The sequence below is a fragment of the Anolis sagrei genome, chromosome 12 (assembly GCF_037176765.1).
Source record: "Anolis sagrei isolate rAnoSag1 chromosome 12, rAnoSag1.mat, whole genome shotgun sequence".
Taxonomy (NCBI): Eukaryota; Metazoa; Chordata; class Lepidosauria; order Squamata; family Dactyloidae; genus Anolis; species Anolis sagrei.
The window spans coordinates 14,821,589-14,893,677 of NC_090032.1; the positions used below are offsets into that span (position 1 = coordinate 14,821,589).

A 72,089-nucleotide genomic window follows, 5' to 3' on the forward strand; every position below is an offset into this window, starting at 1 on the left:
ACCAGCGCCTCCTAGTTTTCACCACAAGAATGTTTAGTTTTGTAAGTACTTTAGAACCATGGATTTGCACATGGCTAGTAGACACCTCCCAAGGTCATATGGCCAGCATGGTTGCGTGGAGTGCCATTACCTTCTCGCAGAAGCAGTACCTATTGATCTACTCACATTTGCATGTTTTCAAACTACAGAAGCTGGGTTTTTTCGGGCTATATGGCCATGTTCTAGAGGCATTTCTCCTGACGTTTCGCCTGCATCTATGGCAAGCATCCTCAGAGGTGAGGTCTGCTGGAACTGGGAAAAAAGGGGTGGAAAAAAAAGGGGGGGGAGGGATACTGTGTTTTCTGATAGTCTTTGGTGACCCCTCTGACACCTCCTCACGACCCTCCCAGGGGTCGCGATCCCCAGGTTGAGAAACACTGCTGTAGAAGCAAAGCACCAGCACTTCCTAGTTTTCACCACCAGAACGTTTAGTTTTGTAAGTACTTTAGAACCATGGATTGCACATGCCTTGTAGACACCTCCAAGGTCATGTGGTTGCATGGAGTGCCGTTACCTTCCCGCAGAAGCAGTACCTATTGATCTACTCACATTTGCATGTTTTCAAACTACAGAAGCTGGAGCTAACAGCGGGAGCTCACCCCCACTCTCCGGATTCAAACCGGCAACCATTCGGTCAACAAATTCAACAGCTCAGTAGTTTAACCAGAGGCTCATAAAGAATCTGTCTGATCCAGACGGGGATGGGATCCCCTCTCACCTTCCACCACAATAACTATTCGGAAATTATCTACTTGGGACCAGAGGCTAGTTTAGGAGGAAGAGAGCAGGCCGCACAGCTGACTAATGCCCTTGCTTCCCAATGTCCTGCCTTCCCTCAATGCCAGAGGAAGCCCTTCCACCATGGAAATCCTTTCCTCTACTACTTCCTTTAGTATTATGATACAGTATTTACATTATACAGAGCATGGAGGAGTGCCATTACTTACTGGAGCAATGTTTTACTTGTAGGCCTCCCCACCATACAGAGGTCTTCATCAGACCCACTTCTGTATCAACGTGAAGCTTTCAGGGTCTGGGTTGATGTGAGTTCTCCGGACTGTATGTTCCAGAAGCATTCTCTCCTGACGTTTCACCCCATCTGTAAGGTTTTGAGGATGCCTGCCATAGATGTGGGTGAAACGTCAGGAGGGAATGCTTCTGGAACATACAGCCCAGATAACCCACCGCAACCCAGTGATTCTGGCCATGAAAGCCTTCAACAACTGTCGTTAAGTTACTCTAGCATAATGAGTCCCAAACTCTAGTTCTTGGGGAGCTTTGTTCGTCAGCTCCCAGAAGCCTCTGTGATTGGGGATGCTGGGCTCTGGCATCCAAAGCATCTAGAACAGCAGAGTTTGGGAAACACCGTGCAAACTAGGGACTTAGATTTCCAGTGGAAATTTGTGTGTATAGTCTTAATGGTTGTGATTTAAACAAGCTTGAATGGTATCTGTCGCAAGATCCATACAAAAAGGGAGAGAAAAAAGGGAAGAAGTAGTAATAAATAACTCTAGTAGTGGGATCTCTTGGAAATTCTTCTGTCTGCCGTCCCAGCAAGTCATACAATCCTAGAGTTGTGGAAGAGACCCTAAAAGCCATCCAGTCCAACCCCCTTCTGTCAGGCAGGAAGTCACTATCAAAACTCTCTGGACAGATGGCCACCCAGCCTCTGAATCACAGAATCCTAGAGTTGGAAGAGACCCCAAGGGCCACCCAGTCTGTCAGGTAGGAAGTCACTATCAAAGCCCTCTGGACAGATGGCCACCCAGCCTCTGAATCACAGAATCCTAGAGTTGGAAGAGACCCCAAAGGCCATCCAGTCTGTCAGGCAGGAAGTCACTATCAAAGCCCTCTGGACAGATGGCCATCCAGCTTCTGAATCACAGAGACCCCAAGGGCCATCCAGTCAAACCCCCTTCTGCCATGGAGGAAGACACCATCAATGCCCACTGGACAGATGGCCATCCAGCCTCTGAATCATAGAATCCCAATGTTGGAAGAGACCCCAAAGGCCATCCAGTTCAACCCCCTTCTGTCAGGCAGGATGTCACTATCAAAGCCCTCTGGACAGATGGCCACCCAGCCTCTGAATCACAGAGACCCCAAAGGCCATCCAGTCCAACCCCCTTTTGTCAGGCACCATCAAAGCCCTCTGGAGAGATGACCATCCAGTCTCTGAATCACAGAATCCTAGAGTTAGAAGAGACCGCAAAGGCCATCCAGTCCAACCCCCTTCTGTCAGGCAGGAAAACACCATCAAAGTCCTCTGGAGAGATGGCCACCCAGCCTCTGAATCATAGCATCCTAGAGTTGGAAGAGGCCATTCTATCCAACACTCTTCTTCATGGTGTCTGTAAAATTGCACATATGGGATATCCGCGAATGAGCAGAGCAGTTCATAACCTTCTAGATCTCATTATCAAAGCATTCCCGACAGATGTCCATTCAGCTTCAAAACCTCATTGTGTGATGTCATATAAACAGACTGGGGTGTTACCTACACTGTTATCTACCTACCATATTTCTCTTCTCGGGAAACTTTGGGGAAGGGTTTAGCATCATTGCCTTGAACTACAGAATTATATGTACTTCTTGCAACCACAAATCCCAGGATTGCATAGGATGAAGTTTTAACAGTCCATCGGTATCGGGCTGCTTGAACTGTACAATGGGACTATACTTGCTCTCGTTTGCTGCAGCACCAATAAGGGGCATTTCAAAACTATTCGTCTCAGATCCTTGTTTCCGGCCCATAAATCCCTTTTCTCGCCCTGTGTCCCTTCCCAAATATATCTGCTTGCTCCAGGTGCATCAAAAACATTGCCAAGGAAATGCATTGACACTTAAGTCACAAAACCGGCAAGGAAGAGAGTGGGGAGGTTGAACAAGGAACCAGCGATCCAACCCCAGACTCGTCTTATTTTGCATTTCGAAAGAAAAAAGTGGGGGGAAAAGTTGGAAGAGAAGCTGAAGAAGCCAGTCGTGGTGAATACCGACACAGACAGTTCAGCACAAAACACAACTTCCATCGTGACAAGAGAAAAATCGTATTCAGAACGGTACCTCGATATTGGTCAGTTAGACTACGTTTTTTTTCTGCTTTTAAAAAAATTGTATTCAGCATGCAAATAGTGCAGTTACACTGTTTGGATAAAATACGTATTTTTGTGGTATTATTAAAATTAATGCTTTTTTTTTCCTTGTAGGATTATTTTGTTTTGTTTTAGAACTTTATAGTGTTATGTGCCCTGCAAAAGTTAACGTCACTAGAGAAAACGGATTGGCGGCTTCTTACAGAAACTTTTTAACTCTATGACTAAAACCGAAGGGGGAGGAGGAGGAGGAAGGGAGGGGTCAAGAGTCTGTATGCCGAGGGGCCTCTCGGGCCCTCAGCTTACCCTGCTAATACTCGCTCAAGCTGTGCCACTTGGCGACCTGCTTCCGGGGACTCTCGCACACTTCTCGCCAGTGTTCTGCGCCGCCCGCCGTGACGCTGTGCGCCCCCAGGATCAGCCGCCCCACCACTTCATTCTTGGTGGTCCGGTCAAAGTCGATGACCAGGAACTCGATGCTGATGTCGGGGAGCAGCTCGGTGGGGATGTCGTAAATGAAGGACTCGTTGAAGACGGGGTTCAAAGTGCACTTCTTGACGTGAGTCTTCTTCTTCGCGATCCGCTTCCTGCCGTAGTAGACGTTCACCTTGACGTAGGGATCTGTGGAAGGAGGAGACAAAGGCAAGCCAATAATGCTGTCCTAGAGTAAGGCTGCGGCCAATAACCATAGAATCAAGGTTGGAAGGGATCCCAACGGGCATCCAGTCCAACACCAACCATTCTGCCATAAACTACGTTCAGCCTCGTAGTCTAAGATCTGCCGGGGAGGTCCTGCTCTCGGTCCCACCAGCTTCGCAAATGCGGCTGGTGGGGACAAGGGACAGGGCCTTCTCGGTGGTGACCCCCCCCCCCCCGGCCTGTGGAATTCACTCCCCAGTGAAATTAGATTGGTGTCCTCCCTCCTTTCTTTCAGAAGAAAACTGAAGACATGGTTGTGGAACCAGGCTTCTGGCTAATGGATATAATAATAATAATAATAATAATAATAATAATGATAATGATAATAATAATAATAATACTTTATTTATATAAATAAATAGTCCACGCTCTGGTTACATCCTGTTTAGACTACTGCAACGCTCTCTACGTGGGGTTGCCTTTGAAGACAGCTCGGAAGCTCCAACTAGTCCAACGCTCGGCAGCCATGATTTTAACAGGAGCGGAGCGCAGGGAGCATACAACCCCCCTGTTGCGCCAACTCCACTGGCTACCGATCTGCTACCGGGCTGAATTCAAAGTGCTGGCGTTGGCCTTTAAAGCCCTAAACGGTTCCGGCCCAAGCTACCTATCTGACTGCATCTCTGCCTATGAACCCACCAGGACTTTGAGATCTTCCAGGGAGACCCTGCTCTCGATCCCGCCTGCTTCTCAAGCTTGGCTGGCGGGGACGAGAGATAGGGCCTTCTCGGTGGTGGCTCCTCGGCTGTGGAACGCCCTTCCCACGGACATTAGACTAGCACCATCTCTAATGGTATTCCGCAAAAAGGTGAAGACCTGGATGTTTGTGCAGGCGTTTGAGTAATTTAGTGCAATCTGGTAATGGAACATAGGAATGGAACAATGGACGACGAACCTGGACTACGCTTGGATGATGAGAAGATTGGGGACGGTGGTTTTTTGTAATAATTGTGCATTGTAATTGCTTATTGGTAATTTATGGATAATGTGTTAAGTCAATTGTTATATGTTGTATGGAACCACTGCTGTTTCTACTGTTTTTACTGTTTGTGAACCGCTGTGAGTCACCTTCGGGCTTGAGATACAGTGGTATATAAGCAAAGTAAATAAATAAAATAAATAAATATATACCGCTCCATCTCCCCAAGGGGACTCAGAGCAGTTCCCAAGTAATATCACAAAACATACAGAGTAAAAACAACATAACCATAAGATTAACAAACAAAATATAAACATAAAAATTGTCGCCATAGCACACATATATTAAAAGTAATCCTGCCTGTTCAAGGCAATTAAAAATGTAAAAGGCCGGGCCAAGATTTGTGCAAGCCCAAAAATCTTAAGGGTCCCTGGAATTGAGTGCAATGCTATGGCAGGCAACAATAATATTAGGTAGGGATCTGTGGCTGTTCATTCCAGGGCCGATTAGAGGAAAGAATCTGGGTAACTGGTAGGAAGAATAAGGCCGTATTCGACAATGTGTGGGGTTGAGTTAGAACTGGTCATTTTCAAAGGCTTGTTGAAACCACCAGGTCTTCAAGCTCTTATGAAAGGAGAGAAGGGAAGGGTCCTGTCTTATTTCCTCAGAGACGGGAGGCCACCACTGAGAAGGCCCTCTCTCTCGTCCCCACCAACCGCGCTTGAGACGGTAGTGGGACCGAGAGGAGGGCCTCCCCGGAAGATCTTAGAGCTCGTACCGGTTCATAGAAGGAGATGCGATCATGGAGATAGGCGGGGAGCGAACAGTGACTATAACAGCACCTGAACAGTGAATTGGTCCAGACGGTTGTTATAATGGAAATGCCTTTATGATTGGATAACGAATGCTGTTTTAATGTATTGTATTGTACGATTTTATTTTGCTTTTATAATTGTAATTCCAGCATCAAATCGTTGCCATTGTTAGCCACTCTGAGTCCCCCTGCGGGGTAGAAATGCTATAAATAAATAAATATTATTTATTTATTTATAATTTAAAACATTTATATTCCACCCTTCTCACCCTGAAGGGGACTCAGGGTTGAGCACAGCATATACAGGGCAAACATTCAATGCCGGGACACAAATTCACATACAATACATAAACATTAAAAAAAAAATCAAAATATTAAAATACACCATTTTAAACCGTCCTAGTCATCCATGTCAAATCTAATTGGCCTGGTCATCTTTCCTATTGCTGCTTTATTGCCCTGTCCCGAAAGCTTGGTCTCACAGCCAAGTTTTGACCATCCTTCTAAAGGACAGGAGGGAAGGGGCCGACCTGATCTCACCAGGAAGGGAGTTCCATAGCCGGGGAGCAATCACTGAGAAGGCCCTGTCTCTCGTCCCTACCGATTGCGCCTGTTGGAAGGTAGGGCCTCCCCGGAGGATCTTAATCTCCATGATGTTTCATAGGGGGAGATGCGTTCGGACAGGTAATTTGGGCCGGGTCCGTTTAGGGCTTTATAGGCCAAAGCCAGCACTTTGAATTGTGCCCGGTAGCAAACTGGCAGCCAGTGGAGCTGGCGTAACATGGGAGTTGTGTGCTCCCTGTATGCCACCCCAGTTATTAACCTGGCTGCTTCTCGTTTGATTATTTGAAGCTTCCGAGCAGTCTTCAAAGGCAACCCCACGTAGAGCGCGTTGCAGTAGATCCCAACCCCCAGGTTGAGAAACGTTGCCCTAAGGGCCATCAAGTCCAACTCTATCCCATCAATCATAGAGTTGCCCGAAGGATAACTAAGGGATGGAAACATTAAATGGCATCCAATTCAACTCCATTCTGCCAGGCAGGAAAGTATAATCAAAGCACTCCTGACAGGTGGCCATCTAGTCTCTGCTTCAGAACCTCCAGAAAAGTAGACTCCATGGGACATCCCCCCCCCCCCCCCCCCCCGGAAGCATACGCCACTGTTGAACAGCTCTTACAGTCAGGAAGTTTTCCCCCTAATGTTTAGGTAGCTGCTCTTTCCCAGAACAGAAGAACAGCCAGCCTCAGGAGAGCATGCTTGCTCCATCCATGTTCAACATGTACACAAATGACCAGCCACTCCCAGAAGGGACAGAGTGTCATATATGCTAATGATCATGCCATCACCACTTAAGCAGGGAGCTTTGAGATGGTTGAACAGAAGCTCTCCGAAGCTCTAGGTGCCCTTACTGCCTCTTATAGGGAAAACCAGCTGATCCCTAATCCATCTAAAACACAGACATGTGCTTTCCATCTTAAGGACAGACAAGCATCCCGAGCTCTGAGGATTACCTGGGAAGGAATCCCACTGGAGCATTGCAGCACACCCAAATATCTGGGAGTCACCCTGGACCGTGCTCTGACCTACAAGAAGCACTGCCTGAATATCAAACAAAAAGTGGGCGCTAGAAACAATATCATACGAAAGCTGACTGGCACAACCTGGGGATCACAACCAGACACAGTGAAGACATCTGCCCTTGTGCTATGCTACTCTGCTGCTGAGTACGCATGCCCAGTGTGGAACACATCTCACCACGCTAAACAGTGGATGTGGATCAAAATGAGACATGCCGCATTATGACGGGGTGTCTGCGCCCTACACCACTGGAGAAAGTACACTGTTTATCTGGTATTGCACCACCTGACATTCACCAGGAAGTAGCAGCCAATAGTGAAAGGATCAAGGCAGAGACATCTCCAGCTCATCCCTTGTTTGGGTATCAGCCAAGCACGTCAACGACTTAAATCAAGAAATAAGTTTTCTAAGATCTACAGAGACACTTGCTGGAACACCTCAGCAAGCGAGAGTCCAAAAGTGGCAGGTGAAAACCCAGAACCTCAACCAATGGCTGATACCAAATGAGAGACTCCCCCCTGGGCACACAGAAGACTGAGTGAATTAGAAGGCGCTGAACAGACTGCGCTCTGGCACCACGAGATGCAGAGCCAACCTTCAGAAATGGGGCCACAAAGTGGAATCTACGGCATGCGAGTGGGGAGAAGAGCAAACCACTGACTACCTGCTGCAATGCAACCTGAGCACAGTGGAGGACCTCCTTGCAGCAACACCAGAGGCACTCCAAGTGGCCAGCTACTGGTCAAAGGACATTTAATCAACTACCAAGCTTGCAAACTTTATGTTTTGTTTGTTTGTTAAAAAATGCAATACAACTGTTTGGTTTGCTCCTGACACGCTAAACTTGAGAACTTTGATTGGGTCCCCAATGAAAAAAGAAGGCCTGCCCTGTGAAAGCATGGCAATAAGTTGAAGTAAATAGCTTCTACCTGAGAGGCCAGTGATGTCCATTTTGGGCAGATGTCTCGCCTTCAGCACCACCACCGTCATCCTCTGGGCCACCGGCTGGTAGGACAAGGACACCTGCAGCTCCCCTCGGCTGACGCATTTCTGCAAAGGGAGGACAAGGCCAGGTTTCTTCAGAGCGGCAGCTACATCTTTAATCGTACCGTATTGTAGTGTTTCTCAACCTTCCCAATGCCTCAACCCCTTAATACAGTTCCTCATGTCATGGGGACCCCCAACCATAAAATTATCATTTTGCTACTGTTATGAATTGTAATGTAAATATCTGATATGCAGGATGGATTTTCATTCACGGACCAAATTTGGCACAAATACCAATACACCAAAATTTGAATACTGGTGGGGTGATTGATTTTGTCATTTGGAAGTTGTAGTTGCTGGGATTTATAGTTCACCTCCAATCAAAGAGCATTCTGAACTCCACCAATGATGGAACTGAACCAAACTTGGCACACAGAACTCCCACGACCAACAGAAAATATTGGAGGGGTCTGGTGGGCTTGACCTTGAATTTTGAAGTTGTAGTTCATCTACATTAGGAGAATACCTTGGATCTGGACCAAATTTAGCATGAATATTCAATATGCCCAAATGTGAACACTGGTGCAGTTTGGAGAAAATAGACCTTGACATTTGGAAGTTTTAGTTGCTGGGATTTACAGTTCACTTACAATCAAAGAGTAGGTTCTTGTGGGTTTTTTCGGGCTATAGAGCCATGTTCTAGAGGCATTTCTCCTGACGTTTCACCTGCATCTATGGCAAGCATCCTCAGAGGTAGTGAGGTAGTGAGGAGGAAACGTCAGGAGAAATGCCTCTAGAACATGGCTCTATAGCCCGAAAAAACCCACAAGAACCTAGTGATTCCAGCCATGAAAGCCTTTGACAATAAATCAAAGAGTATTCTGAACCCCACCAACGATAGAATTGGGCCAAACTTCCCACACACAACCCTCATGCCTTGAAAGGACTCTCTGGCATGCGCCCTCCTTCAGTCTCGCATGCTCTCCCTCACCTGCACATACACACCAACAATGGAATTGAACCAAACTTGGCACACGGAACTCCCATGACCAACGGGAAATACTGGAAACCATGAAAATGAGCAAAATCTGGCCACCAGTATTAAAAACCTCTGAAATCAGGACAGTAAATAAAGAGCAACACTCAAAAATCAGGGAAATTCCAGACAAGAATCATTCAGGGGCAGCTAACACCTCCCAACAAAGGATTCCCCCCAGGTAGGAAGCAGCCAGGGGACTTACAAGTATATACAAATAGTATATGCATACAATATATTATGTTATTAGGGTAGTACAATATCAGTATTAAATATTACTATATTGTACTATACCATTATACTGTAATATTATTAGTAATATTACATGTAATATAAATATATAATTATAATATATTATTAGTTTTACACTGCGTTACATTATAATATTATAAATATTATATGTAGTAAAAAAGGTAAAGGTTGTCCCCTGACATTAGGTCCAGACATGTCTGATTCTGGGGTGTGGTGCTCATCTCCATTTCTAAGCCAAAGAGCTGGCGTTGGCCATAGACACCTCCAAGGTCATGTGACCGGCATGACTGCATGGAGCGCTGTTACCTTCCCGCTGGAGTGGTACCTATTGATCTACTCACATTTGCATGTTTTCAAACTGCTAGGTTGGCAGAAGCTAGGGCTGACAGCGGAAGCTCACGCCACTACCCAGAATCAAGCCTGCGACCTTTCAGTCAACAAGCTCGGTAGCTCAGCACTTTAACCCACTGTGCCACCAGGGGCTCCATAATAAATATTATTATATAATATATATATATGATAATAATATATATGATAATAATACATATGATATATATATATATATATATATATATATATATAATATAAACATAATAAATCAATATAAAAATAAAGTTTATTATTATTATTATTATTATTATTATTATTATTATTATTATTTCCCCAGGTAGTAACCAGTCAGGCTTTGAAGCTGCAAGGCCATTAAATGCTAATCAAGGTGGCTATTTGCCACTTGCCACCAACAGACAAGAGTTCTTTTTCCCACCCTGAACATTCAAACCCCACTTGTCTGGTTTCCTACAGACCTCTCAACCTCTGAAGATGCCTGCCACAGATGTGGGTGAAATGTCAGGAGAGAATGCTTCTGGAACATGGCCAGACAGCCCAGAAAATTAACAGCAACCCAGTTATTCCAGCCATGAAACTCTTCGAGAACACATCCTATACTCTATTTCAGGGGTCCACAAACTTTTTACACAGAGGGCCAGGTCATAGTCCCTCAAACTGTTGGGAGGGCCGGATTATAATTTGAAAAAAAAAATGAATGAATTCCTATGCACAGTTCATGTATCTTATTTATAGTGCAAAAAACACTTTAGAACAATACAATAATTAAAATGAAGAACAATTTTAACAAATATAAACTTAGTATTTCAATGAGAAGTGTGGGCCTGCTTTTGGCTGATGAGATAGGATTGTTGTTGTTGTTGCTGCGTGATTTCAAGTTGTTTCAGACTTAGGTTGACCCTGAGCGAGGGCCGGGTAAATGACCTTGGAGGGCCGTATCTGCCCCCCGGGCCATAGTTTGAGGACCCCTGGCTTAAGTCTTGGGGGGAGTGTGACTTTTAACAAATGCGGCTGTTACGTGTCTTCAAGCTAATGAGATAGGATTGTGGTTGTTGTTGTTGTTGTGTGATTTCAAGTCATTTCAGACTTAGATTGACTCTGAGCGAGGGCCGGGTAAATGACTTTGGAGGGTCGTATTCCCCCCCCCCCCGGGCCATAGTTTGAGGACCCCTGGCTTAAGTCTTGGGGGGAGTGCGACTTTTAACAAATGTGGCTGTTATGTGTCTTCAAGCTGATGAGACAGGATTGTTGTTGTTGTTGTTGTGTGCTTTCAAGTCGTTTCAGACTTAGATTGACCCTGAGCGAGGGCTGGGTAAATGACCTTGGAGGGCTGTATCCGGCCCCTGGGCCATAGTTTGAGGACCCCTGGTTTTAATCTTGGGGGGAGTGCGACTTTTAACAAATGCGGCTGTTATGTGTCTTCAAGCTGATGAGATAGGATTGTTGTTGTTGTGTGCTTTCAAGTCGTTTCAGACTTAGGTTGACCCTAAATGAGGGCCGGGTAAATGACCTTGGAGGACCGTATTCGGTCCCCGGGCCATAGTTTGAGGACCCCTGGCTTAAGTCTTGGGGGGAGTGCGACTTTTAACAAATGCGGTTGTTATGTGTCTTCAAGCTGATGATAGGATTGTTGTTGTTGTGTGATTTCAAGTCATTTCAGACTTAGGTTGACCCTGAGTGAGGGCCGGGTAAATGACCTTGGAGGGCCATATTCGGCCCCCGGGCCGTAGTTTGAGGACCCCTGCTCTATTTCCAAGTTGCAAAGCATCAGCTCAAAATGTCTATCCTGCAGGGTGTCTGAAATTTTTATATATATAGTATTGAAATTGTGCATATAGTTTTTGAACACCCTGTATATTATTGGAAGGAACATGTTGAACCTTGGAAGCCTTTCTTTTGGACCACAATTTCCCGAATCCCCAGCCAGCATGGCCTGGAATGCTTCTGGGCTGTGGCTGACGTGTTTGTAGGGCTTTGAAGATGAAGAAAAGCCCATGTTTTTTCAAAGGAAGTTAATCTGGTGGAAATAAACCCAGAGTGTTGCCAAGTGTTACAAAGCCAGGGCTGAGCAGAGTGAATACCGGCCCGGGTTGCCATGGCCGTCATGCCCTAGATTCCAGCACTTTCAGATGGCCTCGGCTTGCCTTAGGAATTGTCCAGAGCGATGCCTGTCCAGACTTGCAAGTGGAAAGAGGGAAACACAATGGAGTCTCTGGCTTGTTTTTATCCTCCTCCAATTCGTAGGTTGGATTCAGGGTTTGCCCTTTGAGCAAATCACTCCTGCCTATGAATCTCTAGGCAGGAGAAGACTACCCAGGACCAGGAAAATAGTAAAATTATATTATATTATATTATTATATAAGGTAAAGGTTGTCCCCTGACATTAAGTCCAGTCATGTCTGACTCTGGGGTGTGGTGCTCATCTCCATTTCTAAGCCGAAGAGCCAGCGTTGTTGTCCGTAGACACTTCCAAGGTCATGTGGCCGGCATGACTGCATGGAGCGCCGTTACCTTCCCACCGGAGCGGTACCTATTGATCTACTCACATTTGCATGTTTTTGAACTGCTAGGTTGGCAGAAGCTAGGGCTGACAGCGGTAGCTCACGCCGCTCCCTGGAATCGAACCTGCGACCTTTCGATCAACAAGCTCAGCAGCTCAGTGCTTTAACCCACTGTGCCACCGGGGGCTCCATATTATTATATATTATATTATATATTATTATATATTATTATATATTATTATATTATATTATATTATACAATTATAATAGAATAATAATATAGTAATATAATATAATATACAATACTATAATAGTATTATAATAATATAACATAATATAATATATAATATATATTATATTATATTATTATAATATTATTATATTATACATTATATTATATTATAATTGTATATTATATTATATTCTAGCTGTACCTGGCAACGCATTCCTGTGGCATAGAGTGAGGGTATGAAAAATAAAGTAATGAGAAATTTTGGGCAAGAAGGATGCCAGGAGAAAGAGGAGGGAGGGGGGAATGTGGGATTTGCCAGCTGGAAGGAAGGAAGGAAGGAAGGAAGCCCAGTCCAGCCCAGAGTGAGGCAAGAAGAAACAGGAGGAAAGAGGAGGGAAGCTGCAGAGCAAAGGGACCGGAAGTGGGCTACATGCGAGATTGTAAAACTTGCACCAGACATATGAAAATAATTACGAAATAATTATGAAATAATTACGAAAATTGGAAAAATTGTTTAGATTCTTAATTACTCCTCACACTATTCCTGCATGGCTCAATATTGGATCGTAAGCTAATTTAAATACGAATTAATAACGAATAACGAAATTAACGAACTGGATCGCCCAAGCCTACTGGCTGCACATGGGCTGCACCTCATGAAGACTTCGGAAAATATATTTGGTAGTAGGGCTTTAAATTCTGGGATGGAATCGGGATGAGAGATTAATATCTCGAGAAACAGCCCAAAGGCAAGCCCTAAACAACAACAATGAACGTAAGGATGTGAATTCTCGAGATGAAAAGGGAGAGGATGAGAGTGAATCTTGTAAAGGGAAGAAGAAACACTGCTTCAGATGTCTATACAGCAAGGTACAGAGCTTGGAAACAAACAAGATGAGCTTGAAGTCCTAGCACAAGAAGGAAAATATTGTCGGAAAAGTTAAAAAAATTAGCTAAGTATTTTTAATTACAAAAATGTGTGTCAAGCACTGAAAAGGTTAAATGGATGCAATGACTCAGCAAAATCTCTAGTTCTATATAAGCAGGTGTGTCTGTATCTTAGCAGCTCTCAGTCTGAAGTAGCCCTCAATCTGTGAGAGGAGTGCCTCGGGGTGTTAGTAGGCCTCAGTATGAGAAAGCCTCAGTGTTGGTTCGCTCTCAGTCTGTGAGAGGAGTGCCTCAGTGTGTTAGTAGGCCTCAGTATGAGAAAGCCTCAGTGTTGGTTCGCTCTCAATCTGTGAGAGGAGTGCCTCAGTGTGTTAGTAGGCCTCAGTATGAGAAAGCCTCAGTGTTGGTTCGCTCTCAATCTGTGAGAGGAGTGCCTCCGTGTGTTAGTAGGCCTCAGTATGTGACACATTATTTTATACAGAATAATGGACATATAATAATATAAAAGGAAGAGAAAATAAGATGGAAGAAAAGATAAGGCAAAAGAAAGAAGAGGAAAAACCACTCTGAAGATACTCAGGAAGTCAACAAAGGAGGTGTATACCACCCTTCTCCTGAGTTTTTTTTCTTTTTGTGTGTGATTTTTTCTTTTTTCCTTTTTTGTTACATGTCATTATTATTTTCTGTTTTCTGTATTTTGTATTTTAAAAGAAAAATTCTCAACAAAGACTATTTTTTTTAAAAAATATGAGAAAGCCTCAGTGTTGGTTTGCCCTCAATCTGTGAGAGGAGTGCCTCAGTGTGTTAGTAGGCCTCAGTATGAGAAAGCCTCAGTGTTAGTTTGCCCTCAATCTGTGAGAGGAGTGCCTCAGGGTGTTAGTAGGCCTCAGTATGAGAAAGCCTCAGTGTTAGTTTGCCCTCAATCTGTGAGAGGAGTGCCTCAGGGTGTTAGTAGGCCTCAGTATGAGAAAGCCTCAGTGTTGGTTTGCCCTCAATCTGTGAGAGGAGTGCCTCAGGGTGTTAGTAGGTGTCAGTATGAGAAAGCCTCAGTGTTGGTTTGCCCTCAATCTGTGAGAGGAGTGCCTCAGGGTGTTAGTAGGCCTCAGTATGAGAAAGCCTCAGTGTTGGTTTGCCCTCAATCTGTGAGAGGACTGCCTCAGTGTGTTAGTAGGCCTCAGTATGAGAAAGCCTCAGTGTTGGTTCGCCCTCAATCTGTGAGAGGAGTGCCTCAGTGTGTTAGTAGGCCTCAGTATGAGAAAGCCTCAGTGTTGGTTCACCCTCAATCTGTGAGAGGAGTGCCTCAGTGTGTTAGTAGGCCTCAGTATGAGAAAGCCTCAGTGTTGGTTCGGTCTCAATCTATGAGAGGAGTGCCTCAGGGTGTTAGTAGGCCTCAGTATGAGAAAGCCTCAGTGTTGGTTCGGTCTCAATCTATGAGAGGAGTGCCTCAGGGTGTTAGTAGGCCTCAGTATGAGAAAGCCTCAGTGTTGGTTCGCCCTCAATCTGTGAGAGGAGTGCCTCAGTGTGTCAATAGGCCTCAGTATGAGAAAGCCTCAGTGTTTGTTCGCTCTCAATCTGTGAGAGGAGTGCCTCAGGTTTTTAGTAGGCCTCAGTATGAGAAAGCCTCAGTGATGGTTGGTTCACCCTCAATCTGTGAGAGGTCTCGGTGGGAGAAGGGCCTCAGTGTGTTAGGTAGGCCTCAGTATGAAAGGCCTCGGTGTTAGTTCGCCTCAGTAGAAATGGAGATGATCACCACCCCAGAGTTGGACATGACTAGACTTAATGTCAAGGGGAAACCTTTACCTTTACTAGTACTGTATAATGGAAACCTGATGGAGTGATTGGAACATAACAATTGGAGGATACATCATTATGGTTCACTAATGCTACTCCCTGTTTTGCTGCCTTGTTTATTCTCTTTTAAGAGGTATTGCAGAGGTAAACTTAGGTATTTGAGTAGTACAGGGTCTCAAAACGTCAATATAGTACTGTATCATTTCCTACAGCTGTATGAAGGAGATATCTCACTATGGGCCCTTCCACACAGCCATATAATCCAGAATATCAAGGCAGAAAATCCCACAATATCTGCTTTGAACTGGGTTATTTGAGTCCATACTGCCATATATTCCACTTCAAAGCAGATAATGTGGGATTTTGTTCAGTTGTATGGAAAGGAGCTATGTTTTCACCTACGTTTTTACCTTCACCCCAAAGCATATTAGGCTTTCGATAAAGCAAAATGGATAGTTTTCCTTACCTGTATGTTCCTTTTGATGATCTCCCGGGTCAAGTGGACCTTCCCGGTGCTGGGGTCCACCCCAGCTAGCGGCACCATCACCTCGCCAATGACGTCATCTCGAGAAAAGCGGTCGAAGCTCAGCACGAGGAAGTGCAGTACCAGGTCCTGGAGCTGGCTGTACGGGATGCCATAGAAGGTAAAGGTCTCGTCAAAGACGGGATCCAGGGTCTTCCGGAGGACACGGGTCTTCACCCGGTGCCTCTTGTCTGGCAGGATTGTCATCTTAATGTAGGGGTCCGACCCCTGGTTCTGCTCATCCATGACGGGCAAGCCGTGGGCTTCCTGGATGGTCACCACCAGGGCCTTCTTTGGGAAGTTGTAGTCCACCGAGAAAGTCAACACCCCGAGCATGACCTCCTCTTCAGGGGAAGACGGAGAGGGTGTTTTGCTCCCTGCTGGGGTCAAGCTTTGGGCCGGGCTCAGCTCTTCTCCATAATCAACCTTGATGGGAAGCTGTTTGACACAAGGAGGCATGCCGAAGCCGCCTGAGAGTTTCTCTGAGCCCGCCAGCCCAGCTTCGGCCTCATCCGCTGTAAGGCTGCCGCTTCCATCTTTCCTGGCAGCGCCCGTCTTGTCTCGCCGGATCCGTATGATTTTCTTTTTGTTGCTCAGGGTCTCCGGATAGATGCTGATGCCCTTCAGCATGTGTATGAACTTGTAGGGGGGTGTCTTGTGCTTCTTCTCGGCTTGCTGGTGGCAACACGTCCACACGAACACGGTCACTGAGACCGAGACCACCAAGACGGTGGCCCCAATGAGGCCAGCCACAATCGGAGAGACATCTGGGAAGGGAAGGAGAAGGTGGGATCAGAAAAATAACTATTTTCTAAGACACACAAAAGAGGGGGTCATGGGACAGTTCCAGCTTGCCTCCTGCATGTCATCAGCTGGGGACCCCTCCCCCCAGCACCAACTGCTGCTCTGGGCCAGAGAGATGAGAGAGGGGGGCAGGGGGCAGTTCCATCTTGTCTCTTGCGTATGTCATCAGCTGGGGACCCCTCCCCCCATCACCAACTGCCGCTCTGAGCCAGAGTGAAGAGAGAGGAGACCAGGGGACAGTTCCATCTTGTCTCCTGCATATGTCATCAGTCGGGGACCCCTCCTCCCAACACCAACTGCTGTTCTGGGCCAGAGTGAAGAGAGAGGGGGCCAGGGGACAGTTCCATCTTGTCTCCTGCATATGTCATGAGCTGGGGACCCCTCCCCCCCAGCACCAATTGCCGCTCTGGACCAGAGTGAAGAGAGAGGGGGCCAGGGGACAGTTCCATCTTGTCTCCTGCATATGTCATGAGCTGGGGACCCCTCCCCCCCAGCACCAATTGCCGCTCTGGACCAGAGTGAAGAGAGAGGGGGCCAGGGGACAGTTCCATCTTGTCTCCTGCATATGTTATCAGTCGAGGACCCCTCCTCCCAGCACCAATTGCTGCTCTGGGCCAGTGTGAAGAGAGAGGGGGCCAGGGATCAGTTCCATCTTGTCTCCTGTGTATGTCATCAGCTGGGGACCCCTCCCCCCAGCACCAATTGCTGCTCTGGGCCAGAGTGAAGAGAGAGGGGGCCAGGGGACAGTTCCATCTTGTCTCCTGCATATGTCATCAGCTGGGGACCCCTCCCCCCAGCACCAATTGCCGTTCTGGACCAGAGTGAAGAGAGAGGGGGCCAGGGGACAGTTCCATCTTGTCTCCTGCATATGTCATCAGCTGGGGACCCCTCCCCCCAGCACCAATTGCCGTTCTGGACCAGAGTGAAGAGAGAGGGGGCCAGGGGACAGTTCCATCTTTTCTCCTGCATATGTCATGAGCTAGGGACCCCTCCCCCCAGCACCAATTGCCGCTCTGGACCAGAGTGAAGAGAGAGGGGGCCAGGGGACAGTTCCATCTTGTCTCCTGCATATGTTATCAGTCGAGGACCCCTCCTCCCAGCACCAATTGCTGCTCTGGGCCAGAGTGAAGAGAGAGGGGGCCAGGGATCAGTTCCATCTTGTCTCCTGTGTATGTCATCAGCTGGGGACCCCTCCCCCCAGCACCAATTGCCGTTCTGGACCAGAGTGAAGAGAGAGGGGGCCAGGGGACAGTTCCATCTTGCCTCCTGCATATGTCATCAGCTGGGGACCCCTCTCCCACCACCAACTGCCGCTCTGGGCCAGAGTGAAGAGAGAGGGGGCCAGGGGACAGTTCCATCTTGTCTCCTGCATATGTCATCAGTTGGGTACCCTCCCCCCAGCACCAATTGCTGCTCTGGGCTAGAGTGAAGAGAGGGGGGGGGCAGGGGACAGTTCCATCTTGTCTCCTGCATATGCCATCAGTTGGGGACCCTCCCCCCAGCACCAATTGCCGTTCTGGACCAGAGTGAAGAGAGAGGGGGCCAGGGGACAGTTCCATCTTGTCTCCTGCATATGTCATGAGCTAGGGACCCCTCCCCCAGCACCAACTGCCGCTCTGGGCCAGAGTGAAGAGAGAGGGGGCCAGGGGACAGTTCCATCTTGTCTCCTGCATATGTCATCAGTCGGGGACCCCTCCTCCCAACACCAACTGCTGTTCTGGGCCAGAGTGAAGAGAAAGGGGGCCAGGGGACAGTTCCATCTTGTCTCCTGCATATGTTATCAGTCGAGGACCCCTCCTCCCAACACCAACTGCCGTTCTAGGCCAGAGTGAAGAGAGAGGGGACCAGGGGACAGTTCCATCTTGTCTCCTGCATATGTCATGAGCTAGGGACCCCTCCCCCAGCACCAATTGCTGTTCTGGACCAGAGTGAAGAGAGAGGGGGCCAGGGGACAGTTCCATCTTGTCTCCTGCATATGTCATCAGCTGGGGACCCCTCCCCACCAGCACCAATTGCCGTTCTGGACCAGAGTGAAGAGAGAGGGGGCCAGGGGACAGTTCCATCGTTTCTCCTGCATATGTCATGAGCTAGGGACCCCTCCCCCCCAGTACCAACTGCCGTTCTGGGCCAGAGTGAAGAGAGAGGGGGCCAGGGGACAGTTCCATCTTGTCTCCTGCATATGTCATGAGCTAGGGACCCCTCCCCCCAGCACCAATTTCTGCTCTGGACCAGAGTGAAGAGAGAGGGGGCCAGGGGACAGTTCCATCTTTTCTCCTGCATATGTCATGAGCTAGGGACCCCTCCCCCCAGCACCAATTGCCGCTCTGGACCAGAGTGAAGAGAGAGGGGGCCAGGGGACAGTTCCATCTTGTCTCCTGCATATGTTATCAGTCGAGGACCCCTCCTCCCAGCACCAATTGCTGCTCTGGGCCAGAGTGAAGAGAGAGGGGGCCAGGGATCAGTTCCATCTTGTCTCCTGTGTATGTCATCAGCTGGGGACCCCTCCCCCCCAGCACCAATTGCCGTTCTGGACCAGAGTGAAGAGAGAGGGGGCCAGGGGACAGTTCCATCTTGCCTCCTGCATATGTCATCAGCTGGGGACCCCTCTCCCACCACCAACTGCCGCTCTGGGCCAGAGTGAAGAGAGAGGGGGCCAGGGGACAGTTCCATCTTGTCTCCTGCATATGTCATCAGTTGGGTACCCTCCCCCCAGCACCAATTGCTGCTCTGGGCTAGAGTGAAGAGAGGGGGGGGGGCAGGGGACAGTTCCATCTTGTCTCCTGCATATGCCATCAGTTGGGGACCCTCCCCCCAGCACCAATTGCCGTTCTGGACCAGAGTGAAGAGAGAGGGGGCCAGGGGACAGTTCCATCTTGTCTCCTGCATATGTCATGAGCTAGGGACCCCTCCCCCAGCACCAACTGCCGCTCTGGGCCAGAGTGAAGAGAGAGGGGGCCAGGGGACAGTTCCATCTTGTCTCCTGCATATGTCATCAGTCGGGGACCCCTCCTCCCAACACCAACTGCTGTTCTGGGCCAGAGTGAAGAGAAAGGGGGCCAGGGGACAGTTCCATCTTGTCTCCTGCATATGTTATCAGTCGAGGACCCCTCCTCCCAACACCAACTGCCGTTCTAGGCCAGAGTGAAGAGAGAGGGGACCAGGGGACAGTTCCATCTTGTCTCCTGCATATGTCATGAGCTAGGGACCCCTCCCCCAGCACCAATTGCTGTTCTGGACCAGAGTGAAGAGAGAGGGGGCCAGGGGACAGTTCCATCTTGTCTCCTGCATATGTCATCAGCTGGGGACCCCTCCCCACCAGCACCAATTGCCGTTCTGGACCAGAGTGAAGAGAGAGGGGGCCAGGGGACAGTTCCATCGTTTCTCCTGCATATGTCATGAGCTAGGGACCCCTCCCCCCCAGTACCAACTGCCGTTCTGGGCCAGAGTGAAGAGAGAGGGGGCCAGGGGACAGTTCCATCTTGTCTCCTGCATATGTCATGAGCTAGGGACCCCTCCCCCCAGCACCAATTTCTGCTCTGGGCCAGAGTGAAGAGAGAGGAGACCAGGGGACAGTTCCATTTTGCCTCCTGCATATGTCAACAGCTGTAGACCTCTCCCCCCAGCACCAACTGCCATTCTGGACCAGAGAGAAGAGAAAGGGGGCCAGGGGACAGTTCCATCTTATCTCCTGCATATGTCATCAGTCGGGGACTCCTCCCCCCAACACCAACTGCCGCTCTGGCCCAGAGTGAAGAGGGGGGGGCAGGGGACAGTTCCATCTTGTCTCCTGCATATGTCATCAGCCCGGGACCCTTCCCCCCAGAACCAATTGCTGCTCTGGGCCAGAGTGAAGAGAGAGGGGGCCAGGGGACAGCTCCATTTTGTCTCCTGCATATGTCATTAGCTGGGGACCACTCCCCCCAGCACCAACTGCCCTTCTGGGCCAGAGTGAAGAGAGAGGAGACCAGGAGGAGTTCCACCTTGACTCCTGTAATTCTAATCTCTCTCTCTCTCTCTCTCTCTCTCTCTCTCTCTCTCTCTATATATATATATATATATATATATATATATAAATGGTCTGTGCATAATGAGTACCTTAAAAACAAAAGAATCAATGAACGAAATCACACCAAATTTGGCAACAAACCATCTCACAACACAAGGAGTGACCATCACTCAAAAAATTATGATTTTGTCATTTGGGAGTTGTAGTTGTTGGGATTTATAGTTCACCTACAATCACAAAGCATTCTGAACTCCATCAATGATGTAGTTGAACCAAACTTGGCACACAGAACTCCCATGACCAACAGAATATACTGGAAGGGTTTGGTGGCAACTGACCTTGAGTTTTAAAGTTGTAGTTCACCTACATCCAGAGAACACTGTGGACTCAAACAATGATGGATCTGGACCAAATTTGGCACAAGCACTCAATACACCCAAATATGAACACAAATGGCGTTTGGGGGAAATAGACCTTGGCATTTGGGAGTTGTAGTCACTGGGATTCACAGTTCACACACAATCAAAGAGCATTCTGAACCCCACGAACGACAGAATCGGGGCTAACTTCCCACACAGAACCCCGTGACCAAGAGAAAATACTGAAGGCCATCCAATCCAACTCCCTTCATCAGGGCAAGAAAACGTAATCAAAGCCCTCCTGACAAAGACCCATCCAGTCATCAATATAGATAGATAGATAGATAGATAGAGATATGATTCACACACACACAGATATAGTATCAGATTTAAAAGGGACCCTTAAAGAAGGACAATGATATGTTGCATGTTCCAGGGTGGGCAAACCAGACAATCTCCACATCAACACTGACAAAGAAACAGCAAAAAATACTGTTTACCCACAAGTAGAAAGAAATTACATATATTAGAAACCAACACTTTCTCATTACTTTATTTTCCAGATCAACAGACTGGGCCACAGCAACGCGTGGCAGGGGACCGCTAGTATAATATATTGTATATACATATAATATGCATAATATTATAATATAATGCAATATAATAATACTAATATATTATAATATATTTATATTACATGTAATATTGCTAATAATATTACGATATTATGATATAGTACAATATAGTAATATTTAAGTACTGATATTGTACTATGCTAATAATATACTATATTGTATATATATATATATAGACCTTGTAAGCCGCTCTGGGTCCCCTTTGAGGTGAGAAGGACGGCATATAAATGTCGTAGATAAATAAATAAATAAATAAATAAATCTCTAGTACAGTGTTTCTCAACCTTCCTAATGCCGTACGCTTAATATAGTTCCTCATGTTGTGGTGATCCCCAACCATAACATTATTTTCGTTGCTATTTCGTAACTAATTTTGTTACTGTTATGTATCGTAGGCTTGGCCACATGTAAGCCGCCCCGAGTCCCCTTGGGGATATGGTGACGGGGTATAAATAAAGTTTATTATTATTATTATTATTATTATCACAACAAAATGAGTCCACAGCAGACACGCTGCTGGCTGTTGAATTGGATCACACGTCGGACACTTCCCAAGTGTCTAGGACTGTGTGATGTATCAGCGAATAATGTGTGCAGATCCCAGTAAGGTGGCCTTTTGCAGCTGGCAGATGGTAATCTTGTCAGCGCTGATTGTGTTTAAGTGCAGGCCAAGGTCTTTAGGCACTGCACCCAGTGTGGCGATCACCACTGGGACCACCTTGATTGGCTTGTGCCAGAGTCTTTGCAATTCGATCTTTAAATCCTCATATCATGTCAGCTTTTCCAGTTGTTTCTCTTCAATCCTGCTGTCAACCTGGGATTGCGACATCGAAAATCCATACTTTGTTTTTTAACACGATTGTGAGGTCAGGAGTACTGTGCTCCAAAACTCTGTCTGAATCCGGCAGTCCCAGAGTATCTTGACGTGTTTATTTATTTATTTATCGTGTCATCCGCAACCAGAACATTGTATTACATTTCTAACAGAACAAAACAAACAAACAGATAAAACAAAAAACAAAACAAAAAAACTCACAAAATTTGCAAACTTGGTAGCTGATTAAATGTCTTTTGACCAGTATCTGGCCACTTGGAGTGCCTCTGGGGTTGCCGCAAGAAGGTCCTCCATTGTGCACGTGGCAGGGCTCAGGTTGCATTGCAGCAGGTGGTCAGTGGTTTGTTCTTCTCCACACTCGCATGTTGTGGACTCCACTTTTTAGCCCCATTTCTTATGGTTGGCTCTGCATCTCATGGTGCCAGAGCGCAGTCTGTTCAGCGCCTTCCAAGTCGCCCAGTCTTCTGTGTGCCCAGGGGGGAGTCTCTCATCTGGTATCACCCATGGATTGAGGTGCTGGGTTTGAGCCTGCCACTTTTGAACTCTCGCTTGCTGGGGTGTTCCAGCGAGTGTCTCTGTAGATCTAAGAAAACTATTTCTTGATTTGAGTCGTTGTTTGATACCCAAACAAAGGATGAGCTGGAGATGTCTCTGCCTTGGTCCTTTCACTATTGGCTGCTACTTCCTGGCGGATGTCAGGTGGTGCAATACCGGCTAAGCAGTGTAATTTCTCCAGTGGTGTAGGGCACAGACACCCCGTGATAATGCGGCATGTCTCATTAAGAGCCACATCCACTGTTTTGGTGTGGTGAGATGTGTTCCACACTGGGCATGCGTACTCAGCAGCAGAGTAGCAGAGCGCAAGGGCAGATGTCTTCACTGTATCTGGTTGTGATCCCCAGGTTGTGCCAGTCAGCTTTCGTATGATATTGTTTCTAGCACCCACTTTTTGCTTGATGTTCAGGCAGTGCTTCTTGTAGGTAAGAGCACGGTCCAGAGTGACTCCCAGGTATTTGGGTGCGCTGCAATGCTCCAGTGGGATTCCTTCCCAGGTGATCTTCAGAGCTCGGGATGCTTCTCTGTTCTTGAGATGAAAGGCACATGTCTGTGTTTTAGATGGGTTGGGGATCAGCTGATTTTCCCTGTAATAGGCAGTAAGAGCACCTAGAGCTTCGGAGAGCTTCTGTTCAACCATCTCAAAGCTCCCTGCTTGAGCGGTGATGGCACGATCATCAGCATAGATGAAACTCTCTGTCCCTTCTGGCAGTGGCTGGTCATTTGTGTAACTGTTGAACATGGATGGAGCGAGCACGCTCCCCTGAGGCAAGCCGTTCTTCTGTTTCCGCCATCTGCTTCTTTGACGTGTTCATTCCCTGTAACTTTTTCCGGCTTGTGATTCCACCAGTTCTTTGTCACAGGAAGATGGTGTTTGTGGCACAAGTTCCAATGAATCATCTGAGCAACGATGTTATGCCTCTGCTTGTGGTCTGTCTGCGCAATCTTCTTGCGGCAGCTGAGGATGTCATCTATTGTTTCATCTCCTTCCTTGCAGAGTCTACATTTGGGATCTGTTGTTGACTTTTCAGTTCTGGCTTTGATGGCATTGGTTCAAAGGGGTTGGCAAAGACCATCAGAATACATCTATTTCTCATGGTCTTAAGAACCTCTTTGGCAGAGAAGGCTGAAGATCTGTCTGTCCTTATTCATTACCAATATGCAGCTTGGCTCACTTGCTTGAGCAACCCAGCCCACCAAAAGCTCTGTAATTGTGATTGGATGACCTCTCAGCCAAGGGGAGGTAGATTTCTGAGACTCCAAGTAGAAAGAGGAGAGCAAGCATGTAGTATGCATGTGTGGGCAACGGAGAGCATGCGAGGCTGGAGGGAGGCATGTACCACTGAGTCCTTTCAAGGCATGGGGGTTCTGTGTAGGAGGTTTGGCTCAATTATATCGGTGGGGTTCAGAATGCTCTTTGATTGTAGGTGATCTATAAATCCCAGCAACTACAATTCCCAAACGACAAGGTCTATTTTCCCCAAACTCCACCAGTGTTCACATTTGGGCATATCGAGTATTTGTGCCAATTTTGGTCCAATTAATGAAAATAAATCCTGCATATCAGATACTTAGGCAATCCCTCGTAGTCCAAGGATGATGGTCTTCCAAGGTCGGTGTTTTGAAGAGGGTGATGATGGTGGCATCCTTGAAATCTGCTTTTTCAATGAGCTGGTGAAGTTGGTGTGTCAGCTCAGGTCATCCCTCTTTAAAGATTTCAGCAGGGATCCCATCAGGTCCGCTGGCTTTGTTATTTTTTTGTTGGCTGATGGCATTGCTGACTTCTTCCAAACTAGGCAGTGCTGTAAGCTCATCCCTGGTTTGTTGTTGTGGGATTTGTGAGAGAACCTCTTCGGCCACATCGGAGCTGTGATTCAGGAGGGTTTGGTAGTGTTCTTTCCAACGTAGTGCAATTGATTTTTTTGTCCTTCAGAAGTTTGGTTCCATCTGATGAGCGTAGAGGCTGCATGCCATGGTTTCAGATATTTACATTATGATCCATAACAGTAGCAAACTTAGAGTTATGAAGTAGTAACGAAAATAATTTTATGGTTGGGGGTCACCACAACATGAGGAACTGTATTAAGGGGTCATAGCACTGGAAGGTTAAGATACACTGGACTTAGCTAAGGCTTCATGGGTGAAAAACAGAGAAGCAATTATGTCCGCCACCCATCCTATGAGCTCCAGCACTGCTTGACACAATTCTCCACATGTCTTCTAATCCCTTTTCTGCCGTAATATATTACTTAAAACAATAACAACAATGTAAGAATACTCTGACAGAATCCATGATCTGCCACACAATGGTTCCAGTTGTGTCGCTTAGAGCAGGTGCAGCTGAAACACATACAGCTCCATTGACTTTCTGATGGAAACAGAACAGATCTCCCCACTGGTGCCTGCCACAGGATTCCCAAGATCTGATGCCTAGCAAACAAATATTTCCCTAGCAGAGAAAAACAGAAGTTTTAAAAGAATGTATTCCAAAAATACCCTAAAACCTAATACGCACTGTTCCTGGAATACAGGAAAGGTCAGCATATACATTCCTGGCTCTAGAAAGAGGGTTTAATGATACAATTACATCAGAAGAGAATATAATGCTATCAGTTGTTGAAGACTTTCATGGCTGGAACCAATGGGGTGCTGTGAGTTTTCCGGGCTGTCTGGCCAAGCTCTGGAAGCATTCTCTCCTGATGTTTTGCCCACATCTATGGCAGGCATCCTCAGAGGTTGTGAAGTCTGTTGGAAACTAGGCAAGTGGGGTTTATATATCTGTGGGATGATGTCCAGGGTGAGAATCATAGAATCATAGAGTTGGAAGAGACCTCATGGGCCATCCAGTCCAACCCCATTCTGCCAAGAAGCAGGAATATTGCATTCAAAGCACCCATCCAGACTCTGTTTAAAAGCTTCCAAAGAAGGAGCCTCCACCATACTCTGGGGCAGAGAGTTCCACCGCTGAACGGCTCTCACAGTAAGGAAGTTCTTCCTAATGCTCAGATTTAAGTACAGCAAGAATCCATGAGTGCTGGACGGGTGCCTGGCCGCTGTGGCTATCTGGATGAGGAGGAACAAGCTGAAGATCAATCTCGACAAGAAAGAGGTCCTCCTGGTCAATCGTAAACCAGATCGGGGTATAGGGTGACAACCTGTGCTGGACGGGGTTACACTCCCCCTGAAGCCACAGGTCCGCAGCTTGGGAGTCCTCTTGGATTCATCACTTACGCTTGAGGCTCAGGCGTCGGGGGTGTCCGGGAGGGCTTTTGCACAATTAAGACTTGAGCGCCAGCTGCGACCGTACCTCGCAAAGGCTGATCTGGCCGGGGTAGTCCATGCCTTGGTCACCTCTAGATTGGATTACTGTAATGCGCTCTACATGGGGCTGCCCTTGAAAACGGCTCGGAAATTCCAACTGGTTCAACGGGCGGCGGCCAGGATGTTAACTGGCGCTCCTTACAGAGAGAGGTCAACCCTTCTGTTTAAGGAGCTCCATTGGCTGCCGTTTACCTACCGAACCCAATTCACGGTGCAGGTGCTTACCTACAAAGCCCTAAACGGTTTGGGACCTGCCTACCTGCGTGACCGCATCTCCACACGATCCCTTCGTTCATCCGGATAGGCCCTGCTCGCGATCCCACCTGCGTCACAGGCGCGTTTGGTGGGGACGAGGGACAGGGCCTTCTCTGTGGTGGCCCCCCGACTCTGGAACACCCTCCCCAAAGATATTAGACTAGCACCCACGTTGGCAGTCTTCAGGAAGAATCTGGAGACCTAGCTATTCCGATGTGCCTTTTCGGAATAGGATAATCTCCAACACCACGTCCCAGAAGCACTTTATTAGAGTTTAAGACTCTCTGCACATTGTACTTGGCCGGAAATCCAAAATACCACCTGCCACACCCAGCACTTTTTAACCTGTACCCATCACTGGCCCGGCCCTGGTTTTTATTGCGTAATTGATGTGTTGTTTTCTTATTGCTTATGTGTTAATTTGCTTTAAATTGTACTGTTATTGTTTTGCTGTTGTTGTGTTGAGGCCTTGGCCTTTGTAAGCCGCATCGAGTCCTGCGGGAGATGCTAGCGGGATACAAATAAAGTTTAATAATAATAATAATAATAATAATAATAATAATAACAATAGACAATGTAAAGTCCTGCTGTTTAAGGCACCTCCCTATTGGGTGCAATGTACAACCAGCCCTTCCTTTTGCTATTCAGCTTATATTTCCATGACGTCTCTTCAACACCGCCTGAGCTCTGCAAGCGCAGCATTTTTCCGAATGAAGCAGAGAGTGTTTGAGGACCGAGACATCTGTAGGGATACCAAGGTGCTTGTTTATAAAGCTATTGTCCTCCCAAAAGCTATTGTCCTCTATGCCTGTGAGACGTGGACTGTCTATAGACGTCACATGCAACTCCTGGAACGATTCCATCAGCACTGCCTCCGGAAAATCCTGCAAATCTCTTGGGAAGACAAGCGGACAAACGTCAGCGTGCTGGAAGAAGCAAAGACCACCAGCATTGAAGCGATGGTCCTCCGCCACCAACTCCGCTGGACCGGCTACGTTATCCGGATGCCCGACCACTGTCTCCCAAAGCAGTTGCTGTACTCCGAACTCAAGAACGGAAAACAGAATGTTGGAGGACAGGAAAAGAGATTTAAAGATGGGCTCAAAGCCAACCTTAAAAACTCTGGCATAGACACTGAGAACTGGGAAGCCCTGGCCCTTGAGCGCTCCAGCTGGAGGTCAGCTGTGACCAGCAGTGCTGCAGAATTTGAGGAGGCACGAGTAGAGGGTGAAAAAGAGAAACGTGCCAAGAGGAAGGCGCGTCAAGCCAACCCTGGCCGAGACCGCCTTCCACCTGGAAACCAATGCCCTCACTGCGAAAGAACATGCAGAGCAAGAATAGGGCTCCACAGCCACATACGGACCCACAAGAATATTGGAAGACAATCATCCTCGGAAAGCGAGGGATCGCCTAAGTAAGTATATTTCCATGCTGAAAACAGCAGCTTTCAGGCTCCTCTCCATATTCCCCTAACTCCCGTCGTAATCCCCTATCCTCATTTTAAAATCACTCAATGGATTTATACACAATGTCACTGGGACTTTCTTTCTAATCCAGATTGCTTCTCCTTCAATCCACTTAAAACCATCCGATCGTAAACAAACACTGTCTCCTTCCATTTTCTCTCAATGCAAGCAGTACGGAATCGGCTCTGGATTCATGCCGGCAAGACCAGAACCAACATTTCTTGTGGGTGGATCAAAATCCAGAATTAAAAATGGTGTGATTGTTCCTTCCCGAACCCAGCAGAGAGAAGTCTGCTGCGATCACATTTGGCTCGTGGGCCGCAGTGCAACAACAGGGCTTCTCCCCAAGGACTGTGAACGACGGCACTTCGGCGATAAAAATAAATAAATTCAGAGAGCTTTAATTAATGTAAAAATAAACAAGACTGCATCTGTTCCCCGACGTAACAATCCCTTTGCCGTTGTGTGGCAAGCCATCTGTACGGCATGACATTTTGATACAGGGGAGGATTAAAGCGTGAAATAAATGGATGGCAGAGGTCCATTTCTAAAACACACACACACGTACACACACACACACGAGAGGCCTACAAACAGAAGAGAAAGTCCTTTCTGTTTCAGAGTATTGATCGCTTTGCTTATTGTTTTCTTTCTCGCTTTTACAGTCATATCCTCGCTGGAAACTTTGCAACAGACTGGCAAAATTATATCAAGTATAATTTGTGTAATATACAAATTTTGGACAATTTCAACAGAAATAATCTCTATATATAAATCTGTTAGGTTGGTTCAACGGGACAGCAAAACTCAAAAAACCCCCAACGAAACTTAACCAAAATTCCCATGCCCATAACACAACCCACAAGGTACAAACATATCTACTCAAAATGAAAAATAACACAACAACACACTCACAAAATGGCAAAACAACAAAACTCAAAAAAACCCCAACGAAACTTAACCAAAATTCCCATGCCCATAACACAACCCACAAGGTACAAACATATCTACTCAAAATGAAAAACAACACAACAACACACTCACAAAACGACAAAACAACTGAGCATGCGCATTGGCGCCCTGCCGCAAGTTCCCTGGCGCGCACACAGCCTTCCAGCCAACGTTCCCTCTGTGGAAGCCATGCCCACTCCAAGCCCCGCCGCGCCGCTTCCCACACACACACACACCCTGCCGCACGCACACACACAACCCCACGCTCCATCACTTCCCCGGCCGCCACACACACATACACAACCCCACGCTCCATCACTCCCCCCGCCGCCGCACACACACACGCAACCCCACGCTCCATCACTCCCCGCCGCCGCCGCACACACACACGCAACCCCATGCTCCATCACTCCCCCCGCCGCCGCACACACACACGCAACCCCACTCCCCCCGCCGCCGCACACACACACGCAACCCCAAGCTCCATCACTCCCCCCGTCACTGCACACACATACACAACCCCATGCTCCATCACTCACTTATTATGCTATTATTCCTATGAGACCCTTTTAGGGGGAATGGGAGTGGTGTCAGGTCCCAGAGGCAATGCATTGCATTATTGTTATTGTTATGATGGTGGTGAAATAAAAGGAAATAAAAAGAGAAAGAAGGAAGCAAACAAGGAAGGGAAGAAAGGCAAAGGAAGAAAGGGGGAGGGGATGGAGGAAAGAGAGAAGAATGAAACCAAGTAGTGAAAGAAGGAAAGAAAGAAAGAGGTAGAGAAGGAAGAAAGGAGAGAAAGGGGGAGGAAAAGGCGGAAGGAATAGGTAGGTACCTCTCTTTCATAATAGTCCAGATATCTACCTCAACTTTGATAAGTTTTACTATAGGCCACAGCAATGCGTGGCAGGGTACAGCTAGTATAATATAAATAATATAATAACATAATATAGTATACAAAGTATAATTTGTGTAATATACAAATATTGAACAATTTCAACAGAAATAATATAATATAAATAATATAATAACATAATACAGTATACAAAGTATAATTTGTGTAATATACAAATATTGAACAATTTCAACAGAAATAATATAATATAAATAATATAATAACATAATATAGTATACAAAGTATAATTTGTGTAATATACAAATATTGAACAATTTCAACAGAAATAATATAATATAAATAATATAATAACATAATACAGTATACAAAGTATAATTTGTGTAATATACAAATATTGAACAATTTCAACAGAAATAATATAATATAAATAATATAATAACATAATATAGTATACAAAGTATAATTTGTGTAATATACAAATATTGAACAATTTCAACAGAAATAATAGAATATAAATAATATAATAACATAATATAGTATACAAAGTAATATTTTGTGTAATATACAAATACTGAACAATTTCAACAGAAATAATCTAATATAAATAATATAATAACATAATATAGTATACAAAGTATAATTTGTGTAATATACAAATATTGAACAATTTCAACAGAAATAATAGAATATAAATAATATAATAACATAATATGGTAAACAAAGTATAATTTGTGTAATCTACAGAGGTGAGAAGATCGGGATATAAAAGTTTTAAATAAAATCATAATAATTTAAATAATATACAAATATTGGACAATTTCAACAGAAATAATATAATATAATATAAATAATATAATATAATAAAGTATACAAAGTATAATTTGTGTAATCTACGGAGGTGAGAAGATCGGGATATAAAAGTTTTAAATAAAATAATAATAATTTAAATAATATACAAATATTGGACAATTTGAACAGAAATAATATAATATAATATAAATAATATAATAACGTAATATAGTATACCAAGTATAATTTGTTTAATATACAAATACTGGATAATTAGAAGAGAAATAATATTGTATAATATAATATAATATAATATAATATAATATAATGATAAACCAAGTATAATTTATATATATAATCTATATAAATAAACATGTAATGTTCATTTGTGGGATTAACATAACTCAAAAATCACTGGGCGAATTGACATCAAATTTGGACACAATACACCTATCAGGCCAACAAGTCATAAAACACTGAAAAACAGTGGAAGAGACTTAAAAAAACAAAAAAAAAACATTACAATGCATGCACAAAACCACATACACACACAAACACACATATATACACGAATACACACACACACACAAACATATATACACACACAAAACACAGACTGGGCCACAGCAACGCGTAGCAGGGGTCAGCTAGTATACAAATAATATAATATATTATATATCAAGCACAATTTGTATAATATACAAATATTGGACAATCTCAACAGAAATAATATAATATAAATAATATAATAATATAATATACCAAGTATAATTTATATAATATATTATATACCAAGCACAATTTGTATAATGTACAAATATAGGACAATTTCAACAGAAATAATATAATATAAATAATATAATATAATATACCAAGTATAATTTGTATAATATACAAACATTGGGCAATTTCAACAGAAATTATATAATATAAATAATATAATAATATTATTATAATATAATATACCAAGTATAATTTGTATAATATACAAATATTGGACAATTTCAACAGAAAGGGGAAAACCATGAAAATTATATAATATAATATAATATGTGATAAAACAATATAATATAATATACCAAGTACAATTTGTACAATATACAAATATTGGACAATTTCAACATAAAGGAGAAAACCATGAAAATAATATAATATAATATAATATAATATAATATAATATAATATAACAATATAATATACCAAGTATAATTTGTACAATATACACATACTGGATAATTTCAACAGAAAGGAGAAAACCATGAAAATAATATAATATAAATAATATAATATAATATAATAAAACAATATAATATAATAGGTCAAGTATAATTTGTACAATATACAAATATTGGACAATTTCAACAGAAAGGAGAAAACCATGAAAATAATATAATATAAATAATATAATATAATATAATAAAACAATATAATATAATAGGTCAAGTATAATTTGTACAATATACAAATATTGGACAATTTCAACAGAAAGGAGAAAACCATGAAAATAATATAATATAAATAATATAATATAATATAATAAAACAATATAATATAATAGGTCAAGTATAATTTGTACAATATACAAATATTGGACAATTTCAACAGAAAGGAGAAAACCATGAAAATAATATAATATAAATAATATAATATAATATAATAAAACAATATAATATAATATAATATACCAAGTATAATTTGTACAATATACAAATATTGGACAATTTGGTATAATATAATATAATATAATAGATCAAGTATAATTTGTACAATATACAAATATTGGACAATTTCAACAGAAAGGAGAAAACCATGAAAATGAACAAAATCTGGTTACCAGTATTAAAAAAAAACTCTAAAATTAGGACAGTAAATAAAGAACACCCCTCAAAAAAAACAAGAGAATTCCAGACAGGAAACAATCAGGGCCAGCTAACACCTACCAACAAAGGATTAGAGCAGTGTTTCTCAACCTTCCTAATGCTGCGACCCCTTAATACAGTTTCTCATGTTGTGGTGACCCCCAACCATAACATTCTTTTGCTACTTCATAACTGTAATTTTGCTCCTGTTATGAAACATAATTTGGGAGTTGTAGTTGTTGGGATTTATGGTTCACCTACAATCAGAGAGTATTCTGAACTCCACCAATGATGGAATTGAACCAAACTTGGCACACAGAATGCCCACGACCAACAGAAAACACTGGAAAGGTTTGGTGGGCATTGACCTTGAGTTTGGGAGTTGTAGTTCACCTACAGAGAGCACTATGGACTCAAACAATGATGGATCTGGACCAAACTTGGGACGAATACTCAGTATGCTAAATGTGAACACTGGGGGAGTGTGGGGAAAATAGGCCTTGACATTTGGGAGTTGTAGTTGATGGGATTTATAGTTCAACTACAATCAAAAAGTATTCTGAACCCCACCAATGATAGAATTGGGCCAAACCTATGGGCCAAATTGGGCCAAACAAGCCCTATGAGGAGCGGCTTAAGGAACTGAGCATGTTTAGCTTGAAGAAGAGAAGGCTGAGAGGAGATATGATAGCCATGTATAAATATGTGAGAGGAAGCCACAGGGAGGAGGGAGCAAGCTTGTTTTCTGCTTCCCTGGAGATTAGGACATGGAACAATGGCTTCAAACTTTAAGAAAGGAGATTCCATCTGAACATTAGGAAGAACTTCCTGACTGTGAGAGCCGTTCAGCAGTGGAACTCTCTGCCCCGGAGTGTGGTGGAGGCTCCTTCTTTGGAAGCTTTTAAACAGAGGCTGGATGGCCATCTGTCAGGGGTGATTTGAATGCAATATTCCTGCTTCTTGGCAGGGGGTTGGACTGGATGGCCCATGAGGTCTCTTCCAACTCTTTGAGTCTATGATTCTATGATTCTATGACCCCTCTGGCACCTCCTGGAGACCCCTCTAGGGGTCCCGACCCCCAGGTTGAGAAACACTGGATTAGAGGCTGGATGGCCATCTGTCAGGGGTGCTTTGAATGCAATATTCCTGCTTCTTGGCAGGGGGTTGGACTGGATGGCCCATGAGGTCTCTTCCAACTCTTTGAGTCTATGATTCTATGACCCCTCTGGCACCTCCTGGAGACCCCTCTAGGGGTCCCGACCCCCAGGTTGAGAAACACTGGATTAGAGGCTGGATGGCCATCTGTCAGGGGTGCTTTGAATGCAATATTCCTGCTTCTTGGCAGGGGGTTGGACTGGATGGCCCATGGGGTCTCTTCCAACTCTAGGGTTCTATGATTCCCCCAGGCAGAAAGAAGCCAGACCCTGAAGCTGCAAGGCTTTGCATTGCTAATCAAGGTGATTAATTGCAACATTCATACATGTCCAGCAGACAAGAGTTCTTTGTCCTGCAGAGATATAAACCTCCCTTGTTTAGTTTCCAACAGACCTCACAACCTCTGAGGATGCCTGCAATAGATGTGGGCAAAATGTCAGGAGAGAATGCTTCTGAAACACGAGACAGCTGGAAAACTCACAGCAACCAAAATAATGGATGGTTTTAAAGCCAACCACAGATCCAAATACATCGCGGGTAAGGCCGCAAGGGTTGCCGAGCAGTCCCTCTCCCTGACTCAGAATCTGGGGCCTTCTGTGGCTTCACTTCCTCCCTCCAAATCCACCGTATCCCACAAGAAAGGGGTCGCATCAAACAAAGACAGTGTTCCTGTTCTTGGCCCCCCCTCCCCGGCTAGTAGGGGGCAGGGGCGCTGCCTGGCGTGGAGGAGACATCACGTCATCCCACCCTCCTCCTCCTCCTCGCTCAACCATCGTCCGCACCTGCTCTCCTTCCTCCTCTTTCCCCCAAGGAAGCGAGGAAGGCTTGGGAGGAAGATCGGGGCAAAGGACAACACCTCGGGTGCACTCCATCCCTCCCTCTCAGGCAAATGGCTGGCATATACCCCTTGGCATTAGCCCAGCTGGACTGGGCAGGGTGGGGACTTGGAGGTTCTAATCATAATAACAACAACAACAACAACAACAACAACATCACACAGTCCTAGATGCTTGGGAAGTGTTCGACTTACAATTTTGTGATATGAAATCCAGCATATATAGATCTCATTTGCTGTGACGTACTGTGTTTTTGTGTCAGTAAAATAAAATACCAATAATAATAATAAAATAATAATAATAATAATAATAATAATAATGAATTTATTGGCCGCCTCACCTTGCGGCTCAAGGCAGAGTACAACAGGAGAAAGTCGAGATTGAGAATGATCCATAGGGGAAAGCCAGGCTTTGGAAAGATCTACTTAAATGATGTAAATAATGAATAATAATAAATAATATGTATTTAATAAAATAATAATAATAATAATAATAATAATAATAATGAATTTATTGGCCGCCTCACCTTGCGGCTCAAGGCAGAGTACAACAGGAGAAAGTCGAGATTGAGAATGATCCACAGGGGAAAGCCAGGCTTTGGAAAGATCTACTTAAATAATGTAAATAATGAATAATATTAAATAATAATAATACAGGGGAAAGAGGATCACAAGAAAGATCTATAGGGGAAAGTGGAGCTTGAGAGAAATCTACAAGGGAAAGGGGAGCATGAGAAAGATCTGTAGAGAAAAGTGGGGCTTCAGAAAAATCTATAGGGGGAAAAGAGGCACAAGGAAGATCTATAGGGGAGCTTGAGAAAGATCCATAGGGGAAAGAGAAGCTTGGGAATGATCCATAAAGGAAAGTGGAGCTTGAGAGAAATCTACAAGGGAAAGGGGAGCATGAGAAAGATCTATAGAGGAAAGTGGGGCTTCAGAAAAATCTATAGGGAAAAGAGAGGCAGATGAAAGATCTATAGGGGAAAGTGGAGCTTCAGGAAATCTATAGGGGAAAGTGGATCTTGAGAATGATCCACAGGGCACAAGAGGGGCACAAGAAAGATCTATAGGGGAAAGTGGGGGTTCAGAAAAATCTATAGGGAAAAGAGAGGCAGAAGAAATATCTATAGGGGAATGTGGAGCTTGAGAATGTTCCACAGGGGAAAGAGGGGCACAAGAAAGATCTATAGGGGAAAGTGGGACTTGAGAAAAATCTATAGGGAAAAGAGTTGCAGAATAAAGATCTATAGGGGAAAGTGGAGCTTCAGGAAATCTATAAGGGAATGTGGAGCTTGAGAATGATCCGCAAGGGGAAAGAGGGGCATAAGAAAGATATATAGGGGAAAGTGGGGCTTCAGAAAAATCTATAGGAAAAAGAGAGGCAGAAGAAAGATCTATAGGGGAATGTGGATCTTCAGGAAATCTATAGGGGAAAGAGGAGCAGGATCTATAGGGGAAAGTGGGACTTGAGAAAAATCTATAGGGAAAAGAGTGGCAGAATAAAGATCTATAGGGGAAAGTGGAGCTTCAGGAAACCTATAGGGGGAATGTGGAGCTTGAGAATGATCCACAAAGAGAGGCACAAGAAAGTTCCATAGAGGAAAGTGAGATGAGAAAAATCTATAGGGAAAAGAGAGGCAGAAAAAAGATCTATAGGGGAAAGTGGAGCTTCAGGCAATCTATAGGGGAAAGTGGAGCTTGAGAATGATCCACAGGGGAAAGAGGGGCACAAGAAAGATCTATAGGGGAAAGTGGGACTTGAGAAAAATCTATAGGGGAAAGTGGAGTGTGAGAAAACCTATACTAGGTGTGGGTAGCCTTGGCAAGGAATCATGGCCAGGACAAGGGATCAGGCTCTGCCCACAAGGAGCAAAAGTGTTGGGGTTTTAATAGAGACTGGAAGGCTATCTGTCGGGAGTGTTTTTATGGTGTCTTCCTTTACAGCAGAAAGGGGTTGGACTGGATGGCCATTGTGGTCTATTAGGAACTAGGTTCTATATATTAATAATGATGATGATATTTGATATAACCCAGAATATCAATAGGGCAAAAAATATATCTGGATTATCTGAGTCCACACTGCCATATATTCCAGTTCAAAGCAGATAATGTGGGATTTTATTCAGCTGTATGGAAGGGGCCTAAGTGAGGGATTTGTGTGTGTGTGTGTGTGTGTGTGTGTGGGTTTGCAGAGAAAATGCCTGCCAAAATCCTGGATGGAGGTATCAATTACACAGGGTTGGTTTGTTTTCTGCAGAGGTGTCCTAAAACATCGAGGGGGGGGGGGTCCCTTTCCTCTCGCTTCTGCAACCCATCTCAGTCAGTACAGCAGGCTCTTGGTTAACGGGAACTCTCAAGCAACCAGCACACACACAAAAAACACCCCAAAGAAATAATACTGCATTCACAAAGCTGTTATTATAAGAACATTATACACTGTATACAATATACACAATATAATAATATATAGGGATAATAACATTGCAATATATATATATATATATATATTATGTTGTAAATAATATATTATATATATAATATGTTATATTACATTATATATATATATATATATATATATATATATATAACTGTTATTATTCCTATAGATTATTATTCTTATAGATTACCTACAACTTACGATATAGTACAATGTATTATATAGTACTAATAGCATAACATACTATTAGTGTGTTATGTATACTGTGGTAGAATAATACTGTACAATATAATAATATATAATAATAGAATAATTGTATATTATATATGACTAATAATATTGCAGTATAGTAGTATAGTACAATGTAATAATATAATTATGTATTATATATAATACTAGCCACCCTCTGCCAGTCTTTGTATATGTGTTTTTTTGTGTGTATATGTGTGTATATATTTGTGTATATATGTATATATGTATGTTTGCATATATAAAGGTAAAGGTTGTCCCCTGACATTAAGTCCAGTCATGTCTGACTCTGGGGTGTGGTGCTCATCTCCATTTCTAAGCCGAAGAGCCAGCGTTGTCCATAGACACCTCCAAGGTCATGTGGCCAGCATGACCGCATGGAGCGCCATTTGCATGCATATATATGGTTTTTACATGCATTGTAATGTATTTTTATTTATTTTTTACTTTTTAAGTCCCTTCTGCTGCGTTTTTCAGTGTTTTTATGAGCGACAGTCACTCGTTGGCCTGATAGGTGTATTGTGTCCAAATTTAGTGTCAATTCGTCCAGTGGTTTTTGCGTTATGTTAATCCCACAAACCAACATTACAACTTAATTTATATAGATGAGTAATAATATTGCAGTACAGAAGTATAGTACAATGTAAATCGATGGATGTTTTGTCTTATGTCTGTTATAACAGGCGGTGCTTTTTATTTAATTTTAGTTTTTTAAGTTATAATTCGTATTTATATGTTGGGTTGTATAAATTTTGTTAGCATGGATGTATTGTTGTTGTATTCGGACATTGAATGTTTGCCTTTTTATGGTTGGAATCCGCCCTGAGTCCCTTTGGGGAGATAGAACGGAATATAAATAAAGTTTTTATTATTATTATTAAACATAATAATTGTATATTTTATACAATATGACTAATAGTATTGTAGTATAGTACAATGTAATAATATAATAATTGTATATTGTATATAATATGACTAATAATATTGCAGTATAGTACTATGTAATAATATAATATAACAACTGTATATTATATATATATGACCAATCATATTGCAGTATAGTAATATAGTACAATGTAATAATATAATAATTGTATATTATATATAATATGACTAATAATATTGCAGTATAGTACTATGTAATAATATAATATAATAATTGTATATTATATATAATATGACTAAGGATATTGCAGTATTGTAGTATAATACTATGTAATAATATAATAGTTGTATATTATATACAATATGACTAAGAATATTGCAGTATAGTAGTATAGTACTATGTAATAATATAATATAATAATTGTATATTTTATACAATATGACTAGTAATATTGCAGTATCGTAGTATATTACTATGTAATATAATATAATACTTGTATATTATGTACAATATGACTAATAATATTGCAGTATGGTAGTATAGTACTATGTAATAATATAATAATTGAATATTATATACAATATGACTAGTAATATTGCAGTATAGTACTATGTAATAATATAATATAGTAATTGTATATTATATATAATATGACTAATAATATTGCAGTATAGTAGTATAATACTATGTAATAATATAATATAATAATTGTATATTATATATAATATGCCAAGTCATATTGCAGTATAGTAGTATAGTACTATGTAATAATATAATATAATAATTGTATATTATATATGACTAATATTGCAGTTTAGTACAAAATAATATAATTATATATTCTATATGATATGACCAATAACATATAACATATAATATATAATTATATATCATATAATATTATATAATTATATTATATAATAACATATAACTATACAATTTATATATAATTATATATTCTATATGATATTTATTTATTTACGACATTTATATGCCGCCCTTCTCACCCCGAAGGGGACTCATAGCCGCTTACAAGGTATATATTACATACAATATATTATATTATTAGCATAGTACAGTATCAGCATTAAACATTGCTATATTGCACCACACCACTATATCGTAATATTATTAGTAATATTACATGTAATATAAATATACAATTATAATATGACTAATAACATTGCAGTATAGTAGTATAGTATAGTAGTATAGTATAGTAGTACACTTCCATCTTGTCTTTACTAATAATATAATATAGTATATTGTATATACATATAATATTTATAATATTATAATGTAATACAATATAATACTAGTAATAATAATTCAATATTATAATTATAATTATATATTTACATTACATGTAATATTACTAATAATATTACAATATAATGGTATAGTGCAATATAGTAATATATACTGATATTGTACTATGCTAATAATATTGTATAAAAATATATATTGTAAGCCGCTCTGAGTCCCCTTCGGGATGAGAAGGGTGGCATATAAATGCCGTAAATAAATAAATAAAATATAATACTAATATTGTGCATCCTTGAAGTGACTGGCTTGACTCTGAAGGAGCTGGGGGAGGTGACGGCTGACAGGCAGCTCTGGCTTGGGCTGGTCCATGAGGTCACGAAGAGTCGGAAACGACTGAACGAATGAACAACAACAATAATATTGTGCTATGATAATAATATTATATATATATATATATATACACACACACACACACACATTATTAATAATAATAATATAATGTAATACAAGCTGGAATGTGTCCAGAGGAGGGCGACTAAAATGATCAAGGGTCTGGAGAACAAGCCCTATGAGGAGCGGCTTAAAGAGCTGGGCATGTTTAGCCTGAAGAAGAGAAGGCTGAGAGGGGATATGATAGCCATGTATAAATATGTGAGATGAAGTCATAAGGAGGAGGGAGCAAGCTTGTTTTCTGCTTCCCTGGAGACTAGGACGTGGAACAATGGCTTCAAACTACAAGAGAGGAGATTCCATCTGAACATGAGGAAGAACTTCCTGACTGTGAGAGCCGTTCAGCAGTGGAACTCTCTGCCCCGGAGTGTGGTGGAGGCTCCTTCTTTGGAAGCTTTTAAACAGAGGCTGGATGGCCATCTGTCAGGGGTGATTTGAATGCAACATTCCTGCTTCTTGGCAGAATGGGGTTGGACTGGATGGCCCATGACTGTGTTCAGCAGTGGAACTCTCTTCCCCGGAGTTTGGTGGAGGCTCCTTCTTTGGAAGCCTTTAAACAGAGGCTGGATGGCCATCTGTCAGGGGTGATTTGAATGCAATATTCCTGCTTCTTGGCAGAATGGGGTTGGACTGGATGGCCCATGACTGTGTTCAGCAGTGGAACTCTCTGCCCCGGAGTGTGGTGGAGGCTCCTTCTTTGGAAGCCTTTAAACAGAGGCTGGATGGCCATCTGTCAGGGGTGATTTGAATGCAATATACCTGCTTCTTGGCAGAATGGGGTTGGACTGGATGGCCCATGACTGTGTTCAGCCGTGGAACTCTCTGCCCCAGAGTGTGGTGGAGGCTCCTTCTTTGGAAGCCTTTAAACAGAGGCTGGATGGCCATCTGTCAGGGGTGATTTGAATGCAACATTCCTGCTTCTTGGCAGAATGGGGTTGGACTGGATGGCCCATGAGGTCTCTTCCAACTCTATGATTCTATGATTCTATAATATATAATATTGTAATACAATAATACTAATATATTAACTGATAATATATAATAATATATAATGATAATACTGTTTTGTTATTAGTAAATTTTCAAATTGTATTGTCATGTTTCTCATTGTGAGCTGCCTTGAGTCTCCGTACAGATAAATAAATAAGTAAATAAATAAGTAAATAAATAAATAATATGAATATCAAGTCAAGATAGAAGTGAATATACATATAATATTAATAATATTATAATGTAATTAATATAATATATAATATTGTAATTCAAAAATACTAATACATTAGCTGATAATATAGAATATATAATGATAATACTGTTTTATTATTAGTAAATTTTCAATGTTTTTCATTGTGAGCTGCCTTGAGTCTCAGTACAGAGAGAGAAATAAATAGGTAAATAACTAAATAATACATAAATAATATGAATATCAAGTCAAGATAGAGTTGATGGCATAGGATGGGAGACAGTGTCAGTTAGGCCTCTGCCTGTCAAGGTAGGCCTTGAAGGGAAAGGTAGGCCTTGAAGCCTGAGCCAAGGCCGGGCCTTGCGTGGCGCAGCAGCCGCCTCGGCCTCCTGACTGCGGGGGGAGGGGGGTGAAGACTCACCGAAGCCGCCGTGCTGGATGCTGGCGATCTCGGCCATGGCGGCCGGCGAAGGAGGCGCCCTTCCTCGGCTGCTGCTTCTCCGCCCGAGAGGAAGGAAGGAAGGATGCTGCGCGTCCCTCCGAGGATGCAGCCGATGAGGACTGGTCCAGAGGCAGCGCTCGCTCCGCCCACTCCCCGCCACAGGTCACGCCCCTCCAGGCGCGTCATCGGGCGAGGAAGCCACGCCCCTCCCTCCCTCCTTCAGTGACTCGGCAGTGTCTTGGATAGAGAGAGGGTCCTGCTGTGGGAAAGGGACCTCCAAGGGCCATCCAGTCTGACCCCCGTTTCTGCCACCCTCAAAAACTTCTCCACAGATGGCCAGCCTCTGCTTTAACATCTCCAGGGAAAGAGACTCCCTCATTATTATTATCATCATCATCATCATCATCATCATTATTATAGAAATTTTAAGAGTTGGACTGGTCCTAAGACACTATCAAAGCATTCATGAGAGATGGCCAGCCAGCCTCTGCTTTAACATCTCCAGGGAAAGAGACTCCCTCGTTGTTATTGTTGTTATTATTGTTCTTGTTGTTGTTGTTATTATTATTATTATTATAGAAATCTTCAGAATTGGACTGGTCCTAAGACACCATCAAAGCCCTCCTGAGAGATGGCCAGCCAGCCTCTGCTTTAACATCTCTAGGGAAGGAGACTCCCTCGTTGTTGTTATTATAGAAATCTTAAGAGTTGGACTGGTCCTAAGAAAGTGCTGGCTAGATAGGAAGACACTATCAAAGCCCTCCTGAGAGATGGCCAGCCAGCCTCTGCTTTAACATCTCCAGGGAAAGAGACTCCCTCATTATTATTATTATTATTATTATTGAAATCTTAAGAGTTGGACTGGTCCTAAGGCAGTGCTGGCCAGGTAAGAAGACACCATCAAAGCCCTCCTGAAAGATGGCCAGCCAGCCTCTGCTTTAACATCTCCAGGGAAAGAGACTCACTCATTATTATCATTATCATTATCATTATCATTATTATTATTATTATAGAAATCTTAAGAGTTGGACCGTCCTAAGGCAGTGCTGGCCACATAGGAAGACACCATCAAAGCCCTCCTGAGAGATGGCCAGCCAGTCTCTGCTTTAACATCTCCAGGGAAGGAGACTCCCTCATTATTATTATTATTATTATAGAAATCTTAAGAGTTGGACTGGTCCTAAGACACTATCAAACCCCTCCTGAGAGATGGCCAGCCAGCCTCTGCTTTAACATCTCCAGGGAAAGAGACTCCCTTATTATTATTATTATTATTATTATAGAAATCTTAAGAGTTGGACTGGTCCTAAGAAAGTGCTGGCCAGATAGGAAGACACCATCAAAGCCCTCCTGAGAGATGGCCAGCCTCTGCTTTAACAGCTCCTGGAAAAGAGACTCCCTCATTATTATTATTATTATTATTATTATTATTATAGAAATCTTAAGAGTTGGACTGGTCCTAAGGCAGTACTGGCCAGATAGGAAGACACCATCAAAGCCCTCCTGAGAGATGGCCAGCCAGCTTCTGCTTTAATATTTTCAAGGAAAGAGACTCCCTCATTATTATTATTATTATTATTATTATTATAGAAATCTTAAGAGTTGGACTGGTCCTAAGGCAGTACTGGCCAGATAGGAAGACACCATCAAAGCCCTCCTGAGAGATGGCCAGCCTCTGCTTTAACATCTCCAGGGAAGGAGACTCTCTCATTATTATTATCATTATCATTAATATCATTGTCGTCGTCATCATCATCATCATTATTATAGAAATCTTAAGAGTTGGACTGGTCCTAAGACACCATCAAAGCACTCCTGAGAGATGGCCAGCCAGCCTCTGCTTTATCATCTCCAGGGAAGGAGACTCCCTCATTATTATTATTGAAATCGTAAGAGTTGGATTGGTCCTAGGACACCATCAAAGCCCTCCTGAGAGATGGCCAGCCAGCTTCTGCTTTAATATCTCCAAGGAAAGAGACTCCCTCATTATTATTATTATTATTATTATTATTATTATTATTATTATAGAAATCTTAAGAGCTGGACTGGTCCTAAGGCAGTGCTGGCCAGATAGGAAGACACCATCAAAGCCATCAAAGAGATGGCCAGCCAGCCCCTGCTTTAACATCTCCAGGGAAATAGACTCCCTCATTATTATTATTATTATTATTATTATACTAATATTGTGCTATGCTCCCTCGTTCTTGCTGCTGCTATAATAATAATAATTATTATTATTATTATTATAGAAATCTTAAGAGTTGGACTGGTCCTAAGGCAGTGCTGGCCAGATAGGAAGACACCATCAAAGCCCTCCTGAGAAATGGCCAGCCCCTGCTTTAACATCTCCAGGGAAAGAGACTCCCTCATCAACATTATTATTATTATTATTATTATTATTATTATTAAACTTTATTTGTACCCCGCTAGCATCTCCCGATGGATTCGATGCAGCTTACACAGGCTGAGGCCTCAACACACCATTACCATTATCATTATTATCATTGTCATTATTATTATAGAAATATTAAGAGTTGCGCTGGTCCTAAGATACCATCAAAGCCCTCCTGAGAGATGGCCAGTCAGCCTCTGCTTTAACATCTCCAGGGAAAGAGACTCCCTCATTATTATTATTTTGTTCATTCGTTCAGTCGTCTCCGACTCTTTGTGACCTCATGGACCAGCCCACGCCAGAGCACCCTGTCAGCCGTCACCACCCCCAGCTCCTTCAAGGTCAGTCCAGTCACTTCAGGGATGCCATCCATCTTCTCCTTGGTCAGCCCCTCTTCCTTTTGCCTTCCACTTTCCCCAGCATAATTGTCTTCTCTATTATTCTCTATTATATTATTATTATTATAGAAATCTTAAGAGCTGGACTGGTCCTAAGGCAGTGCTGTGGCCAGATAGGAAGACACCATCAAAACCCTCCTGAGAGATGGCCAGCCTCTGCTTTAACATCTCCAGGGAAGGAGACTCTCTCATTATTATTATTATAGAAAGAGAGTTGGACTGCTCCTAAGACACCATCAAAGCCCTCCTGAGAGATGGACAGCCAGCCTCTGCTTTAACATCTCCAGGGAAAGAGACTCTCTCATTATTATTATTATTATTATTATTGAAATCTCAAGAGTTGGACTGGTCCTAAGGCAGTGCTGGCCAGATAGGAAGACACCATCAAAGCCCTCCTGAGAGATGGCCAGCCTCTGCTTTAACATCTCCAGGGAAAGAGACTCCCTCAACAACATTATTATTACCATTATCATTATTATCATCGTCATCATTATTATAGAAATCTTAAGAGTTGGACTGGTCCTAAGACACCGTCAAAGCCCTCCTGAGAGATGGCCAGCCAGCCTCTGCCTTAACATCTCCAGGAAAAGAGACTCCCTCATTATTATTATTATTATTATTATTATTATTATTATAGAAATCTCAAGAGTTTGACTGGTCCTAAGGCAGTGCTGGCCAGATAGGAAGACACCATCAAAGCCCTCTTCAGAGATGGCCAGCCAGCCTCTGCTTGAACATCGCCAGGGAAGGAGACTCACTCATCATCATCATCATTATTATTATTATAGAAATTTTAAGAGCTGGACTGGTTCTAAGGCTGTGCTGGCCAGATAGGAAGACACCATTAAAGCGCTCCCGAGAGATGGCCAGCCAGCCTCTGCTATGACATCTCCAGGGAAGGAGACTCTATCATCATCATCATCATCATCAAAGAAATTGGTACTAGGTTCTTGTGGGTTTTTTCGGGCTATAGAGCCATGTTCTAGAGGCATTTCTCCTGACGTTTCGCCTGCATCTATGGCAAGCATCCTCAGAGGTTGTGAGGTCATTGGTACTGTTCGATAAAAATCTAATTTAAAGGCCATCCAGTTTGAACCTATTCTGCCAGGCTTAGATGAAGGGTGAGAAGGCATGATCATCAAGTTTGCAGAGGACACCAAATTGGGAGGGAGAGCCAATACTCCAGAGGACAGGAGCAGGATTCAAAACGATCTTGACAGATTAAAGAGATGATTGGCCAAAACTAACACAATGAAGTTCAACAGGGACAAATGCAAGATACTCCACTTTGGCAGGAAAAACGAAATGCAAAGAGACCGAATGGGGGACAATGCCTGGCTCGAGAGCAGTACGTGTGAAAAAGATCTTGGAGTCCTCGTGGACATGAGCCAACCATGTGATGCGGCGGCAAAAAAAGCCAATGGGATTTTGGCCTGCATCAATAGGAGCAGTGTCCAGATCTAGGGAAGTCATGCTCCCCATGCCCTATTCTGCTTTGGTTAGACCACATCTGGAATATTGTGTCCAATTCTGGGCACCACAATTCAAGGGAGACATTGACAAGGTGGAATGTGTCCAGAGGAGGGCGACTCAAATGATCAAGGGTCTGGAGAACAAGCCCTATGAGGAGTGGCTTAAGGAGCTGGGCATGTTTAGCCTGAAGAAGAGAAGGCTGAGAGGAGATATAATAACCATGTGAGAGGAAGTCATAAGAAGGAGGGAGCAAGCTTGTTTTCTGCTTCCCTGGAGACTAGGGCGCGGAACAATGGCTTCAAACTACAAGAGAGGAGATTCCATCTGAACATGAGGAAGAACTTCCTGACTGTGAGAGCCGTTCAGCAGTGGAACTCTCTGCCCCGGAGTGTGGTGGAGGCTCCTTAACCCCTTTTCCTGCCATGTAGGGAAAGCACCATCAAAGCCCTCCTGACAGATGGCCATCCACCCTCATAGAATCCTAGAGTTTGGAGGGACCCTCAAAGGCCATCCAGTCCAACCCCTTTTTCTGCAATGCAGGAAAAGCACCATCAAAGCCCTCCCGGCAGATGACCATCCAGCCTTATAATGAATTGCAATGAATTTTATTGTACGGTCACAAACTAGGAGTCCTCTATAATCCTAGAGTTGGAAGGGATCCCCAAAGGCCATCCAGTCCAACCCCTTTTCCTGCCATGCAGAGAAAGCACCATCAAAGCCCTCCCAACAGATGGCCATCCAGCCTAATAGGGTTTTAAAGTTGGAAGGGACCCCCAAAGGCCATCCAGTCTGACCTCTTTTTTCTACTGTGCAGGAAAAGCACCACCAATGCCCTCCCAACAGATGGCCATTGAGTTGGAAGGGATCCCCAAAGGCCATACAGTCCAATTCCTTTTTCTGCCATGCATATAAAGCACAATGAAAGCCCTATCGACAGATGGCCACCCAGCCTCATAGAATTCTAGAGTTGGGAGGGACCCCCAAAGGCCATCCAGTCCAACCCCTTTTTCTGTCATGCAGGAAAAGCAGAATGAAAGACCTCCCAATAGATGGCCATCCAGCCTCATAGAAATCCTAGAGTTAGGATCCCCAAAGGCCACCCTGTCTGACCCCTTTTTCTGCAGTGCAGGAAAAACACCATTGAAGCCCTCCTGACAGATGACCACCCAGCCTCATTGAGTCCTAGAGTTGTAAGGCACCCCCAAAGGCCATCCAATCCAACCCCTTTTTCTGCACAATGAAAGCCCTCCTGACAGATAGCCATCCAGGCTCATAGACTCCTAGAGTTGGAAGGGACCCCCAAAGCCCATTCAGTCTGACCTCTTTTTCTGCCATGCATATAAAGCACAATCAAAGCCCTCCCAACAGATGGCCATCCAGCCTCTTAATGGTGCACACAGTGGTCAGCATCTATAGAATTAGAAAAGTATGCATCTCATTCTGATAATTTTCCAGTCCGTTGTTGATGGAGTTCATTGTGCTAGAGTAGTAGCAATAATAATAATAATAATAATAATAATAATAATAATAATAATAATAATAATAATAACAACAACAACAACAAAAACAACAAGATAAAATGCTATTTCAGTATGTAATGTTCAACAGTGACCACAGGATGGCAGCAAAGAGTAAGAGCCTATGTCTTACACAGAACTCTGCAGCCGGCTGTACTAAAAGGGTGCAATATTCCACTTCGGCCACGCGATGGCAGCAAAGGACCGTACATTGGATCTGCAGAGCCTTGGGCAAAAGGCAACTCTAAGGGAGAGATCGAGAGGGTGTAATATTCAGTGTGTCCACTGGAGGGAGGCAAAGGGACCAGTCATTAGGGCAATGCAGAAGCTCATTGGGGATGATGAGGTCAGTTGTCCTATTCCTCTAATAATAGATTAATCTATTATTAATAATAACAATTAATCTATTAATAATATTAGATTAGTGCCCCATTTGGGTTTATCTGGATTATAATTCCCATTTCAGTTCTATTAGAGTCCAGTTTTAAATAAAATAATAATAATAAAAAAATGAAAAATGAAAAAATAAAATAGTAAAATAAAAAATAAAATAAATAATGATAAAGATAAATAAATAAAAGTAATAAAATAAATAATAAATAGAAACAGAAATAAATGAAGATAATAAAATAAATAGAAATAGAAATAAATAAAAATCTAATTATAATAATAAACAATTATAAAGATAAATAAATAAATAAATAAAGATAAATAAAGAATAAATAGAAATAGAAATAAATAAAAATCTGATAATAATAATGTTAAAGATAAATAAAAATAATAAAATAAATAATAAAAATAAATAGAAATAAATAAAAAATCTAATTATAATAATAAATAATTATAAAGATAAATAAATAAAAATCTAATTATTATAATAAATAATTATAAAGATAAAGAAAGATAAATAAATAATAAAAATAAATAATGATTAAGATAAATAAATAAAAATAATAAAACAAATAATAAAAATCAATAGAAATAGAAATAATTAAAAATCTCATTATAATAATAAATAATGATAAAGATAAATAAATAAATAATAGAATAAATAAAATAAATAGAAATAGAAATAAATGAAAATCTAATTATAATAATCTCCAGCAAAGGATCATAAATAATAAAAATCAATAGAAATAGAAATAAATAAAAATCTGGTTATAATAATAAATGATAAAGATAAAAAATAAATGAAAACAGTAAAATAAATAATAAAAATAAACAGATAAAGATAAATAAATAAAAATAATAAAATAAATAATAAAAAGAAAAAGGAATAGAAATAAATAAAAATCTAATTATAATAATAAAAATGATAAAGATAAATAAATAAATAATAGAATAAATAAAATAAATAGAAATAGAAATAAATAAAAATCTAATTGTAATAATAAATAATGATAAAGATAAATAAATAAAAATAATAAAATAAAAGTAAACAATGATAAAGATAAATAAATAAAAATAATAAAATAAATAATAGAAATAAAAAGAAATAGAAATAAATAAAAATCTGATTATAATAATAAAAATGATAAAGATAAATAAATAATAGAATAAATAAAATAAATAGAAATAGAAATAAATAAAAATCTAATTATAATAATAAATAATTTTAAAGATAAATAAATAAATCAAAATAACAAAATAAATAATAAAAATATATAGAACCAGCACAATTAGATGCCACGTGTATATATATATATATATATATATATATATACATATATCAGTTAAAAGCAATTAAATTACATCATAAATACATATAAAACCATAAAAGCAATAAAAACTATATAAATCTATAAAACCAATATCTTCCGGTTCTATTCTCATCTGTTTACATTGTCTTAGCCATTCCATGTTTATATACCTATTTGAATTTACACTGAAGTTCCAAATGCTTTCTCAAAAAGTCAGGTCTTCGATCTTTTCTAAAAGGCCAGGAGGGAGGGGGCTGATCTAATATCCTTGAGCAGGGAGTTCCACAGCTGAGGGGCCACCACTGAGAAGGCCCTGTCTCTCATCTAAATAATACTAATACATTAAAATGCTAGTACTACTAAATATTTATTTATTTACACCATTTCTACCTCGACTTTCTCCACTCGAAAGGGGACTCTAGATGGCTTTACAACATGTGATGTCATTAAAACAATGTAAAAATTATAATAAACATTTAAAAAATCTTATAATAGAAAGCATATAATAATAATGATGATGATGATGATAATAATAATAATAATAATAATAAATGGTTCTATTTGGTTTAGAAATCACATCTTAGTCCTATGAGGGCCCCATTTTTGGCCCTTTGTGGATCAGAAATCCCATTTCAGAGCCCCAGTTTGGTAATATCTGGATTGGAAACCCCATTTTAGTCCTATTAGAGCCCCATTTTGGTTCTACCTGGGATATAAATCTAATTTCAGTCCTATTAGAGTCCAGTTTTGCTCCTATGTGGATTAGAAATCCCATTGGATCCTATTTCAACCCCATTTTGGGCCTATCTGGATGGGAAATCCCATCTGAACATGAGAAAGAACTTCCTGACTGTGATAGGGGTTCAGCAGTGGAACTCTCTGCCCCGGAGTGTGGTGGAGGCTCCTTCTTTGGAAGCTTTTAAACAGAGGCTGGATGGCCATCTGTCGGGGGTGATTTGAATGCAATATTCCTGCTTTTTGACAGAATGGGGTTGGACTGGACGGCCCATGACTGTGAGAGCCGTTCAGCAGTGGAACTCTCTGCCCCGGAGTGTGGTGGAGGCTCCTTCTTTGGAAGTTTTTAAACAGAGGCTGGATGGCCATCTGCCGGGGGTGCTTTGAATGCAATATTCCTGCTTTTTGACAGAATGGGGTTGGACTGGATGGCCCATGAGGTCTCTTCCAACTCTTTGATTCTATGATTGCAGTCCTTATTATTATTATTATTATTATTATTATTATTATTATTATTATTATTATTATTATTATTATTATTATTGTTTTGGTCCTTCCTGCAGTGTCGGTTTCTGGCCACCAGGGGGCAAGCTGTTTCCTGCAGCTTCAATAGGATTCATTCGGTTGTTTCCGTACACTCTGAGCTCAACTCGCTCGGCTATTTCCGTATTGTGCGCCTGCAGTGTCAGTCACTGGCCACAAGGGGGCGGAGGATCCCTGCCTGTTTCCTGCATCCCAGGTTCATGGACCAGAAGGCAGTTTCGATAGTACTCATTCGGTTGTTTCCGTACACTCGCTCGGCTATTTCCGTATTATGCGAGCCGAAACCTGTTCGGCTATTTCCGCCTCCTTTCCGAACCGCTTGGGGAAGGTTTTCTCGAAGTTGCCCTCTTTCAGTGCCAAAGCTTTGGCCACGCCCCCGCCTGCCTTTCGTGGACCAATCAACTTTGTCCATCCCTTTTCGGCTCTTTCCGTACACCGTGGGACTTTTCCCGCCTGGATCGTGCGTTTCCGGAAAGTCGGCGGAACTTCCCGAAGCCCGGCGGCGGCGGCCATGTTGGGAGCCGCCGCTGTGTGAAGCAGAGCGGCGGTGAGTGGAGCTCGGGCACCGGGGCGGCGAAGGGAAGGGGAAGTCCGTGCCCGGCCTGGGAGGCCAAGGCGGGCGTCGGAGTTGTTCGCAGCAGCCCGGCATTGACTTTGGTTGACAGGGTCCCTCCGTTGGGAGCTTTCGGACCGGTGCGGCCTAGCTCCCGAGCCGCATCCCCGGCCTCGCGTGAAACGTCAAGCCGGGCATCCTTCACTCGAGCCCGGGGAAGGGGGGAACTCTTACACTGGTGTTTTTCCAACCGAGCCTGGTTGTTCCCCATGCTGGTGGCTTGGCCTCCCCCCTCGCCTTGAGGAGGAAGAAGAAGAGGGACCAGGCTCCTTCCCTTTGGGCCAGAAAGCAGGAAAGAGGAAGGAGGCAGCAGCAGCTGGGGGGGCCACCGCCCCTCAGGCCCTGCCACAGGCAGCCATGTCCAACAGCGGACGGAGCCCCTTGCCCACCTTGACGGAGAACACCGAGCAGGTAAGCAGAGAGAAAGAGTATCCACGAGGGGCCTCTTCTAGGCCCCCAAAGGCAGGACTGGCAGTCCCCGAGTTACGAACGAGACCGGGTCTGTAGCCTTGCTCTTAAGTTGAACACCTATGGAAGTCAGAACAGGTACATTTTAAAAGTGTCACTCCATCCAAATGTATATATTATATTACTAGTCATTCCCTGGAAAATAAAGTAACGAGAAAGTGCTGGTTTCTAATATATGTCATTTCTCTACATTTTAAAAAGTGTCACTCCATCCAAATCTATATATTATATTACTTGCCATTCCCTGCCAGGCGTTGCTGTGGAAAATAAAGTAATGAGAAAGTGCTGGTTTCTAATATATGTCATTTCTTTACAGTTTAAAAGTATCACTCCATCCAAATGTATATATTATATTACTACCCATTCCCTGCCAGGCGTTGCTGTGGAAAATAAAGTAATGAGAAAGTGTTGGTTTCTAATATATGTAATTTCTGGCCGGGGTGGTCCATGCCTTGGCCACCTCCAGATTGGACTACTGCAATGCGCTCTACGTGGGGCTGCCCTTGAAAACGGCTCGGAAGTTCCAACTGGTCCAACGAGCAGCAGCCAGGATGTTAACTGGGGCCCCTTACAGAGAGAGGTCAACCCTCCTGTTCAAGGAGCTCCACTGGCTGCCGTTTATTTTCCGAGCCCAAAATAAGGTGCAGGCGCTTATCTACAAAGCCCTGAACGGTTTGGGACCATCCTACCTGCGTGACCGCATCTCCGTCTATGAACCCACACGTGCACTTCAGTCATCTGGAGAGGCCCTGCTCGTGATCCCGCCTGCTTCACAAGCGCAGTTGGTGGGGACACGAGACAGGGCCTTTTCTGTGGTGGCCCCCCGACTCTGGAACGCCCTCCCCAAAGATCTTAGACAGGCCCCTACACTGGCAGTCTTTAGAAAGAACTTGAAGACCTGGCTGTTCCGATGTGCCTTCCCAGATTAGGAAATCTCCAATACCAAGTCCCATAAGATTGCTGCACATCGCACACTGCACTTGCCCTATAAGCCTTATATTCCACCTGTCACATCAGCACTTTTAATCCTGTACCCATTACTCTGGCCCGGCCCAGTTTTATTGTGTCTTAGTGTATTGTTTATTGCTTGTTGTTTGTATTGCTTTAATTGTTTTTAATTTGCCTTACGTTTTGTATTGTTATATTGTGTGTTGAGGCCTTGGCCTTTGTAAGCCGCATCGAGTCCTTCGGGAGATGCTAGCGGGGTACAAATAAAGTTTAATAATAATAATAATTATTATTATTATTTCTTTATATTTTAAAAGTGTCACTCCATCCAAATGTATATATTATATTACTAGCCATTCCCTGCCAGGCGTTGCTGTGGCCCAGTCTGGTGATCTGGAAAATAAAGTAATGAGAAAGTGTTGGTTTCTAATATATGTCATTTCTTTATGCTTGTGGGTACATTTTAAAAGTGTAACTCCATCCAAATCTATATATTATACTAGTCGCCCCCTGCCACGCGTTGCTGTGGCCAACATGGGGGTTCTGTGTATACTCAAGTATAAGCCGAGATTTTCAGCCCTGTTTTAGGCTGAAAAAGCCCCCCTTGGCTTATACTCGAGTTAAGGTTATTTATTATTTTATTACTTTATTTTTATTTCATTTTACAAGCCGTCCCCTGCCACGCGTTGCTGTGGCCGACATGGGGGTTCTGTGTGGGAGGTTTGGCCCAATTCTATCGTTGGTGGGATTCAGAATGTTCTGTGGTTGTAGGTGAACTATAAATCCCAGCAACCACAACTCCCGAATGTCAAGATTCTATTTTCCTCAAACTCCACCAGTGTTCACATTTGGGCATATTGAGTATTCATGTAGAGTTTGGTCCAGATCCAACATTGTTTGAGTCCACAGTACTCTCTGGATGTGGGTGAACTACAACTCCAAAACCAAAGGACACTGCCCACCAAACCCTTCCAGTATTTTCTGTTGGTCATGGGAGAACTGTGTGCCAAGTTTGGTTCAATTCCATCATTGGTGGGGTTCAGAATGCTCTTTGTGATTGCAGGCGAACTCTAAATCCCAGCAACTACAACTCCCAAATGACAAAATCAATTTTTTTGAGTGAAGGACATACATTGGGTTGTTAGGTGTCTTGTGTCCAGATTTGGTGTCAATTCATCCAGTGGTTTTTGAGTTCTGTTAATCCCACAAAGGAACATTACATTTTTATTTATATAGATTATTAGCCATTCCCTGCCAGGCGTTGCTGTGGAAAATAAAGTAACGAGAAAGTGCTGGTTTCTAATATATGTAATTTCTTTACATTTTAAAAGTGTCACTCCATCCAAATCTATATATTATATTACTAGCCATTCCCTGCAAGGCGTTGCTGTGGAAAATAAAGTAATGAGAAAGTGCTGGTTTCTAATATATGTAATTTCTTTCTGCTTGTGGGTAAACACTATTTGGTTACGTTTTCTTGCCCTAGTGAAGGGAGTTGGACTGGATGGCATTAAGTATTTTCTATTGCAGTGGTTCTCAACCTGGGCTCCCCAGATGTTTTTAGCCTTCAAATCCCAGAAATCCTAACAGCTGGTAAACTGGCTGAGATTTCTGGGAGTTGTAGACCAAAAACATCTGGGGAACCCAGGTTGAGAACCACTGTTCTATTGGTTATAGAGGTGTTGTGTAGGAAATTTGCCCCAATTCTATCGTTCATGTGATTCAGACTGCTCTTTGGTTGTAGGTGAACTATAAATCCCAGTAACTACAACTCCCAATGTCAAGGTTTATTTCCCCCAAGCTCCATTTGTGTTCCTAGTTGTGCATATGGAGTATTTGTGCCGAGTGTGGTCCAGAACCATGCTTGTTTGAGTCCACAGTGCTCTCTGGATGGAGGTGTACTACAACTCCCAAACTCAAGGTCAATGCCCACCAAACCCTTCTCATGTTTTCTGTTGGTCATGGGAGTCTTAGGAGCCCCCGGTGGCGCAGTGGGTCAAACCCCTGTGCCGGCAGGACTGAAGACCAACAGGTCGCAGGTTCGAATCCAGGGAGAGGCGGATGAGCTCCCTGTATCAGCTCCAGCTCCTCATGCGGGGACATGAGAGAAGCCTCCCACAAGGATGATAAAAACATCAAATCATCCAGGCGTCCCTTGGGCAACGTCCTTGCAGATGGCCAATTCTCTCACACCAGAAGCGACTTGCTCTTGACACGACAAAAATAAAAAATGGGAGTCCTGTGTGCCATGTTTGATTCAATTCCATCATTGGTGGAGTTCAGAATGCTCTTTGTAGATGAACTATAAATCCCAGCCACTACAACTCCCAAATGACAAACTCATTTTTTTTTAGTAATGGTCACTCCTTGGGTTAGTAGGTGTCTTGTGGCCAAATTTGGGCGCAATTCGTCCAGCCGTTTTTGAATTATGTTAATCCCACAAACTAACACTACATTTTTATTTATATAGATATCAGTGTTTCTCAAGCATTTTTTGACTAAGGACCATTTTAACCAAGGGCCACTCTCCAACATTAGTACCAAAAGGGCTACGAATCCGTTTTTAGTCAATGTTAGATTCGGGTTGGTTATTTGGTGTACTGATTCAGAAAATTGCATGGTATCATGGTACCTTTTTTTTTTTTTTTAGAGCTTATTAGTATTTCAATGGGAAGTGTGGGCCTGCTTTTAGCTGATGAGATAGCATTATTAAATGTGTTTTCAAGTTGTTTCAGACTTAGGTTGACCCTGAGCGAGGGCTGGGTAAATTACCTTGGAGGGCCGTATCCGGCCCCTGGGCCATAGTTTGAGGACCCCTGGGTTAAACTCTTGTGCCAGCAGGACTGTTGATCCACAAGTTGAGCCAACAATGTGATGTGGCGGCAAAAAAAGCCAATGGGATTTTGGCCTGCATCAAGAGGAGCATAGTGTCTAGATCTAGGGAAGTAATGCTCCCCATGCTCTATTCTGCTTTGGTTAGACCACACCTGGAATATTGTGTCCAATTCTGGGCACCACAATTCAAGAGAGATATTGACAAGCTGGAATGTGTCCAGAGGAGAGCGACTAAAATGATAAAAGGTCTGGAGAACAAGCCCTATGAGGAGCGGCTTAAGAAGCTGGGCATGTTTAGCCTGAAGAAGAGAAGGCTGAGAGGAGATATGATACCCATGTATAAATATGTGAGAGGAAGTCACAGGGAGGAGGGAGCAAGCTTGTTTTCTGCTTCCCTGGAGACTAGGACGCGAAACAATGGCTTCAAACTACAAGAAAGGATATTCCATCTGAACATGAGGAAGAACTTCCTGACTGTGAGAGCCGTTCAGCAGTGGAACTCTCTGCCCTGGAGTGTGGTGGAGGCTCCTTCTTTGGAGGTTTTTAAACAGAGGCTAGATGGCCATCTGTCAGGGGTGCTTTGAATGCAATATTCCTGCTTCTTGGCAGAATGGGGTTGGACCGGATGGCCCATGACTGTGAGAGCTGTTCAGCAGTGGAACTCTCTGCCCTGGAGTGTGGTGGAGGCTCATTCTTTGGAGGTTTTTAAACAGAGGCTAGATGGCCATCTGTCAGGGGAGCTTTAAATGCAATATTCCTGCTTCTTGGCATAATGGGGTTGGACTGGATGGCCCATGACTGTGAGAGCTGTACAGCAGTGGAACTCTCTGCCCCGGAGTGTGGTGGAGACTCCTTCTTTGGAGGTTTTTAAACAGAGGCTAGATGGCCATCTGTCACGGGAGCTTTAAATGCAATATTCCTGCTTCTTGGCAGAATGGGGTTGGACTGGATGGCCCATGACTGTGAGAGCTGTTCAGCAGTGGAACTCTCTGCCCTGGAGTGTGGTGGGGGCTCCTTCTTTGGAGGTTTTTAAACAGAGGCTAGATGACCATCTGTCAGGGGTGCTTTGAATACAATATTCCTGCTTCTTGGCAGAATGGGGTTGGACTGGATGGCCCATGACTGTGAGAGCTGTTCAGCAGTGGAACTCTCTGCCCTGGAGTGTGGTGGAGGCTCCTCCTTTGGAGGTTTTTAAACAGAGGCTAGATGGCCATCTGTCAGGTGTGCTTTGAATGCAATATTCCTGCTTCTTGGGAGGGGGTTGGACTGGATGGCCCATGAGGTCTCTTCCAACTCTATGATTCGAAGATTCTCTCATATCCTTGCAAGCTAGAGCTGACAGATGGGAGCTCACCCGGCCTCATGTATTCGAACCCAGGTTGCAACCCAACTTTCAGGTCAGCAGTCCAGCTGGCACCCATTGCGCCACAGCGTGGCCCCCTTGAATCAGATCCTGGGATATGCAATATTCCTGTTTCTTGGCAGGGGCTTGGACTGGATGGCCCATGAGGTCTCTCCCAACTCTTTGATTCTATGGTTCTATATAGGTCCTGTCTAGGAGGGGCCTCAGAGAAATCTACTCCTCTGAAGGGAAATTCACTCCAGAAAGTCAGCTCAGAAGATATACAATAAGTTATGCAGTGGGTTGTTGTAGGTTTTCCGGTCTGTATGGCCATGTTCTAGAAGCATTCTCTTTTGATGTTTCGCCTGCATCTGTGGCAGGCATCCTCAGAGGTTGTGCAGTGTTATGGTGGGGGTCTCCACTGAAGCTTTATCACCAATCCTTATTTCCAAATTTTTCAAAATCCAGTTCTCACAGGGACACAATAGTAGAGGGAGCTTTTGTCTCTTCCTCTTCCCTTTTATTTTTCTCCCCTGTCATAGCCATAGAATGATGTGTTGAAATGTTCTCACCACGTCCTGTTGTCGAAAGGCAGAAACTGGAACAGAGCTCATTGAAAAACAATCCCAAAACAGCATGCATGGGAAGGCAAAAGGGTCCTGTTCCTTTAAGAGTTGCAAGGAAAAGGGACTCTAGTTAGGCAGAGAGGATTCTCCCCTCCTCTCCCCACCCCCCATCTCTGCAGCTCTATGATGGGAGAAGCATAGGATTGCCACCACTTTTTTTTGTTAACTGTTTCTATTCCATTGCCTCCAGGCAGTCGTGGTTGCCTTGGTTTGCCTTGCTTCTCTGTCATTTTTTACATGGAAAGAAAAACCTTTCCCATCAGAATAGTTTAAAGCAGTGTTTCTCAATCTTCTGAATGCTGCGACCCCTTAATACAGTTCCTCATGTTGTGGTGACCCCCAACCATCACACTGTTTCATAACAGTATTTGCTACTGTTATGAATCGGCATGTAAATATATGATATACAGAATGTGTTTTGATTCACAGGACTAGATTTGGCACATGATACACCCAAATTTGACTAGTGGTGGTATTGTGGGGAGGATTGATTTTGTCACTTGGGAGTTGTAGTTGATGGGATTTATAGTTCACCTGCAATTGTCAGGTAAATATCTGATATGCAGGAAGTATTTTCAGTTACTGGACCAAATTTGGCACAAATATCCAATATGCCCAAATTCTAATACTGGTGGGGTTGGAAGGATTGATTTTGTCATTTGAGATTTGCAGTTCCTGGGATTTATAGTTAACCTACAATCAAGGAGCATGGTGACCCCCAACCATAACATTATTTTCGTTGATACTTCATCACTGTCATATTGCTACTGTCATTAGGGAGTTGTCGTTCCTGGGATTTATAGTTCACCTATAATCAAAGAGTGTTCTGAACTCCACCAATGATGGAATTGAACCAAACTTGGCACACAGAACTCCCATGACCAACAGAAAATACTGGAAGGGTTTGGTGGGCATTGACCTTGAATTTTGGAGTTGTAGTTTACCTACATCCAGAGAGCACTGTGGATTCAAACAATGATGGATCTGGACCAAACTTTATAGTTAACCTACAATCAAAGGGCATGCTGAACTCCACCAATGATGGAATTGAACCAAACTTGGCACACAGAACTACCACGACCAACAGAAAATACTGGAAGGGTTTGGTGGACATTGACCTTGAAATTTGGAGTTGTAGAATCATAGAATCAAAGAGTTGGAAGAGACCTCATGGGCCATCCAGTCCAACCCCATTCTGCCAAGAAGCAGGAATATTGCATTCAAATCACCCCTGACAAATGGCCATCCAGCCTCTGCTTAAAAGCTTCCAAAGAAGGAGCCTCCACCACACTCCGGGGCAGAGAGTTCCACTGCTGAACGGCTCTCACAGTCAGGAAGTTCTTCCTAATGTTCAGATGGAATCTCCTCTCTTGTAGTTTGAAGCCATTGTTCCGCGTCCTAGTCTCCAAGGAAGCAGAAAACAAGCTTGCTCCCTCCTCCCTGTGGCTTCCTCTCACATATTTATACATGGCTATCATATCTCCTTTCAGCCTTCTCTTCTTCAGGTTAAACATGCCCAGCTCCTTAAGCCGCTCCTCATAGGGCTTGTTCTCCAGACCCTTGATCATTTTAGTTGCCCTCCTCTGGACACATTCCAGCTTGTCAATATCTCTCTTGAATTGTGGTGCCCAGAATTGGACATAATATTCCAGATGTGGTCCAACCAAAGCGGAATAGAGGGGTAGCATGACTTCCCTAGATCTAGACACTATGCTCCTATTGATGCAGGCCAAAATCCCATTGGCTTTTTTTGCCGCCACATCACATTGTTGGCTCATGTTTAACTTGTTGTCCACGAGGACTCCAAGATCTTTTTCACACGTACTGCTCTCGAGCCAGGCATTGTCCCCCATTCTGTATCTTTGCATTTCATTTTTTCTGCCAAAGTGGAGTATCTTGCATTTGTCACTGTTGAACTTCATTTTGTTAGTTTTGGCCCATCTTGTCTTACTAATAATATAATATAGTATATTGTATATACGTATAATATTTATATATTATAATGTAATACAATGTAATACTAGTAATAATAATTCAATATTATAATTATAATTATACATTTACATAACATGTAATATTACTAATAATATTACAATATAATGGTATAGTGCAATATAGTAATATATACTGATATTGTACTATGCTAATAATATAATATATTGTATGAAAATATATATTGTAAGCCGCTCTGAGTCCCCTTCGGGGTGAGAAGGGCGGCATAGAAATGCCGTAAATAAATAAATAATCGTCAGGTAAATATCTGATATGCAGGAAGTATTTTCAGTTACTGGACACAAATATCCAATACGCCCAAATTCTAATACTGGTGGGGTTGGAAGGGTTGATTTTGTCATTTGGGATTTGCAGTTACTGGGATCTATAGTTAAACTACAATCAAGGAGCATGCTGAACTCCACCAATGATGGAATTGAACCAAACTTGGCACACAGAACTCCCATGACCAACAGAAAATACTGGAAGGGTTTGGTGGGCACTGACCTTGAGTTTGGGAGTTGTAGTTTACCTACATCCAGAGAGCACTGTGGATTCAAACAATGATGGATTTTTAGTGTGTGTGTCACCTACATTTGGATAATACCTTGGATCTGGACCAAATTTAGCACGAATATTCAACATGCCCAAATGTGAATACTGGTGCAGTTTGGAGGAAATAGGCCTTGATATTTGGAAGTTGTAGTTGCTGGGATTTATAGTTCACCTACAATCAAAGAGCATTCTGAATCAATTACAACTCCCAAATGACAAAATCAACCCCCCACCGACTCATATGTTGGCGTATTGGGTATTTGTGCCAAATTTGGTCCAGTGAATGACAATACATCTTGCATATCAGATATTTACATGATGATTCATAACAGTAGCAAAATTATAGTGTGTTGTTGAAGGCTTTCATGGCCAGCATCACTGGGTTGCTGTGAGTTTTCCGGGTTGTATGACCATGTTCTGGAAGCATTCTCTTCTGACATTCACACCAGTCTCAAGCAGACAAGAGTTCTTTCTTTCACTCTAGAATCATAGAATCATAGAGTTGGAAGAGACCTCATGGGCCATCCAGTCCAACCCCCTGCCAAGAAGCAGGAATATTGCATTCAAAGCACCCCTGACAGATGGCCATCCAGCCTTTGTTTAATAGCTTCCAAAGAAGGAGCCTCCACCACACTCTGGGGCAGGGAGTTCCACTGCTGAATGGCTCTCACAGTCAGGAAGTTCTTCCTGACTTCCTGAAAACTTCCTGGACCCCTCAACCTCGAGAATGCCTGCCATAGATGTGGGCAAAACGTCAGGAGAGAATGCTTCTAGAACATGGCCAGACAGCCCAGAAAGCTCACAGCAACTCAGCAAATTTACAGTTAGGAAGTAACAACAAAAATAATTTTATGATTGGGGGTCACCACAACGTGAGGAATTGTATTAAGGGATTGCGACATTAAGAAAAAAAATTACTCCTTGTTGACGTTGTGGGAATTAGAGTAAAAGGAACCTAGATCTGAAAGGGACCACAAGGGTCATCCAGTCCATCCCCCTGCCATGTAGGAATGTACGATCAAAGCACTCTTGACAGATGGTCATCTAAGCCTCTGCTTGAAAGCCTCCAAAAAAGGAGACTCCTCCACAATCCAGGGCAACATATTCCAGTGATGAACAGCTCTTAGCAATAGGAAGTTCATCCTGAAATTGAGGTGGAATGTCTTTTCCTTCAGATCATCTGGAATCATAGAATCCTAGAGTTGGAAGAGACCTCATGGGCCATCCAGTCCAACCCCCTGCCAAGAAGCAGGAATATTGCATTCAAAGCACCCCTGACAGATAGCCATCCAGCCTCTGTTTAAAAGCTTCCAAAGAAGGAGCCTCCACCACACTCCGGGGCAGAGAGTTCCACTGCTGAACAGTTCTCACAGTCAGGAAGTTCTTCCTGATGTTCAGATGGAATCTCCTTTCTTGTAGTTTGAAGCCATTGGTTCTCCAATCCTATAGAGAATGGCGCAAGCGTTGAAAGGAGCTGTACTCTGTGTAAGATCTTGATTGCTTCCCTTCCAGGCATGTATTTGCAGGGCGGGAAACGTGTTGCTTGAGGAGGGAAGAGAGTGAATTGAAAATTGCAACCTGTGTGCGAGATCTTGCATTTTGTGTTGTGTTAACAGTGGCATTAACTGTTGTTTTTTCTGTGATGATGCTTTGCACTGGGAGGGCTTGTCAGTAGAACAGGTAAACATTTGCACATTTTCTGACAATAAGGTAGATTAAGTACTGAATATGTGATCTCACCAGATGATACTTTGACGAGTGTTAGTGTTAGGCGGTCCCTCGTAGCTCGATGGTGATGCTCTTCCAGATGTGGTATGTTGGTGGTGGATCCATAGGTGGTTGTAGAGTCCTATTCTTGATCCGCATGTTCTCCTGCAGTGAGGATATCAGTTTCCAGGTGGAAGGCGGTCCTGGCCAGGGTTGGCTTCTTCTTCTTCTTGGCATGTTTTCCCCTTTCGTCCTCCATACATGCCTCTTTGAATTCTGCAGCACTGCTAGTCACAGCTGTCCTCCAGTTAGAGCGCTCAAGGGCCAGGGCTTTCCACTTCTCGCTGTCTATGCCACAGTTTTTAAGGTGGGCTTTAAGCTCATCTTTATTATTTATTTATTAATTTCGAACATTTTTACCCCGCCCTTCTCAACCCCGAGGGAGATTCAGGGTGGTTTCCAATTGGCAATAATTCAATGCCGCATCATAAAATACAAAATAGCAAATATAACAATTAAAAACATGAACATTAAGAAATAAAGATTAAACAGTATACTTACATTGTCGAAGGCTTTCATGGCTGGAATCACTAGGTTCTTTTGGGTTTTTTCGGGCTATAGGGCCATGTTCTAGAGGCATTTCTCCTGACGTTTTGCCTGCATCTATGGCAAGCATCCTCAGAGGTAGTGAGGCTTGTTGGGATTAGAACAATGGGTTTATATATCTGTGGAATGGCTGTGGTGGGGCAAAGAGCTCTCTTCTGCTGGAGCTAGGTGTGAATGTTTCAACTGACCACCTTCATTAACATTTGAAGGCCTGGCTGAGCCTGGGAAAATCTTTTGTTGAGAGGTGTTAAGGAAGAGACCATGAAAATGAACAAAATCTGGCTACCAGTATTAAAAAACTCTAAAATTACAACAGCAAAACAGCAGAGAGGAAACAACCAGGCACATCTTAACACCTCTCAACAAAAGATTTTCCCAGGCTCAGGCAGGCCTTCAAATGCTAATGAAGGTGGTCAGTTGAAACATTCACACCTAGCTCCAGCAGAGAAGAGCTCTTTGCCCCACCCCAGCCATTTCACAGATATATAAACCCATTGTCCTAATTCCAACAGACCTCACTACCTCTGAGGATGCTTGCCATAGATGCAGGCGAAACGTCAGGAGAAATGCCTCTAGAACATGGCCCTATAGCCCGAAAAAACCCACAAGAACCTAGTATACTTACAATCTATTTAGCTATTGCAAGTCTGATGGCTATTTATCTAGCCATATACTAATGATTACTCCTCTTAACTTATCTAAATCCACTTCCAAGCCATAGTCAAACATTATCAATTGGCCTTTAGCCTAATTGCCCGAAGATCTGGTCCCACAACCACGTTTTTACCTTTTTTCTAAAGGTGAGGAGGGATGACGATGACCTAATTTCCCCAGGAAGCGAATTCCAAAGGCGGGAGGCTACCACCGAGAAGGCCCTGTCCCTCGTCCCGGCCAAGCGTGTTTGAGACAAAGGCAGGGCTGAGAGCAGGGCCTCCCCAGAAGATCTTAAGCTCCGAGGTGGGACGTAGAAGGAGATACGTTTGGACAGGTACGCTGGACCTGAGCCGTATAGGGTTTTATAGGTCAAGACCAGCACTTTGAATTGTGCTCGGAATTGGATCGGCAGCCAGTGGAGCTGACACAACAGGGGGGTGGTATGCTCCCTGTATGACGCTTCGGTGAGTAATCTAGCTGCCGCCCGTTGGACTAATTACAGTTTCCGAACAGTCTTCAAAGGCAACCCCATGTAGAGCCTTTCTTTTCCTGTCCACCAACATTACGTTTCCCATTCTTGAGTTTAGAGTAAAGCAACTGCTTTGGAACACGGTGATCGGGCATTCGGACAATGTTTCTGGTCCAGTGGAGTTGATGGCATAGGAGCATCACTTCAGTGCTGGTGGTCTTTGCTTCTTCCAGCACGCTGACAATTGTCCACCTGTCTTCCCAAGAGATTTGCAAGATTTTTCAGAGGCAACACTGAAGGAATCTTTCCAGGTGTAATGTGTGACATTTGTAGACAGTTTTGCAGGCGTAGAAAAGGGTTGGGAGGACTGTGGCTTTATAAACAAGCCCCTTTGGTCTCCCTACGGATGTCCCGATCCTCAAACACTCTGTGCTTCATTCGGAAAAGTGCTGCACTCGCAGAGCTCAGACGGTGTTGTATTTCAGTGCCAATGTTGACTTTTGTGAAGTCTCAGGCGGTGTTGTATTGCTCAGACGGTGTTGTATTTCAGTGTCAATGTTGACTTTTGTGAGTCCCTCTGCAAAGGTCGAGATAGGACGGGATACAAATGTCTGAAATAAGTAATAACTAAATAAAAAAGACTTCCTTTGCTGTGATTGGTTGGCCTCTCAGCCAAGGGGAGAGCTTTTTATTTCTCGTGTCAGGGCAGCCATTCAAATATATTACGTTTCTAACAGAACAAGGCAAACAAACAGAGAAAATACAAAATGTGCCTTCCAAGTCGCCCAGTCCTCTGTGTGCCCAGGGGGGAGTCTCTCATTTGGTATCAGCCATTGGTTGAGGTTCTGGGTTTGAGCCTGCCACTTTTGGACTCTCGCTTGCTGAGGTGTTCCAGCGAGTGTCTCTGTAGATCTTAGAAAACTATGTCTGGATTTAAGTCGTTGACGTGCTGGCTGAGCTGACTCCACAAAAGTCAATATTGACACTGAAATACAATACCACCTGAGCTCTGCGAGTGCAGCACTTTTCTGAATGAAGCACAGAGTGTTTGAGGATTGGGACATCCGTAGGGAGACCAAAGGTCTCTTCGTGACGGCATTTCTGTGTACGAACCCTCACGATGTCTTCAATCATCTGGAGAGGCCCTGCTCGCGCTCCCACCTGTATCGCAGGTACGATTGGTGGGGACGAGGGAGAGGGCCTTCTCGGTGGTGGCCCCTCGACTCTGGAACTCGCTCCCCAAGGACATCAGACATGCTCCAACTCTGGCAGTCTTTAGGAGGAACCTGAAAGCGTGGTTGTTCCAGTTTGCCTTCCCAGAGCAAGAAAATACCCTCAGCGATATGTCCCTAAATGCACTTTATCACTGATTTAGGATTGTCCGTGCCCCATCTCTACCTGAAAACTCTATCCCAGTTATATCCTACCTTGTCCATGCCCAGTATTATTTTTAAAATTTTAAATTATTACATTTGGCCCAGCCATAGGTTTTAAATGTTGTTGTTATTGTTACTGTTTATTGTTTACTTTTGTTTATGAGATTTATTTTAACTGTTGTATTGATTGTTTTCTTATTGCTTTCATTGTTGATGTACTTGGGCTCGGCCTCATATAAGCCGCACCGAGTCCCTTGGGGAGATGGTAGCGGGGTATAAATAACATATATTATTATTATTATTATTATTATTATTATTATTATTTATAATGCCACTGTCCTCCCAACCCTGCTCTACGCTGTCTACAAATGTCACACATAACACCTGGAAAGATTCCTTCATCGTTGTATTTCAGTGTCAATGTTGACTGTTGTGTTAGGAACCACCGATTTAGAGGCATATCTTTCCCCCAAATTATATACCCTTTGTAAGCTGTGTCCTTTGCTGAAAAGGCCACCCTTCTGCCTATGTTAGTACATTGCCACTCACATTTGTGGTATAAGTATTTGCAGATACAATTATTTGTGGATTATTGCATTCACTGCTGTTTATTTATTTATCATGTCAGTGCAACCAGTCGATTATATTACACTTCTAACAGAACACAGCAAAAAAAACAGACAAAATACAAATTTTGTGAGTTTGGTAGTTGATTAAATGTCCTTTGACCAGTATCTGGCCACTTGGAGTGCCTCTGGTGTTGCCGCAAGGAGGTCCTCCATTGTGCATGTGGCAGGGCTCAGGGTGCATTGCAGCAGGTGGTCAGTGGTTTGCTCTTCTCCACACTCGCATGTCGAGGATTCAGCTTTGTAGCCCCATTTCTGAAGGTTGGCTCTGCATCTTGTGGTGCCAGAGCGCAGTCTGTTCAGCGCCTTCCAAGTCGCCCAGTCCTCTGTGTGCCCAGGGGGAAGTCTCTCATTTGGTATCAGCCATTGGTTGAGGTTCTGGGTTTGAGCCTGCCACTTTTGGACTCTTGCTTGCTGAGGTGTTCCGCCGAGTGTCTGTAGATTTTAGAAAACTATTTCTAGATTTAAGTCATTGATGTGGTGGCTGATACCCAAATGGGATGAGCTGGAGATGTCTCTGCCTTGGTCCTTTCACTATTGGCTGCTACTTCCCGGCGGATGTCAGGTGGTGCAATACCGGCTAAGCAGTGTAATTTCTCCAGTGGTGTAGGGCGCAGACACCCCGTGATAATGCGGCATGTCTCATTAAGAGCCACATCCACTGTTTTAGTGTGGTGAGATGTGTTCGACACTGGGCATGCATATACAGCAGCAGAGTAGCACAGCGCAAGGGCAGATGTCTTCCCTGTATCTGGTTGTGATCCCCAGGTTGTGCCAGTCAGCTTTCGTACGATATTGTTTCTAGCACCCACTTTTTGCTTGATGTTCAGGCAGTGCTTCTTGTAGGTAAGAGCATGGTCCAGAGTGACTCCCAGGTATTTGGGTGTGCTGCAATGCTCCAGTGGGATTCCTTCCCAGGTCATCCTCAGAGCTCGGGATGCTTGTCTGTTCTTAAGGTGAAAGGCACATGTCTGTGTTTTAGATGGATTAGGGATCAGCTGGTTTTCCCTGTAATAGGCAGTGCACAATTGCTGTTGCCTTACCTCATTTTTAACAGGGGCATCAATAGCACAAATGTCACTGGGCAGAAATCAAACTGGCAGAGTAGTTGGGTCCAGCTGTGTGTGCATTGTGTTGTTTTCATGGCCATGATCATTGAGTTGCTGTGAGTTTTCTGGGCTGTATGGCCATGCTCCAGAAGCATTCCCTTGCTCATTTACAGAGGCTGGAGGGAAGAGGAGTTCGGAATGAAAGGAGGAAGGCTCACTGGAGCAGGAAGGAAAAGAGAGTGGGATGGGACAGGAAGAACGAAGAGGGTGTTCCCCCTTCTTTGGGATGGAGAGGACAGCAATGGGATGGGAAAGTTTGATCTCACGAATCCCAGTTTGTACACTTAGCACCATATGTGACTTCAAGTCACCTCTCAACTTGTGATGACCCCATGAATTTCAGAGTTTTCTGAGGCATATATTCAGATGATGTTTGCCAGTTCCTTCCTATGAAATATAGCCTATTGGTATTGTTTGATAACACTGTTCAACAGAGAAAAAGTTTCGGGCCTGAAAATAGTTGTTCTTTTATGATTTTGGGGTGCTGAAAATGAAAATGACATTTAAAAATGTATATTGGCTCTAGTTTTTATGATATAAGCAATCACGTGATCACGTATGGTTGAAAAAATGCATGTTGCGACTTACACTATGGAAGATTCTAGAATACTCTAGAAAGTTTGATGACGCAGTATTAGTGCTGTATGCAAAAGCCAGAAAGCCAGACTTTTGAACGGTGAGGGTCAGTCAGTTGTAGACTGAGACAGTATCGTTAAACCTCGTTTTACATTGTTCTTTTGACTGTAATTATGCCTCGCACGTGTGTAAATAAAGCACTATGGAAAAAAGGTATCAAGGCCAATGGACTCCGTCAATCTGTCAGACTACTGTTGGAGCATTGCAAGAGGGAATCCTTTCCTTGAATACAAAAGAAAAGTCAAGAGAAGCAAACAGGATATAAACTAAAGTCACGATTAAAGCGACATTTAAACTTTCAGACTTTTCAACAGCATTAGGCCTACGAATATAGTTTCTTGCTGCACAAACATAAACAATAGACTAATTAAATAAATATTTCTCATGTATAAACTATTGGCAATATAATTTGACTAAAATTTAGTAAATATTCACGGTTTATATACATGCAGTAAGGTTAGGCGCATTATCATAATATTAACGAATTACCTATTGTGGAGAAAATTGAAATAGCTGTTGCATAAAAACCAGAGCCAATTAACACATTAAATTATTATATTTGAATCCAACATGTTAAATGTATTAAGAAACAGCACATTTCGTTTCCGTAACTGAGAAAAACTGAAAATTTGTAGAACAGTGTAACCCACGGAACCAGCACTCAGCATTCACAGCTGAACCCCCCACTTCCCACCCTCTTGTCTCATTCATCCCTGGGATGTGCCTCTTTCTCTTCAGCTTCTGCAGTTTCCTGCTCTTGTGGGCTGCTCTTTGCAGCTTCCACGTTGTCTTAATTGCGTTAATAGGTAACTTAGTCGTTGAGTGGACTGGAGGAGGCAGAAATGGTGGGTTGCGGCTGGAAGCTAAAAATTACCTCTGTACTGAGAAAGTCGCATGGTATTTTTGGTTTCTGACACAAGGCACAGACCAGTCAGAAGGCCTTGTGTCAGGTGTGAGAGACAGAGGTGGACCGAAGTGACACAACCCACAAGAGTATTTCCTGGGTCACTCTTATGATTTATTTTTTTTTGTCGTGTCAGGAGCGACTTGAGAAACTGCAAGTTGCTTCTGGTGTGAGAGAATTGGCCGTCTGCAAGGACGTTGCCCAAGGGATGCCTGGATGATTTTGATATTTTTATCATCCTTGTGGGAGGCTTCTCTCATGTCCCCGCATGAGGAGCTGGAGCTGATAGAGGAAGCTCATCTGCCTCTCCCCGGATTTGAACCTACAACCTGTTGGTCTTCAGTCCTGCCGGCACAGGGGGTTTAACCCACTGCACCACCGGGGGCTCAGGAACGATAGAGTAGTGATTATGCCACACCGGGATTGTGGCGCAGCTGGTTGAGTGTCAGCTGCATTAAAATCATTCTGACCAAAAGGTCATGAGTTCGAAGCCAGCCCGGATTGGAGTGGGTTTCCAACCAAATGTGTGTAGCCTGTTGTCGACCTTTGCAACCCGAAAGACAGTTGCATCTGTCAAGTAGGAAAATTAGGTACCACCTTAAAGTGTGGGGAGGCTAAATTAACTAATTTATGAGGCCATAAAGAAGATTCCAGCAGGGAAGCATGCGGGGAATGCGGAAGTGCTTCATCAGCGTCGCAGATGGATGATGAAAGCGACAGCTCCCCTGGCGGCCAGAAAAAGTTAAAATAGCCTCTGTGTATGTCTGTATATGTTTGTATGTCAAAAATTGGCATTGAATGTTTGCCATATATGTGTACACTGTAATCCGCCCTGAGTCCCCTGTGGGGTGAGAAGGGCGGAATAGAAAAGCTGTAATTAAATAAATACATAAATAAATAAATATTATGAGATGTTCTTAATTTCAGTTGTCCTTGCCCAGTAGAACTCTCCCAAAGATGATGTTTTAGGCTAATTATTTCTAGGAAATGGTGGAGAAAAGAAGAGGATGTGGTTCAGTGGTAGCCCAAGGGTCAATTTCTAGTATGTCCAGGTAATGCTAGAAAAGAGATCTGCTTGGAACGTTGGAAAGCAGTTTTCATTTGGTGTCAGAAGCGACTTGAGAACATACTGTAAGTTGCTTGTGGTGTGAGAGAATTGGCAGTCTACAGAGATATTGCCCAGGGGATGCTTCTCTCATGTCCCTGCAAGCTAGAGCTGGCAGTTGGGAGCTCACCTTGTCTCGCGGATTCGAACCAGCAACCTTCCGGTCAGCAACCTAACCTTCTGGTCAGCAGTCTAGCTGACACAAGGGTTTCTCTCTTCACTTGGCGGGGATGAGAGACAGGGGCTTCTCAGTGGTGGCCCCTCGGCTGTGGAATGCCCTGCTTGCAGATATCAGATCGGCCCCTTCCCTGCTGGCGTTTCGGAGGAAAGTGAAGACCTGGCTGTTTGAACAAGCATTTGATTAAACAGTGTAATTGAACACAGGAATATGGAATAATGGATGATGAGACTGGATTCTGATTTTACTCTTGAGGCGCTAATGATTGTTATACTGATGTTTAATGATTTCTGTTACAATTGTTTTTAATTGCCCTATACTTGTCTCGTGATGTTTTGTATCGATGTTGTTCACCGCTTTGAGTCGCCTGAGGGCGGAGAAAAGCGGTATATAAATAAAGTAGATAAATAAATAAATAAATAGTTGGTGGAGCTCCGAGTGCTCGTAGATTGCACGTGAACTATACATCCCAGTAGCTACAACTCCTATAAATCATGGTGAATTCTCCCCAAAGCTCTCTTGTATGTTCAGTTGTGGATCAATTCCTCTGTTTGCTCTGTGACATAGAAAAGGATAGGAAAGGGTTAAGGGAGAGGCAGTGGGCGGGGTCATGCAAATTCCACACCAATGGAGAGAGTCAGAAACACTGGGATGTCTGTGGTGGAGGAAACACATAAGATGTAGGATAAAATTGTCCCCGTGTGAAAGCCTTCACTTGGATGGTGGGCAGTCTGGAGTTTGTGGAGGACATTGGCAGGACTCTTGGACATGTTCATGGCACTCACTATCAGGCCTGTAGCGAGGGGGGGGGGTTTAGGGGTTCAACCCCCCCCCCCGAAATGTTTCAGATTTTTTTAAAAAACTGGTTTACTCATGAATTTTAACTGGTTAACCAAATCCCCATGCTAAGTCACTGTTGTATGTTTTTATGTTGAATGTTTTTATGTTGTGTAAATGCTATTTTATTTATTTATTTATTTATTTATTTAGAAGTTTTGTCTTCTCACCTTGAATGAGGGACTCGGGCCGGTTCACAATATGTGTTCAAATACAATAATATACAAAAACAACACAGTGCGTCATCATTACAGATTAAAATACAATAAAAACATCATCATCACATTACCCAAGCCAAGTCGTCAATACAGTCACAGTCACAGTTCATCATCCTCCTTCTATGTGGACGAAGGTTATAGAATCAGTCCTCAAATGCCATGTTCCAAAGCCAGATTTTTATTAGTTTCCTGAGGGTCAGGAGGGAGGGAGCAGATCTGATCTCTAGTGGGAGGGAGTTCCAAAGCTGAGGAGCCACCACCGAGAAGGCCCTGTCCCTCGTCCCCACCAAACATGATTGCGAAGGTGGTGGGACCGAGAGCAGGGCCCCTCCGGAAGATTTTAATAACCTTGATGGTTCATAGAGGAGAATCTGTTCGGACAGGTAAACTATTTTAAATTGTAAGTCTCTCGGAGCACCTTGGTGGAGAGCGACTAATTAAAAAAGAAAGTGAAATGAAGTGAAGATGCAAAAATTTAAGAGTCCCTCCAGAACCGCAAGCACTATCTCAAGCAAATATTGACAATTTATTCACACTGTCATTACTTGCAGCAATAGCCGATGTAGTGAAGCAACCAATTTGGGGGGGGGGGGTGTTGAATGCTCTCATTAAGGAGGCCAGACTTGGTGGAGGTGGTTGACAGGGACGGAGCTGAAGGCTCTGCCCCCTGCTGTGCTTTTTGCTTCAGCGTGAGCTAGGAGGCAGGTTTCAACATCTCCCCCCGTGAAATTTTCAACCCTCCCCCCTGAAAATTTCAACCTCTCCCGAAATTGTTTTCTGGCTACGGCCCTGCTCACTATAACCTGTAATGTCGTTGGAGGGGAGGCCATTGGTGTCTCCTGAGCAGTGGGAGCTATAGCTGTTTATGGAGGCAGGAATCATAGAATCATAGAATCAAAGAGTTGGAAGACACCTCTTGGGCCATCCAGTCCAACCCCCTGCCAAGAAGCAGGAATATTGCATTCAAATCACCCCTGACAAATGGCCATCCAGCCTCTGCTTAAAAGCTTCCAAAGAAGGAGCCTCCACCACACTCCGGGGCAGAGAGTTCCACTGCTGAACGCCTCTCACAGTCAGGAAGTTCTTCCTAATATTCAGATGGAATCTCCTCTCTTGCAGTTTGAAGCCATTGTTCCGCGTCCTAGTCTCCAAGGAAGCAGAAAACAAGCTTGCTCCCTCCTCCCTGTGGCTTCCTCTCACATATTTATACATGGCTATCATATCTCCTCTCAACCTTCTCTTCTTCAGGCTAAACATGCCCAGTTCCCTAAGCCGCTCCTCATAGGGCTTGTTCTCTAGACCCTTGATCATGGGTCTGGAGACTGTAAGTGGACACCTCAACCGCATACATATTTTCACATTTGTTATGTGAATAGATTATTATGTTTGTCGGGAAGGCTCTTGCTTTTTGAGATGGTCGTTGAAGGGTGGAGCAAGGCGTTCCTGTTCTGCGAAGGCTGCAAACGCCCTTGTGACGTGCTTCACCGATTACAGGGGAAAGGTAGCAGGGATAGGTAGGTAAGTAGGGGTGGTTCCTTGAAACACCAGCTGCTACAGACAGGCCTGGCAGGCCCTGAATTCCAGCTCGATGAGCCTCCACCCTCTGGCTTTGGTGTCTTCTCATCTGGTGAGTGTTTTCAGGTCCTGCAGGTCAACAGCAGTGCCTGCTCCTTGCTCTTGCCTCCAGCCAACTGCCTTCCAGTTTTCCCTGTCTTTTTTTCGCTCTGAAAGAGAAACAACCATCTATATGCACTCTTAAAGCAGAAAAGACAGTAGCATGGGTTGTCTTCTTTTCTGTGTGAGCTCATACATGTGTCTTAGCAACCAGGCCTGGAAAGGACAACCAGCATGGAAATAACAGTGGACTAAATATATCTTGAGCGCCCCTTATGTTAGCGTTAGTACAAGAAAATGAGCAGTACACACAGATCCGAGCCCAGGCTTTGGTACTGTTTCTTTGGAACCCTCCTGGGTGTAAAGAATGAGAAGCACATACTTCACTTTTCTCTAGAAAACAGTATTACTTCCTAAATTTCATTCACTGTTCTTCGTGGTTTTCTCAGAATAAATAGGTTTTAATTTCTTTAGCTCAGGGTACGGGCAAACCCAGGCCGGATGTGGCCCCTTGGCCTCTTTACTCAGGCCCTCCTCTCTCTCACCATCCTATCCTTCCTTCCTTCTCTCTTCCCTCCCTTCCTTCCTTCCTTCCCTCTTTCTCTTTCCATCCTTCGTTC

The 72,089-nt window shown here is 43.3% G+C and overlaps 2 protein-coding genes across 10 annotated transcripts in view; one reads left to right on the plus strand and one right to left on the minus strand.

Moving 5' to 3' along the window:
* Positions 1-480: 480 nt before the first annotated feature.
* SYT11 (synaptotagmin 11) lies at positions 481-41,455 on the minus strand. Of its 2 annotated transcripts, none has more exons than XM_060758448.2 (4): positions 41,273-41,455; positions 15,643-16,466; positions 8,071-8,191; positions 481-3,752 (listed from the first exon to the last, which is right to left on the minus strand). In XM_060758448.2, the coding sequence occupies exons 1-4, from the start codon at positions 41,307-41,309 to the stop codon at positions 3,442-3,444; spliced, it is 1,293 nt and encodes a 430-aa protein (XP_060614431.2). In that variant the 5' UTR covers positions 41,310-41,455; the 3' UTR covers positions 481-3,441. The 2 variants fall into 2 exon arrangements, with proteins under 2 accessions (XP_060614431.2, XP_060614430.2); XM_060758447.2 differs by having other exon boundaries at positions 8,068-8,191.
* Positions 41,456-50,524: 9,069 nt separating this feature from the next.
* The window catches only part of MARK2 (microtubule affinity regulating kinase 2), a 220,298-nt gene continuing 198,733 nt past the window's right edge, over positions 50,525-72,089 (plus strand). For 4 of the 8 annotated variants that reach the window (XM_060758466.2, XM_067472467.1, XM_067472466.1 and 1 more), the window contains exon 1: positions 50,525-51,075. In XM_060758466.2, the coding sequence (XP_060614449.2) occupies positions 51,022-51,075 (54 nt within the window). In that variant the 5' untranslated portion in view covers positions 50,525-51,021. The remainder of the gene's footprint in view (positions 51,076-72,089) is intronic. The other 4 variants (XM_067472469.1, XM_067472471.1, XM_067472470.1 and 1 more) reach the window with 1 other exon arrangement.

Excerpts from the sequence above, each read along its gene's own strand:
- SYT11 (XM_060758447.2), bottom strand. The coding sequence starts at position 41,309 with ATGGCCGAGATCGCCAGCATCCAGCACGGCGGCTTCG. Across the intron at positions 8,192-15,642 it reads TCATCAAAAGGAACATACAG|AAATGCGTCAGCCGAGGGGA; the intron begins GTAAGGAAAACT and ends CTCCCTTTGCAG. Across the intron at positions 3,753-8,067 it reads CATCACTGGCCTCTCAGGTA|ATCCCTACGTCAAGGTGAAC; the intron begins GAAGCTATTTAC and ends CTCCTTCCACAG.